Genomic DNA, 72,089 nt, shown 5'->3' with positions numbered 1-72,089 from the left:
ACACTGTATAGCTATGAGAAGGCAGCAGTGGGCGTCCCAATGCTGGGCTGTGATTACACTGTACGGATATAAGGAGGCAGCAGTGGGCGTCCCTATGCTGGGCTGTGATTACACTGTACGGATATAAGGAGGCAGCAGTGGGTGTCCCTATGCTGGGCTGTGCTTACACTGTATGGATATGAGAAGGCAGCAGTGGGCGTCCCTATGCTGGGCTGTGCTTACACTGTACGGATATGAGAAGGCAGCAGTGGGCGTCCCTATGCTGGGCTGTGCTTACACTGTACGGATATGAGGAGGCAGCAGTGGGCGTCCCTATGCTGGGCTGTGCTTACACTGTACGGATATGAGGAGGCAGCAGTGGGCGTCCCTATGCTGGGCTGTGCTTACACTGTACGGATATGAGGAGGCAGCAGTGGGCGTCCCTATGCTGGGCTGTGCTGTGCTTACACTGTACGGATATGAGAAGGCAGCAGTGGGCGTCCCTATGCTGGGCTGTGATTACACTGTACAGATATGAGAAGGCAGCAGTGGGCGTCCCTATGCTGGGCTGTGATTACACTGTATGGATATAAGGAGGCAGCAGTGGGCGTCCCTATGCTGGGCTGTGCTTACACTGTACGGATATAAGGAGGCAGCAGTGGGTGTCCCTATGCTGGGCTGTGCTTACACTGTATGGATATGAGAAGGCAGCAGTGGGCGTCCCTATGCTGGGCTGTGCTTACACTGTACGGATATGAGAAGGCAGCAGTGGGCGTCCCTATGCTGGGCTGTGCTTACACTGTACGGATATGAGGAGGCAGCAGTGGGCGTCCCTATGCTGGGCTGTGCTTACACTGTACGGATATGAGGAGGCAGCAGTGGGCGTCCCTATGCTGGGCTGTGCTTACACTGTACGGATATGAGGAGGCAGCAGTGGGCGTCCCTATGCTGGGCTGTGCTGTGCTTACACTGTACGGATATGAGAAGGCAGCAGTGGGCGTCCCTATGCTGGGCTGTGATTACACTGTACAGATATGAGAAGGCAGCAGTGGGCGTCCCTATGCTGGGCTGTGATTACACTGTATGGATATAAGGAGGCAGCAGTGGGCGTCCCTATGCTGGGCTGTGCTTACACTGTACGGATATGAGAAGGCAGCAGTGGGCGTCCCTATGCTGGGCTGTGCTTACACTGTATGGATATGAGGAGGCAGCAGAGGGCGTCCCTATGTTGGGATGTGCTTACACTGTATAGCTATGAGAAGGCAGCAGTGGGCGTCCCTATGCTGGGCTGTGATTACACTGTATGGATATAAGGAGGCAGCAGTGGGCGTCCCTATGCTGGGCTGTGCTTACACTGTACGGATATGAGAAAGCAGCAGTGGGCGTCCCTATGCTGGGCTGTGCTTACACTGTACGGATATGAGAAAGCAGCAGTGGGCGTCCCTATGCTGGGCTGTGATTACACTGTACAGATATGAGAAGGCAGCAGTGGCGTCCCTATGCTGGGCTGTGCTTACACTGTACGGATATGAGAAGGCAGCAGTAGGCGTCCCTATGCTGGGCTGTGATTACACTGTACAGATATGAGGAGGCAGCAGTGGCGTCCCTATGCTGGGCTGTGCTTACACTGTACGGATATGAGAAGGCAGCAGTGGGCGTCCCTATGCTGGGCTGTGCTTACACTGTACGGATATGAGAAGGCAGCAGTGGGCGTCCCTATGCTGGGCTGTGCTTACACTGTACGGATATGAGAAGGCAGCAGTGGGCGTCCCTATGCTGGGCTGTGCTTACACTGTACGGATATGAGGATGCAGCAGTGGGCGTCCCTATGCTGGGCTGTGCTTACACTGTACGGATATGAGGAGGCAGCAGTGGGCGTCCCTATGCTGGGCTGTGCTGTGCTTTCACTGTACGGATATGAGAAGGCAGCAGTGGGCGTCCCTATGCTGGGCTGTGATTACACTGTACAGATATGAGAAGGCAGCAGTGGGCGTCCCTATGCTGGGCTGTGCTTACACTGTATGGATATGAGGAGGCAGCAGTGGGCGTCCCTATGCTGGGATGTGCTTACACTGTATGGATATGAGGAGGCAGCAGAGGGCGTCCCTATGCTGGGATGTGCTTACACTGTATAGCTCTGAGAAGGCAGCAGTGGGCGTCCCTATGCTGGGCTGTGATTACACTGTATGGATATAAGGAGGCAGCAGTGGGCGTCCCTATGCTGGGCTGTGCTTACACTGTACGGATATGAGAAGGCAGCAGTGGGTGTCCCTATGCTGGGCTGTGCTTACACTGTATGGATATGAGGAGGCAGCAGGGGGCGTCCCTATGCTGGGCTGTGATTACACTGTACAGATATGAGAAGGCAGCAGTGGGCGTCCCTATGCTGGGCTGTGATTACACTGTACGGATATGAGGAGGCAGCAGGGGGCGTCCCTAAGCTGGGCTGTGCTTACACTGTACGGATATGAGGAGGCAGCAGTAAGCGTCCCAATGCTGGGCTGTGCTTACACTGTACGGATGAGAAGGCAGCAGTGGCGTCCCTATGCTGGGGTGTGCTTACACTGTACGGATATGAGAAGGCAGCAGTGGGCGACCCTATGCTGGGCTGTGCTTACACTGTACGGATATGAGGAGGCAGCAGGGGGCGTCCCTATGCTGGGCTGTGCTTACACTGTACGGATATGAGGAGGCAGCAGGGGGCGTCCCTATGCTGGGCTGTGCTTATACTGTACGGATATGAGAAGGCAGCGGTGGGCGTCCCTATGCTGGGATGTGCTTACACTGTACATATATGAGAAGGCAGCAGTGGGCGTCCCTATGCTGGGCTGTGCTTACACTGTATAGCTATGAGAAGGCAGCGGTGGGCGTCCCTATGCTGGACTGTGCTTACACTGTACGTATATGAGGCAGCAGGGGGCGTCCCTATGCTGGGCTGTGCTTACACTGTACGGATATGAGGAGGCAGCAGGGGGCGTCCCTATGCTGGGCTGTGCTTATACTGTACAGATATGAGGAGGCAGCAGGGGCCGTCCCTATGCTGGGCTGTGCTTACTCTGTACGGATATGAGGAGGCAGCAGGGGGCGTTACTATGCTGGGCTGTGCTTACACTGTACGGATATGAGGAGGCAGCAGTGGGCGTCCCTATGCCGGGCTGTGCTTACACTGTACGGATATGAGAAGGCAGCAGTGGGCGTCCCTATGCTGGGCTGTGCTTACACTGTATGGATATGAGGAGGCAGCAGTGGGCGTCCCTATGCTGGGCTGTGCTTATACTGTACGGATATGAGAAGGCAGCAGTGGGCGTCCCTATGCTGGACTGTGCTTACACTGTACGGATATGAGGAGGCAGCAGTGGGCGTCCCTATGCTGGGCTGTGCTTACACTGTACGGATATGAGAAGGCAGCAGTGGGCGTCCCTATGCTGGGCTGTGCTTACACTGTACAGATATGAGGAGGCAGCAGTGGGCGTCCCTATGCTGGGCTGTGCTTACACTGTACGGATATGAGGAGGCAGCAGGGGGCGTCCCTAGGCTGGGCTGTGCTTACACTGTACGGATATGAGGAGGCAGCAGGGGGCGTCCCTATGCTGGGCTGTGCTTACACTGTACGGATATGAGGAGGCAGCAGGGGGCGTCCCTATGCTGGGCTGTGCTTATACTGTACGGATATGAGAAGGCAGCAGTGTGCGTCCCTATGCTGGGCTGTGATTACACTGTATAGCTATGAGAAGGCAGCGGTGGGCGTCCCTATGCTGGGATGTGCTTACACTGTACATATATGAGAAGGCAGCAGTGGGCGTCCCTATGCTGGGCTGTGCTTACACTGTATAGCTATGAGAAGGCAGCGGTGGGCGTCCTTATGCTGGACTGTGCTTACACTGTACGGATATGAGGAGGCAGCAGGGGGCGTCCCTATGCTGGGCTGTGCTTACACTGTACGGATATGAGGAGGCAGCAGGGGCCGTCCCTATGCTGGGCTGTGCTTACTCTGTACGGATATGAGGAGGCAGCAGGGGGCGTTACTATGCTGGGCTGTGCTTACACTGTACGGATATGAGGAGGCAGCAGGGGGCGTCCCTCTGCTGGGCTGTGATTACACTGTACGGATATGAGAAGGCAGCAGGGGGCGTCCCTATGCTGGGCTGTGCTTACACTGTACGGATATGAGGAGGCAGCAGGGGCCGTCCCTATGCTGGGCTGTGCTTACTCTGTACGGATATGAGGAGGCAGCAGGGGGCGTTACTATGCTGGGCTGTGCTTACACTGTACGGATATGAGGAGGCAGCAGGGGGCGTCCCTATGCTGGGCTGTGCTTACACTGTACGGATATGAGGAGGCAGCAGGGGGCGTCCCTATGCTGGGCTGTGATTACACTGTACGGATATGAGGAGGCAGCAGGGGGCGTCCCTATGCTGGGCTGTGCTTACACTGTACGGATATGAGGAGGCAGCAGGGGGCGTCCCTATGCTGGACTGTGCTTACACTGTACGGATATGAGGAGGCAGCAGGGGCCGTCCCTATGCTGGGCTGTGCTTACACTGTACGGATATGAGGAGGCAGCAGGGGCCGTCCCTATGCTGGGCTGTGCTTACTCTGTACGGATATGAGGAGGCAGCAGGGGGCGTTACTATGCTGGGCTGTGATTACACTGTACGGATATGAGAAGGCAGCAGGGGGCGTCCCTATGCTGGGCTGTGCTTTGGAAGGAATTAGTGTATTTTGGCAGCTGTGATTGCATTGGTGTCAATCTGTGACTCATGTACTAGGATTTAGTGAAATTGGGATAACTGTTGCAGCATTTGTTACTTTGTATAGCGTGTACCCGGTTATAGAGATCCGTATTCTCACCTGAAAACACACACAACAAATATCCTCACTTGTGTCTTTCACTGGGGGGGATTGTGAAATTTTTTGTGTGTGCGCTTTCTTACAAAGGTATTCCTTCCCTTAAACCTAGATTACATTTTGTATGTGACTTCTAATTTTTACCAACAGGGTCGCCAAGTGAATGACACATGGGGGTATATTCCCCCCTCCACCCTGTCCCCCAATGGAGACTGAGCCCGTCTGTCCCTTGCTGGGTGAAGGTTTGGCGAGTGCTCCCCCACAACACCTTATTACTAGCCTTTACTAGTAGTAGTGAGTCTCTGTACCCATATGTTATCTTATATACAGATGTATACCTGTGTTATATAGACTTAGGGCCACAGCCGACCGAGTAAGAACCGGGAACTGACCAGGATACATGGACGGAACCATTAAATGATAGTTTTCAGCCAACGGTTCTCGGATTCTCATTTTTTTCCCCAATACCTGCTCAGTCTCAACCCATATACACAGAAAGTCATTTAGCGCGCTCTGTATTGAAATAAATGGGGGCAGCTTTGTCATGACACAGAGAGCCAGACAAAGGTCATATTTCTGTATTATGCTCTATAATCGCTGCTGCAACAACAAACTCTGACATAGAATAGGCAGAGACTCTATAACAGAGGCTGGCATCCATCTCTATGGATCCTGCAATGTGGGGGTCTCAGCTTTCAAGGCTGACCATGAAGAAAGACTCTGTCATACAGGCTATAGTGTACAGTACATGCTTCTCATAGGCAATAGCATTAAGTCATCTTTACATTAGCAAATAGTTTGCGGATCTTCAGCTGAAGTGCACTCAGAGACTGGAAAAACATCTCCTAACGCCCACTAGAGCCACCTCCGCAGGCAGCAATTCTATACATATAAATGTCATTAGAAGCTTGTCGAGTGGAGGATTTTAGCTTTTTATTTCTTGTGAAAGGAAACCTATTTATTTTGCACACACAAGCGTTATTTACAAGGATTGGTTTTGATTTTTATGTCCTCTCAGAAGTTGTTGTGCATGAAATTGTAAAACACATTAGTGTAAAATGAAAGGTGCGATATCCGTTCAGATGTTTATATGTCTCCAAGTTCAACGATCTCCGGGCTGATGTTATTCAGAACATGGTGGCGGAATTAAGTGACTACGCACGTGTCTGTCACACCTCATTGCTGGTCCTGTCCTAGGAGTAGTGGGATATTCTGATTTGGGTATATGGTGGACTTACACCCCTCCTCCAAACATCCATGTCAGAAATATAATATTTAAGCGCTAAAAGTATTGCTGGACAATCAAAACATAAATATAACATATACTACCAAGTGAGCTTCAAAATTAAATTCTACACATTAACTACTGGCTGTTGCCAGCGCCTTGACCCACAATGAGGTGCTCTAGTTGTATTGCTTTGCATAGGGGCCCTGTTGCAAGAGTGGTCCATATAATCTGCAGCGATATACAGACTGGTGGCAGCACCTTCACCCACCACTCACACCAATGTCACTGTGTGCCCTGTGCACAGACTGCTATGTAGCCTATCCTATTCATGTGACCACAGGCCCAAAGCCCCTCTCCCCTCACCAGCCACACACATGGTACCACACCTATCTCACCAATGTCACTGTGTGCCCTGTGCATAGACTGCTATGTAGCCTATCCTATTCATGTGACCGCAGGCCCAAAGCACCTCTCCCCTCACACGCATGGTGCCACACCTATCTCACCAATGTCACTGTGTGCCCTGTGCACAGACTGCTATGTAGCCTATCCTATTCATGTGACCGCAGGCCCAAAGCACCTCTCCCCCCACCCCTTACCCGCCACACACATGGTGCACACCTATCTCATGCACTGATGTCAATAAATATTTTTGTTATTGCTCAGCTTTAATTTGATGGATCAAGATGAAACAAAACAAGAGATATGGTAAGAACTTACCTTTGTTATCTCTGTTTCTACGAAGTCCATAGGGTCCACAGGGTTGACCTTTGGGTATAGCTGGATCTGGATCCACGGGCACCACGCAGTTAAAGCTTTTGGATGCACTAGGGTCCGTCCTCCTCTATACCCCGCCCCCGAGCCACAGCACCTCAGTTGGTAAGCAGCCAAGGCCGGAGGAGGAGACTAAACAGAGAGAAGGAAGACTGGAACACACAAGAAACCATACTCACAGAAATGGGAGACGGAAAACCGGTGACCAGCCACACAGCCCATATGAAGCCAGGTGCGTCAGGGCGGGCGCCCTGTGGACCCTATGGACTTCGTAGAAACAGAGATAACAAAGGTAAGTTCTTACCATATCTCTTGTTTTCTACTTCAGGGTCCATAGGGGGTCCACAGGGTTGACCTTGGGGATGTCCCAAAGCAGTTCAACTAAGGGCAGGGACGCTCCTGTGCTGAAAGGAGTACCCGGCGCCCGAAGGATGCATCCAGGGAGGCGAAGGTGTCAAACGCATAGAACCTCAAAAACGTTTGAATGGAAGACCAAGTGGCCGCCTTACACAGCTGAACAGCGGAGGCGCCACGTCTAGCAGCCCAAGAGGGACCCACAGAACGAGTGGAATGAGCCTTAACAGAGGCTGGCACAGGTAAACCCTCCTGTGCATAAGCCTCACAAATAACTGAACGAAGCCAACGGGCTAACGTCTGCTTGTTGGCAGGCCAACCCCTCTTGTGAAAACCGAAGAGGACAAACAAAGAATCCGACTTCCTAACCGAAGCAGTCCGGTCCACGTAGATTCTAAGTGCCCGGACTACATCTAAGGAAGCCTCACCAGCGGAAAGATCAGGTGACTGAAAAGCTGGCACGACAAGCTCCTGATTAATGTGGAACTTGGAGACCACTTTGGGCAAAAACTCAGGACGAGTGCGGAGCACCGCTCTGTCCTGGTGAAAAATCAGAAAAGGGGGGCGACAGGAAAGCGCACCCAACTCTGACACCCTCCTGGCAGAAGCAATTGCCAGGAGAAAAACGGTCTTGAACGTCAGCCACTTGAGGTCCACCGACTCAAGAGGCTCAAAAGGAGGACCCTGCAAGACCCGTAGCACCACCGCCAAGTCCCAAGGAGCCACAGGAGGCACGAAGGGAGGCTGGATCCTGAGAACACCCTGGAAAAAGGTGTGAACATCCGGCAGTGTAGCAATCAGTCGCTGAAACCACACGGACAAAGCAGACACATGAACCTTCAGAGAGGCCAGGCGTAAGCCGAGGTCCAAACCCGATTGAAGGAACTCCAAGATTCTGGAAACCCGGAACACCTGAGGATTATAGTTTCTGGATTCACACCACTGAAAGTAAGTGCGCCACACCCTGTGGTAAATCCGTGCGGAGGCAGGCTTGCATGCCCTAAGTATGGTACCAATGACAGAACTGGAGAAACCCCTAGACCTCAAGACGGCTGTCTCAAGAGCCACGCCGTCAAAGACAGCCGACCCAGATCCGGGTAAAGGCAGGGCCCCTGAGACAACAGGTCCCAACGCTGAGGAAGAAGGTACGGAGCGTCGATGGAGAGACACCTCAGATCGGAGTACCAAGGACGTCTGGGCCACGCCAGAGCCACCAGCACGAGCGTGCCGCCGTCCTGCTTGAATTTCCGCAGAACCCGAGGAAGTAAGGATATCGGAGGAAACAGATACGCCAGGTGAAACGTCCATTTCACCGACAGCGCGTCTACCAGACTGGGCGTCTCTTGTCCTTGACCCGTAAACGGGCAACTTGTGATTGTGACGGGAGGCCATCAAGTCCAGCTCCGGCAGCCCCCACCTGTCCACGAGTAGCTGAAACACCTCTGGGTGAAGCGACCATTCCCCGGGATGCACGTCGTGACGGCTGAGGAAGTCAGCCTCCCAATTGAGGACTCCGGGAATGAAGACTGCCGAGATCGCTGGAACGTGACACTCCGCCCAAGCAAGGAAGCGAGACACCTCCGACATCGCTGCCCGACTGCGAGTTCCTCCTTGGTGGTTGATATACGCCACCGTGGTGGCGTTGTCGGACTGCACCTGAACCACCCTTCCGTGAAGAGCGGGACTGGACGACTGCAGGGCCCGGTATACTGCCCGCAGTTCCAGAATGTTGATGGGAAGAAGAGCTTCTTCCGCAGACCAACGACCCTGAAGTGACAACGAGCCGGTCACTGCCCCCCAACCCCGAAGACTGGCATCCGTCGTGAGCAGGACCCAGTCCGGGATCCAAAAGGGGCGCCCCTCGACCAGATGAGCTGTTTGAAGCCACCAAGCCAAAGACTGCCGAACCTCCGGGGACAACATCAGCAACTGAGAGCGGATCCGGTGAGGTAACCCGTTCCATTCCGATAGAATCAGCCCCTGCAGGGGCCAGGAATGGAACTGGGCAAATTCCACCATGTCGAATGTTGACACCATGGAGCCCAGAACTCGCATAGCCGAATGGACCGACAGGCGGCAACTGCTCAGGCAACTGTGTATCCTCAGCTGCAGGGAGGAGACCTTCTCCGGGGTCAGGAAGATCCTTTGCTGACGAGAATCTAGCAGGGCTCCCAAATGAACCATCCGCTGAGATGGAATCAGGGAGGACTTTTTCTAATTTATCAGCCGCCCGTGCGCTTGCAGGCAGGCGATCGTCAGGTGGAGATGTTGAAGCAGTACCTCCGGGGAGCTCGCCAGCAACAGGAGGTCGTCCAGATACGGCAGCAGCCGTACATTCTGGTTCCGAAGATGTGCGGCCATGACCGCCATAATCTTCGTGAACACCCTCGGTGCCGTGGAGAGACCAAAGGGTAGCGCCCGGAACTGATAATGGTGTTGAAAGATAGCGAACCTCAGATACCACTGGTGCGAAGGTGCTATCGGAAAATGGAGGTAGGCGTCCTGGATATCCAGGGACACCATGTAATCCCCCGGTTCCATCGCCAGAATGGTGGAACGTAACGTTTCCATCCTGAACTTGGGAACTCTGAGGAATCTGTTCAGAGACTTCAAGTTGAGGATAGGGCGATGAGAACCATTGGGTTTCTGCACCAGAAACAGAGAAGAATAGTACCCCGTCCATCGTTGTAATTGAGGAACGGGAACAATGACCCCTGCTGTCAGCAAGGACTCTATAGCTTCCTGAATCTGCAAGTATCCTGTCGTATCGTATCGTATCCTGAGAAGGACTCGTGCAGAAAAACTGGTGGGGCGGTCTGTGCCGAAAAGACAGGGCGTACCCCATGGAGACTACTTCTCGAACCCAGGCATCCATGGTGGTATTGTGCCAGCACTGGGCAAATAGAAGAAGTCGGCCTCCCACTCTGGGGTCCCCCAGAGGGAGGCCCGTCCCATCAGGCAGAAGGTTTATCTTCCTGCTTGGAAGAAGTACGCCTGGCACTCCAGGCCTGTTTCTTGGGCTTAGAAGCGGCCTTGGTCGTCGACTGCCTCGGGAAGGACTGACCTTTGGCCTTGCCCTGAACCCGAAAGGACCGAAAAGCAGAGCTCTGAACCTTGGTAGGTGCAGAAGCCGAAGGGAGGAAGGTTGATTTAGATTTAGCCAGAGTGTCCACAATTTTGTCCAAGTCTGGACCAAAAAGCAACTCCCCATTAAAAGGTAAGGCCTCCAGCCCCTTTTTGGAGTCAGCGTCAGCTCTCCAAGACCTCAGCCACAAGGACCGACGCGCCGACACAGCTGCAGCTGACACCCGAGAGGTCAGCAGGCTTGCATCTAACGATGCTTCCCCAATGTAGGAAGCCGCATCCCTCATTTGACCTATCAACGCTCTCTGGATCTCCGGAGCATCTTCTGGAAAGGTATCCTCCAAAGCATTGGCCCAGCTCTCGATGGCCTTAGCCACCCAAGAGATGGCCATGGACGGACGGGCCACCGCCCCCGAGAGAGAGTAGATAGACTTCAAACAAGTCTCCACCTTCCTGTCCGTGGGATCTTTCAGGGAGGAGATTGACGGCAAAGGCAGCGTAGCGCTTTTAATTAAGCGGGTAACGTGGGAATCCACCGTGGGAGGAGGGAAAAACCGTCGAAGCTACTTTGGCCTTTTTAAAATTTGGGTACTTTGACCTGGGGGCCGGCACATCCTCCTCAATGTGAAGGATGGCCCGCACCGCCCTAACCAATGCGGGCACATTAATGGAAGACTTAGCCTCCACCTCCTGGGCCCCGGCATCCGAGTCAGAGTCTTCATGGATCTCCCCGTCATCCGAAGACACGTCCGTGTCCGTGAACTGAGCCGCCAGTGAAGCCGGAACGGAACGCTTGGACGCCCGAGGGGGCAAATCACTGTGCAACATAGTTTGAAAAGCCGATGATGAAGCCGCCAGGCTCTGAACAGAGCTGGAGAGGATATCCACCCAAGGCAGGGGTACTGCCTGAGGATAGCCCTGAAAAGGTACCATCGACTGCTGCGGCACCGTGGGCGATTGCACGTATACCGGCAAACCCGCATAAGGACCCACAGTCTGAGACCCGGGAGGAGATTGCACCAGACGCGTCACACCCGGGGAACGGGGGATGGTAGGCTGGGGCAACGCCCTAGAAGGGGCCGCAGTCGGGACCGCAAGTCGGTCTGCGATCGACGCCAGCACTTGCGTAAACATCGCCCACAGAGGATCCTGCGCCACCGGGGGTTTAGAAGGTCCAGGTACCAACTGGCACCGCCCACACAGACCGTCCTGAGACAAATCCGCCCAGACAACTCCTGCCGAACAGCGTCGGCAGGAAAACAACACAGGAGCCACGGAGCGCTCCTTCTCCTCATCAGACATGACACAAAACTTTTTTGCAATAAAAGTGTCTCACCGAAACGAGGTAAGGCATATAACAACCACGCACACCCAAGTATGCAACCCGAACAGCCTACAAACTGGTACTGAGGAGCACACCGCAGTATGTGACGGACCTCACAAATACGTAGATTTATATAAGTGAGGTTACACAGAAAGAACACCCCTCCCCCACGCACCTGCGGGCCGTAGGAGAAGGGATAGGTAAAAGCTGACAGTAAGTAGAAAATAAGCACAGACAGCAGCACTAGCAATAGTCACATACCAGGCAGAGAAGTTATACTCACTGCACCTTCCGCTACAATCAACCTCCCAGATTCAGTGTCTGGAAGGGCTATAGCGCTGCGAACACCGTCCTGATCAGGGGAGAGGTACGCAGGGGGACTGGACCACTAGAAGCCTGCCTGGGAGCTCTGCGTTGCTGCCTGAAGATGGCCGCCGGAGAGCACTGAGGAGGAGTGGCCAGGAGATAACAGCCCAGCGACGCCAGCATGCTTGAGAGAAGGCGCTCTGGGCTGAGGGGAGGAGCACTGAAGCAAGGAAGGCTGCATCCCCTGCTAGTATGAAAACCCCCAGGGAAGCCGGTTCCCCGCCGGTCTTACACCCTGGAGGCCAGCAGACACGCGGTGTATGCCACATAGTGGGGGAGCCCGCCGCCGCTACTAGCGCCGCCGTTCTGTCCCCAGAGACCGGCGGCATGAAGACTGCATTAGCTTTCCCCGCGCGAAGCGCGCGGCTTACCTGGCCCCTTAAGTCCGGCAGCAGTCAGTGGGAGCTTCCGGAGCCACGCTAGCACTGACTCCGGGGTCCCGCTGCGATCCCCGGATCAGTACCGGCGTCGCAGCGCCAGCGGGGCTGCTGGAGCGGCAGCGTGGACGTCCAGATGGACAGTCTGATGCTGCCGCTCTGAAGATAGTAAAAATAAAATAATAAAATCTTCTTTTAAAAAATAAAGCTTAGGGGCTGCTTATGCAGCCCCACTGCGCAGGGTGACCCGACTCCGGCCGGGCACCAACTAAAACTGAGGTGCTGTGGCTCGGAGGCGGGGTATAGAGGAGGACGGACCCAAGTGCATCCTGGGAGCAGCAAAGCTTTAACTGCGTGGTGCCCGTGGATCCAGATTCAGCTATACCTCAAGGTCAACCCTGTGGACCCCCTATGGACCCTGAAGTAGAAAGTGCAGGTTATTTCTAGGAGTTTCCACTACACAATGATGCATGAAAATCTGTTCACTAGTTTGTGTGCAAATATGCAGTGAGCAGCGTATTCACGCTCCTAGTAACCTATTCATGCTCCTAGTAGCGTATTCATGCAGCTATCAGCGTATTTATGCTCCTAGTAACCTATTCCTGCAATGAGCAGTGTATCCATATCCCTAGTAACTTATTCATGCAACGACCAGCGTATTAATGCTCCTAGTAGGGTATTCATGCTGCTAGTAACCTATTCCTGCTCCTAGTAACCTATTCCTGCTCCTAGTAACCTATTCCTGCTCCTAGTAACCTATTCCTGCTCCTAGTAACTTATTCATGCTCCTAGTAGCGTATTCAGTAGTAGCGTATTCATGCAGCGACCAGCGTATTCACGCTCCTAGTAACGTATTCATGCAGTGTCCAGCATACTCACACTCCTAGCAACGTATTCATGCTCCTAGTAGCGTATTCATGCAGCGACCAGCGTATTCACGCTCCTAGTAACATATTCATGCTTCTAGTAGCGTATTCATGCAACGACCAGCATATTCATGCTCCTAGTAACATATTCAGGCAGCAACCAGCATATTCATGCTCCTAGTAGCGTATTCATGCAGCGACCAGCGTATACACGCTCCTAGTAACATTCATGCTTCTAGTAGCGTATTCATGCAGCGACCAGCATATTCATGCTCCTAGTAACCTATTCCTGCTGCAACCAGCGTATTCATGCTCCTAGTAATGTATTCATGCAGTGACCAACGTATTAATGCTCCTAGTAGCGTATTCATGCTCCTAGTAACCTATTCCTGCTCCTACTAACGTATTCATGCAGCGACCAGCATATTTATGCTCCTAGTAACATTCAGGCAGCGACCAGCGTATCCATATTCCTAGTAACATATTCATACAGTGACCATCGTATCTATATTCCTAGTAACGTATTCATGCAGCGACCAGTGTATTCATATTCCTAGTAACGTATTCACGCAGTGACCATCGTATCCATATTGCTAGTAGTGTATTCATGCAGTGACCAGAGTATTCATATTCCTAGTAGTGTATTCATGCAGCGACCAGCGTATCCATATTCCTAGTACCGGTATTCATGCAGCGACCAGCGTATTCATATTCCTTGTAGCGTATTCATGTGACCAGCGTATTCATGCGACCAGCATATTCGTATTCCTAGTAACTTATTCATGCAGTGACCAGCGTATTCATATTTCTAGTAACGTATTCATGCAGTGACCAGCGTATCCATATTCCTAGTAACATATTCATGCAGTGACCAGCGTATTCATATTTCTAGTAACGTATTCATGCAGTGACCAGCGTATCCATATTCCTAGTAAAATATTCATGCAGTGACCAGCGTATTCATATTTCTAGTAACGTATTCATGCAGTGACCAGCGTATACATATTCCTAGTAACATATTCATACAGTGACCAGCGTATCCAGATTCCTAGTAACTTATTCATGCAGAGACCAGCGTATTCATATTTCTAGTAACGTATTCATGCAGTGACCAGCGTATCCATATTCCTAGTAACATATTCATACAGTGACCAGCGTATCCAGATTCCTAGTAATGTATTCATGCAGCGACCAGCGTATCCATATTCCTCGTAGCGTATTCATGTGACCCGCGTATTCATATTCCTAGTAACATATTCATACAGTGACCAGCATATTCATATTTCTAGTAACGTATTCATGCAGTGACCAGCGTATTCATATTTCTAGTAACGTATTCATGCAGTGACCAGCGTATCCATATTCCTAGTAACATATTCATACAGTAACCAGCGTACCCAGATTCCTAGTAACTTATTCATGCAGTGACCATCGTATTCATATTTCTAGTAACGTATTCATGCAGTGACCAGCGTATTCATATTCCTAGTAACGTATTCATAGTGACCAGCGTATCCATATTCCTAGTAACTTATTCATACAGTGACCAGCGTATTCATATTCCTAGTAACGTATTCATAGTGACCGGAATATTCATATTCCTAGTAACGTATTCATGCAGCGACCAGCGTATCCATATTCCTAGTAACGTATTCATGCAGTGACCAGCGTATCCATATTCCTAGTAACATATTCATGCAGTGACCAGCGTATTCATATTCCTCGTAGCGTATTCATGTGACCAGCGTATCCATATTCCTAGTAACATTCATGCAGTGACCAGCGTATTCATATTCCTAGTAACGTATTCATAGTGACCAGCGTATCCATATTCCTAGTAACTTATTCATACAGTGACCAGCGTAATCATATTCCTAGTAACGTATTCATAGTGACCGGCGTATTCATATTCCTAGTAACGTATTCATGCAGCGACCAGCGTATCCATATTCCTAATAACATATTCATGCAGTGACCAGCGTATTCATATTCCTAGTAACGTATTCATGCAGCGACCAGTGTATTCATATTCCTAGTAGCGAGAATGCTGGCAAAGCCTGCTAAAGCTCTCTTCAATAATAAATATTAAGATCATGACAACACAAAACGCTTGCTCTGAGGCCCTACCCATATGCCTTGAGGCCCCACAATGAGTGTCCAGCAAAATTTTTAATTAATAAAAAAAACACAATTTAACAGTAATTAATTTCCATTTAAAATTGTTTTAGTTGCCTCCGCCGTGTTTTAATACACTCGTATGTAAAATGTCACGATCTTCGCTTGTAAACTGTGGATTTGTATAGAAAGACAGAAGTATAGAAGGACAAATTTTCGCTTTGATATAGTAGAGAAGATAGAAAAGAAAAAATAGTAGATAAGCCAAATCCTTTTGTAATTCCATACCTGACCTGTAGAGGGCGAATGCTCTGCCAAAATTGTGTTTTTTCATTCATTAAAAATTAACAGTAATTAATTTAGATTTCAAATTTGTTTTAGTTGCCTCCGCCATGTTTTAATACGCTCGTATGTAAAATTTCACGATCGTGGCTTGTAAACTGTGGATTTGTACAGACAGAAGGACAAATTTTCACTTTTACACAGTAGATAGGCAGAATAATGTATCCACACAGCCAGTTCCGTATTAATACATATTAAGGTTTCCTTTAATCCTTCATTAGTGACAAACATTACACCAATCAACTGCAAAAGGCAAAAAGCAATTCAATATTATAATACAAAAAAACAAAACAAGAAGTTCAGTCCCGGTTTGTCCAAGGTCACATATGTACAGGTCAGCAGGGACCCCAACAGGCAACAATAGTGGATTATTAGGCACAGTAAGCTCCAGATAAGATACAGGTGAACACAAATATTAGTCAGCCCACAGGATCATCATTCAGGACATATGCGCCTTTAACTATCAATGTTTGTACCCCTTCCGTGCCCCAGTGCCACCAGATCAATCCCACTGTCCTCTCCCTGCTCTACCAGCATATACTGTTACTCGGGGTCGGTAAGCTCCTACGTCAGGCCCAGACGATCTGGCATCGTATTGAGGCTTCATTCTCACCGGCTCTTACCAACGGCTGTTCTACGGTGCATAAGTGACACTTCAAAGACCAAACATCAGCTGAAGGCGCCTGAGCACAGAGCGCGGGAGGGAAGGAAGCTCTGTCATTTAGAATATCTCAGCAACACCAATCACAGTACAGATAACAGTAAGTGCTAATATGTGGGAGAAGACTGATCTATTACTATAACCTGACAACAAGCTGTAATTATCCTTAATGTCCCTCATTTGTGACTTTTAGTCTAAAACAGTAATAAAGAAAAGTGCATTTATTTGTTCAAGTAAATGTAATTAGTACCCGGAGTGACATAATGAAACAATCTGCGTATCGGCATCAACAGTGATTTTGGCAAGAAATGAAACCCCAAAACTTGTCTTAATTCTGTGATCTACCATCAGGTGTCTGGACTCCAAAGTCCCTCAAAGTATATGATGTAATATTATTCCGGGTTGGGTACGGGACCCCGGGGATCAGAATACCGACAGCGGGATCCCGACCATCAAAATCCAGACAGAATTTCATAAGTAACTCTAACCCTCCCCTTCTACAGACTAACCTTAATTCTCCCCTACCCAGCCTAACTCACCCCTTCCACAGCCTAACCCTAATTCTCCCCTACCACAGCCTAACCCTAATTCTCCCCTATCACAGCCTAACCCTAATTCTCCCCTCCCACAGCCTAACCCTAATTCTCCCTTACCCAGCCTAACCCTTATTCTCCCTTACCCAGCCTAATCCTAATTCTCCCCTTCCACAGCCTAACCCTAATTCTCCCCTACCCAGCCTAACTCTAACCCACTCCCTTACCCAGCCTAACCCTAATTCTCCCCTACCCAGCCTAACCCTAATTCTCCCCTACCCAGCCTAACCCTAATTCTCCCCTACCCAGCCTAACCCTAATTCTCCCCTCCCAAAGCCTAACCCTAATTCACCCCTACCCAGCCTAACCCTAATTCTCCCCTACCCAGCCTAACCCTAATTCTCCCCTACCCAGCCTAACCCTAATTCTCCCCTACCCAGCCTAACCCTAATTCTCCCCTCCCACAGCCTAACCCTAATTCTCCCCTCCCACAGCCTAACCCTAATTCTCCCCTCCCACAGCCTAACCCTAATTCACCCCTACCCAGCCTAACCCTAATTCTCCCCTACCCAGCCTAACCCTAATTCTCCCCTACCCAGCCTAACCCTAATTCTCCTCTACACAGTCTAACCCTAATTATCCCCTACCCAGCCTAACCCTAACCCACTTTCTTACCCAGCCTAACCCTTATTCTCCCCTTCCACAGCCTAACCCTAATTCTCCCCTCCCACAGCCTAACCCTAATTCACCCCTACCCAGCCTAACCCTAATTCTCCCCTACCCAGCCTAACCCTAATTCTCCCCTACCCAGCCTAACCCTAATTCTCCTCTACACAGTCTAACCCTAATTATCCCCTACCCAGCCTAACCCTAACCCACTTTCTTACCCAGCCTAACCCTTATTCTCCCCTTCCACAGCCTAACCCTAATTCTCCCCTAAGCAGCCTAACTCTAACCCACTCCCTACCCAGCCTAATCCTAATTCTCCTCTACCCATCCTAACCCTAATTCTCCTCTACCCAGCCTAACTCTAACCCACCCCTAGTGCCTAACGCTAACACTCACCATGGGGATGCCAAAAGTGGGGATTCAGGTGCCATGATTCTGACTGTCGACATCCTGACCATCTACAAATACTGTTACTTACAGGCGGAGATGTTAGAGTCTCGGGATTAGAGACATAGATCCATAGTAACACTCATTACAGAGAGAGAAAATCTCTAATTCTATTAAATCCTGAGTTTAAACTGTTTGAACCAATTATGTAAAAATATATATACATATAAAAGGGAAGACCATTATTCTGATACAATCACAATGATTTGCATAGTTAATAAATACAAAGTTTTACAAAATGCCGAAAGCTAGAAGATTCTGGAGACATCATTAATAAGCAGAATCTTTGTGAATCGCCAGTGCAGACGAGAGGTGAGTAAGAGTCTCCTTCATCCAACCAACCTGCAGTGTGTCCTAAAACATACGCCTTGGAGCGCACACACCACGCGCTGTCCCCTCCTTACGAGTACAGTGTTATACGAGACAGGACACATTACTTCCGGCGATCTCTTCTACTTCGGTCAGTTTCCAGCCAAACACCCAGCGGAGAAACACGACACCGATGCCCCTAGTTACTCCTCAGTCACCTTCGCTTCAATCATAAAGTTATCGAACTGCGCCAATTCAAAAGAGTTTGTTCCTATGGCTGCCCAACCGCGTACAGGCCCAAGAGTGATGACGTCTTTCCACAGGGGGCTTCCATTCAGTAGGCCGTAAGCAGTAAAACCCTGGATGATAAAGGAGCCGGATATTAATATAATATATGACTTTCCAGGGAAGAACAGCGCACAGTAGTCCGTACACCACACAAAGTTCCCAGGCATCGGATTCAAGGGCAATTTGTAAACACCACCAGGGAGCGGAAGGTACAGCAGCGCTGACGGCGATTATACTGTAGTAAAGGGGCGAGTCCTCAGAGACATGTAAAGGGGACATGAGAACCGATATATAAAAGAGACCCTGCTAAAAACATTCACAAATCATATATAAAAAACAGAACTTGAGATCTGACATTTGCAGAGAGCAGCTGATTGCAGATCCCCGCTCGCCATTACCGTCAGATCTGACAAGCGCCTCTATCTGGTAGGTGTAGCACTTTTATATAAACCCTTCACATCATAAAACAGGATTACAAAAGAAACACAAAAAGAGAAGAAAAAAAATAAAAAAGAAAGTCGTGGGAAAGCTAGAGAACGCGGAAAAAGGCTAGCAAGAACCGACGTGTGCAACCGTGAGCTCTGCGCACGTATCTTACCTCAACATGGAGGGTGAGCGTGTGCCAGCGCCTGGCTCGGACCCCAGACTCACCCTTAAGCAGCACAATCTTCCCAACTGTTAATGGAAATCACAATTATTCAAACGTAACACGATATTCTGAGTAAGGGAGCCCTGGGCCTCCTCAGTGAGGTCGCTGGCTCCTAGCGGCTCGTACGCTCCGGAAGAGGCTGCCTCATAAATGATACATCACTATGTTATATTAGGTGGCCATTGTCTAAGCAGCATCATGTGTAGAAGAGACCATAATGTGCAGAGTGTATAATATATACATATATACTAAGACATGTAGAAGGGAACTCTAGGTAACCGTCTGAACTGCCGGGGAGACTTCCTAAAAAGGCAAATACCAAGCAAAGTCTTCCACAATAAGTAGCAGGCGGCACTCCATCAGACTTCACCAAATGCCGTTTAGTGCATATTTATTTCAGCCTGCGAGTACTGAAGATCCTCTAATCGCCTTACACATCTAACGTCATAAAGAGTTTATTTGTGTTATACCAGTTATATTCTGCCTGCTCTGCAGAACGACCACTTACTCAAATCCCCGGTCACTCTGAAAGTACCGTCTGCGAACACCCAGAAATAGATGCCTCTGGCCAAGTTAGTGGTCGATCCACCTTGATCCACTCTGGCAGCGATAAACACCCCACCCGTGTCTTCAGCCTCAATGTAGATGTCGCAGGTGACTGTAACGTTGGACCTGGGGACAGGAGGGCCGGGGAGAGGAAGGGTCACACTGGGGGCAATGAGCAGGTAACATGAGAGACATCTAGAACTACACAGAAATATAAACAATGGTTTAGACGACAAAGACGACATCAAGATTTAGAATTTAGGTTTAAATAATTGTAGGAGGCAGTAACCTGCCTACTCCTGTAACTGTGTCAGGGTGGACAGGGCTGCATGAAACAGAGGCAGTGACATGATGTGAGGAGGGGAATGGAGACAGCAGGAAGCCACAGGCTGAAGGTTACAGTATATAGTGGGAGGAGCAGTGTCCCCAGCAGCACAGAGTATATAAGGACATGAGCGATGTATTAGTAAGGACAGGGCTGCATGTGACAGGACAGTGACATGATGTGAGGAGGGGAATGGAGACAGCAGGAAGCCACAGACTGAAGGTTACAGTATATAGTGGGAGGAGCAGTGTCCCCAGCAGCACAGAGTATATAAGGACATGAGCGATGTATTAGTAAGGACAGGGCTGAATGTGACAGGACAGTGACATGATGTGAGGAGGGGAATGGTGGCAGCAGGAAGCCACAGACTGAGAGTTATATAGTTGGAGAAGCAGGGTCCCCAGCAGCACAGAGTATATAATGATATGTTTTACTGAGGACCAAGCTTCATGCGATTTTGAGCAGAATCATAGTAGTTGAAGAAGCGGGGAACCCAATAGCACCAAGTACTGATGTGAGGCTTTTCTTCTTCTTTTTTTTTTTTTTTTAATTAATGCTAAAATTCTGTGGCAATCCACACCTCCATCTTACACAAAGTAGTTACACTCAACTCTTACAATATATTTTGTATAATTCTTCGAGGGCCACAAGGGGGCACCAAAAGTTAATGCGTGTAACATCCATGATGCTGCATTTATCCCACAATGTGTATTACTGGACCATTGGGAATAGGACAGCGCTCACCATGTGAAGTCACCAATCACACTGATCGCCTGATCCGCATCAGTAGCCCAGGTGATCGGGCGCTGAGTCAGCACCTGCCGGAAAGTGAATACGTGATCTCCAGGGTCAGAGGTGTTGGTGAAATACTCAAAGACACCTGACTGGTCTGCGAAACAAGGGGCCTCGCTGAACGGAGGGTTACCTGGGCGCAGAGGGAACAAAGAAACCAAACTTAGAATACAACAGAGGTTTAGCTTTAATAGAGATTATACTGCATAGCTATCAGATAAAGCTGGATCTCTGCATGTATGTACACGTGTTCAGTGAGCGCTATATAGTGATGGCTCCGCAGAAATGTATTAGCATATTACAAAGATGATCCATAAAAAGGACCCGGATCGGTAATGAGCACCTTTTTTGGACAGTGGCACCTTAATGGGTAAAGCAAAACATATCTGTCAGACATAGGAGTACCCCAAGTCGACTTAGCAGTAATAAATATCGGGCGCCATGCTCTATGTCTGGACGCTGTGTCTCCCGCCGACTTACGGACATTGAAGTCATCCTTGTACTTCACTGGGAAAGGCTGAGATTTTGGGGGGTCTGGAAATGAGCCCTTCTGGCCTGTTGTGATGGTCGTCAAAGTGTAAACTTCATCCACTCCAAGCTCCATGGTAAAGGATCCATTGCTGACCTGAAAACCATGACAGAGGGTCAGAAATGTCACCGGCAGACAAACCGATGCCGGACACTGCAGTGCGAGCTCTGAACTGCGATTGCTAATCATTACACTGCACAACAATGAAAGTGTTTCCGATGTGAAAATAGTTACTTCTAATTGATTTCCGCATGCAAAGAATGAATATGACATGTAAAACTCTCAGTTAGCTCTGAGTTCCGAGATATAGCCCATTTATGACGATGTAGGGGTATTCCTAGTGACGTGGGCAGAATGGAGAGAATCTTACCAGCAATCTGCGTTCCGCGCAGAGGGGGCGGGGCCTAATGACCCAATTAAATGAATCGGTTATTTGTCCCCTCCCCTATTCAAATATATGCGATTCACGGGATTACCCACACAAGATAACTGTGGTGCACTGAGTGACAAGCATAGTGAGCGATTCCACCAAGACATTTCAGCAATGGAACAAAGATATCAGGGCAGGTGACAGCGACAAGAGAGGCCCCAGAAGAGGAGTACAAGCGACAAGCAAAGAGAAAGCTCCCCCATGTATAGGCCACTATATTACATAGTACTGTCCTATGCTGTGTGTCTGTGTCCTATGCTGTGTGTCTGTGTCCTATGCTGTAGGTCTGTGTCCTATGCTGTAGGTCTGTGTCCTATGCTGTAGGTCTGTGTCCTATGCTGTAGGTCTGTGTCCTATGCTGTAGGTCTGTGTCCTATGCTGTAGGTCTGTGTCCTATGCTGTAGGTCTGTGTCCTATGCTGTAGGTCTGTGTCCTATGCTGTAGGTCTGTGTCCTATGCTGTAGGTCTGTGTCCTATGCTGTAGGTCTGTGTCCTATGCTGTAGGTCTGTGTCCTATGCTGTAGGTCTGTGTCCTATGCTGTAGGTCTGTGTCCTATGCTGTAGGTCTGTGTCCTATGCTGTAGGTCTGTGTCCTATGCTGTAGGTCTGTGTCCTATGCTGTAGGTCTGTGTCCTATGCTGTAGGTCTGTGTCCTATGCTGTAGGTCTGTGTCCTATGCTGTAGGTCTGTGTCCTATGCTGTAGGTCTGTGTCCTATGCTGTAGGTCTGTGTCCTATGCTGTAGGTCTGTGTCCTATGCTGTAGGTCTGTGTCCTATGCTGTAGGTCTGTGTCCTATGCTGTAGGTCTGTGTCCTATGCTGTAGGTCTGTGTCCTATGCTGTAGGTCTGTGTCCTATGCTGTAGGTCTGTGTCCTATGCTGTAGGTCTGTGTCCTATGCTGTAGGTCTGTGTCCTATGCTGTAGGTCTGTGTCCTATGCTGTAGGTCTGTGTCCTATGCTGTAGGTCTGTGTCCTATGCTGTAGGTCTGTGTCCTATGCTGTAGGTCTGTGTCCTATGCTGTAGGTCTGTGTCCTATGCTGTAGGTCTGTGTCCTATGCTGTAGGTCTGTGTCCTATGCTGTAGGTCTGTGTCCTATGCTGTAGGTCTGTGTCCTATGCTGTAGGTCTGTGTCCTATGCTGTAGGTCTGTGTCCTATGCTGTAGGTCTGTGTCCTATGCTGTAGGTCTGTGTCCTATGCTGTAGGTCTGTGTCCTATGCTGTAGGTCTGTGTCCTATGCTGTAGGTCTGTGTCCTATGCTGTAGGTCTGTGTCCTATGCTGTAGGTCTGTGTCCTATGCTGTAGGTCTGTGTCCTATGCTGTAGGTCTGTGTCCTATGCTGTAGGTCTGTGTCCTATGCTGTAGGTCTGTGTCCTATGCTGTAGGTCTGTGTCCTATGCTGTAGGTCTGTGTCCTATGCTGTAGGTCTGTGTCCTATGCTGTAGGTCTGTGTCCTATGCTGTAGGTCTGTGTCCTATGCTGTAGGTCTGTGTCCTATGCTGTAGGTCTGTGTCCTATGCTGTAGGTCTGTGTCCTATGCTGTAGGTCTGTGTCCTATGCTGTAGGTCTGTGTCCTATGCTGTAGGTCTGTGTCCTATGCTGTAGGTCTGTGTCCTATGCTGTAGGTCTGTGTCCTATGCTGTAGGTCTGTGTCCTATGCTGTAGGTCTGTGTCCTATGCTGTAGGTCTGTGTCCTATGCTGTAGGTCTGTGTCCTATGCTGTAGGTCTGTGTCCTATGCTGTAGGTCTGTGTCCTATGCTGTAGGTCTGTGTCCTATGCTGTAGGTCTGTGTCCTATGCTGTAGGTCTGTGTCCTATGCTGTAGGTCTGTGTCCTATGCTGTAGGTCTGTGTCCTATGCTGTAGGTCTGTGTCCTATGCTGTAGGTCTGTGTCCTATGCTGTAGGTCTGTGTCCTATGCTGTAGGTCTGTGTCCTATGCTGTAGGTCTGTGTCCTATGCTGTAGGTCTGTGTCCTATGCTGTAGGTCTGTGTCCTATGCTGTAGGTCTGTGTCCTATGCTGTAGGTCTGTGTCCTATGCTGTAGGTCTGTGTCCTATGCTGTAGGTCTGTGTCCTATGCTGTAGGTCTGTGTCCTATGCTGTAGGTCTGTGTCCTATGCTGTAGGTCTGTGTCCTATGCTGTAGGTCTGTGTCCTATGCTGTAGGTCTGTGTCCTATGCTGTAGGTCTGTGTCCTATGCTGTAGGTCTGTGTCCTATGCTGTAGGTCTGTGTCCTATGCTGTAGGTCTGTGTCCTATGCTGTAGGTCTGTGTCCTATGCTGTAGGTCTGTGTCCTATGCTGTAGGTCTGTGTCCTATGCTGTAGGTCTGTGTCCTATGCTGTAGGTCTGTGTCCTATGCTGTAGGTCTGTGTCCTATGCTGTAGGTCTGTTTCCTATGCTGTAGGTCTGTTTCCTATGCTGTATGGCTGTTTCCTATGCTGTATGTTTGTTTCGTTTTTTGTTCTTATTTGTGAATGATTGAATTAAAAACAAGAGATATGGTAAGAACTTACCTTTGTTATCTCTGTTTCTACGAAGTCCATAGGGTCCACAGGGTTGACCTTGGGGTATGGCTGGATCTGGATCCACGGGCACCACGCAGTTAAAGCTTTGCTGCTCCCAGGATGCACTTGGGTCCGTCCTCCTCTATACCCCGCCCCGGCCACAGGCACCTCAGTTGGTAAGCAGCTAAGGCCGGAGGAGGAGACTAAACAGAGAGAAGGAAGACTGGAACACACAAGAAACCATACTCACAGAAATGGGAGACGGAAAACCGGTGACCAGCCACACAGCCCATTTGAAGCCAGGTGCGTCAGGGCGGGCGCCCTGTGGACCCTATGGACTTCGTAGAAACAGAGATAACAAAGGTAAGTTCTTACCATATCTCTTGTTTTCTACTTCAGGGTCCATAGGGGGTCCACAGGGTTGACCTTGGGGATGTCCCAAAGCAGTTCAACTAAGGGCGGGGACGCTCCTGTGCTGAAAGGAGTACCCGGCGCCCAAAGGATGCATCCTGAGAGGCGAAGGTGTCAAACGCATAAAACCTCAAAAACGTCTGAATTGAAGACCAAGTAGCCGCCTTACACAGCTGAACAGCGGAGGCGCCACGTCTAGCAGCCCAAGAGGGACCCACAGAACGAGTGGAATGAGCCTTAACAGAGGCTGGCACAGGTAAACCCTCCTGCGCATAAGCCTCACAAATAACTGAACGAAGCCAACGGGCTAACGTTTGCTTGTTGGCAGGCCAACCCCTCTTGTGAAAACCGAAGAGGACAAACAAAGAATCCGACTTCCTAACCGAAGCAGTCCGGTCCACATAGATTCTAAGTGCCCGGACCACATCCAAGGAAGCCTCACCAGCAGAAAGATCAGGTGACTGAAAAGCTGGCACAACAAGTTCCTGATTAATGTGGAACTTTGAAACCACTTTGGGCAAAAACTCAGGACGCGTGCGGAGCACTGCCCTGTCCTGGTGAAAAATCAGAAAAGGAGGGCGACAGGAAAGCGCCCCCAATTCTGAAACCCTCCTGGCCGAAGCAATTGCCAGGAGAAAAATGGTCTTAAACGTCAGCCACTTGAGCTCCACCGACTCAAGCGGCTCAAAAGGAGGACCCTGCAAGACCCTCAGTACCACCGTCAAGTCCCACGGAGCCACCGGAGGCACGAAGGGAGGCTGGATCCTGAGAACACCTTGGAAAAAGGTGTAAACATCTGGCAGTGTAGCAATCCGTCGCTGAAACCACACGGACAAAGCAGACACATGAACCTTCAGAGAGGCCAGGCGTAAGCCGAGGTCCAAACCCGATTGAAGAAATTCCAAGATTCTGGAAACCCGGAACACCTGCGGATCATAGTTTCTGGATTCACACCACTGAAAATAAGTGCGCCACACCCTGTGGTAAATCCGCGCGGAAGCAGGCTTGCGTGCCCTAAGCATGGTACCAATCACTGAACTGGAGAAACCCCTAGACCTCAAGACGGCTGTCTCAAGAGCCACGCCGTCAAAGACAGCCGACCCAGATCCGGGTAAAGGCAGGGCCCCTGAGACAACAGGTCCCGACGCTGAGGAAGAAGGTACGGAGCGTCGATGGAGAGGCACCTCAGATCGGAGTACCAAGGACGTCTGGGCCACGCCGGAGCCACCGGCACGAGCGTGCCGCCATCCTGCTTGAATTTCCGCAGAACCCGAGGAAGTAAGGATATCGGAGGAAACAGATACGCCAGGTGAAACGTCCATTTTACCGACAGAGCGTCTACCAGACAGGCGCCTGCGTCTCTTGTCCTTGACCCGTAAACGGGCAACTTGTGATTGTGACGGGAGGCCATCAAGTCCAGCTCCGGCAGCCCCCACCTGTCCACGAGTAGCTGAAACACCTCTGGGTGAAGCGACCATTCCCCGGGATGCACATCGTGACGGCTGAGGAAGTCCGCCTCCCAATTGAGGACTCCGGGAATGAAGACTGCCGAGATCGCTGGAACGTGACACTCCGCCCAAGCAAGAATGCGAGACACCTCCGACATTGCTGCCCGACTGCGAGTTCCCCCTTGGTGGTTGATGTACGCCACCGTGGTGGCGTTGTCGGACTGCACCTGAACCGCCCTTCCGTGAAGAGCGGGGCCGGACGACTGCAGGGCCCTGTACACAGCCCGCAGTTCCAGGATGTTGATGGGGAGAAGTGCTTCTTCCGTGGACCAACGACCCTGAAGCGATAATGAGCCGGTCACTGCCCCCCAACCCCGAAGACTGGCATCCGTCGTGAGTAGGACCCAGTCCGGGATCCAAAAGGGGAGCCCCTCGACCAGATGCGCCGTCTGAAGCCACCAAGCCAAAGACTGCCGAACCTCCGCGGACAACACCAGCATCTGAGAGCGGATCCGGTGAGGTAACCCGTTCCATTCCGATAGAATCAGCCCCTGCAGGGGCCGGGAATGGAACTGGGCAAATTCCACCATGTCGAATGTCGACACCATGGACCCCAGAACTCTCATAGCTGAATGGACCGACAGGCGGCAACTGCTCAGGCAACTGTGTATCCGCAGCTGCAGGGAGGAGACCTTCTCTGGAGTCAGGAAAATCCGCTGCTGACGAGAATCCAGCAGGGCTCCCAAATGAGCCATCCGCTGTGATGGAATCAGGGAGGACTTCTTCCAGTTTATCAACCACCCGTGTGCTTGAAGACAAGCAATGGTCAGGTGGAGATGTCGAAGAAGCACCTCCGGGGAGCTCGCCAGCAGCAGAAGATCGTCCAGGTACGGCAACAGACGTAGACCCTGACCCCGAAGGTGGGCAGCCATAACCGCCATCACCTTGGTGAACACCCTCGGAGCCGTGGAAAGGCCAAAAGGCAACGCCCGAAATTGGTAGTGATGGTTCAGGATAGCAAACCTCAGATACCGCTGATGTGCCGGTGCTATGGGCACATGGAGATAGGCGTCCTGGATATCGAGGGAGACCATATAATCCCCGGGTTCCATCGCCAGAATGATGGAACGTAACATTTCCATCCTGAACCTGGGAACTCTGAGGTATCTGTTCAGAGACTTCAAATTCAGGATAGGGCGATGAGAACCATTGGGTTTCTGTACCAGAAACAGAGTAGAATAGTACCCCGTCCCGCGCTGAGACTGCGGAACGGGAACAATGACCCCTGCTTGTAGCAAGGATTCTATAGCTACCTGAATCTGACCAGCTTTGGTCTTGTCCAGAGAAGGACTCGTACAGAAAAACTGGTGGGGCGGCCTGAACCGAAAAGACAGGGCGTACCCCTGAGAGACTACTTCTCGAACCCAGGCATCCGTGGTGGTATTGTGCCAACACTGGGCGAATTGGAGAAGTCGGCCTCCCACTCTGGGGTCCCCCAGAGAGAGGCCCGTCCCATCAGGCAGCAGGCTTATCCTCCTGCTTGGAAGAAGGGCGCCGAGCACTCCATGCCTGCTTCTTGGGCTTGGGTGCGGCCTTGGTCGCCGAATGTCTCGGGAAGGACTGGCCCTTGGCCTTACCCTGAACCCGAAAGGACCGAAAGGCAGAGCTCCTCACTTTAGCCGGCGCAGAGGCCGAAGGGAGAAAAGCCGACTTGGACTTAGCCAAAGTATCCACTATTCTGTCCAAATCCAGACCAAATAGTAAATCACCATTAAAAGGCAAGGCCTCCAGACCCTTTTTTGAATCTGCATCAGCCCTCCAGGACCTCAGCCACAGGGAGCGCCGAGCAGACACCGCTGCAGCCGACACCCTAGAAGTGAGCAGGCTGGCATCCAAAGACGCTTCCCCAATATAGGAAGCTGCATCCCGCATCTGTCCCACTAACGCTCTCTGGATATCCGGAGCCTCATCAGGAAAGGTATCCTCCAAGGCATTGGCCCATGCCTCAATGGCTTTAGCCACCCAGGAGATAGCCATGGACGGGCGAGCCACCGCCCCGGAAAGAGAATAAATGGACTTTAAACAAGTCTCCACCTTCCTGTCCATGGGATCCTTCAAAGAGGAGATAGACGGCAATGGCAGCGTCGCGCTTTTGATCAAGCGGGTAACGTGGGAATCCACCGCCGGCGGAGTTTCCCATTTCCTGCAATGAGCTTCAGGAAAAGGATAGTTCGCCGCCAACCTCTTCTGTGGATGGAACCTCTTACTAGGTAATTGCCAGGCCGCCGCCATATGATCCGATAATTGATCAGACAGGGGGAACACAGTTGAGGTCACCTTGGCCTTTTTAAAATTAGGAAACTTCGACCTAGGAGCCGGCGCATCATCCTCAACATGTAGGATAGCCCGCACCGCCCTAACTAAGGCTGGAACATTAATGGAGGACTTAGCTTCCACCTCCTGCCCCATGACATCAGAGTCAGAGTCCTCATGGATTTCTCCATCATCTGAGGACACTTCCGAGTCCGACAACTGCGCAGCTAGTGAACTCACAACCGGACGTTTAGACACCCTTGGTGGCACATCACCTTGCAACATGGACTGAAACGCCGAGGATGAAGCCGCCAGACTCTGTACGGAGCTGGAGAGAACATCCACCCAAGGCGGAGGAGCCGTCGGAGCAAAACTCTGCAAAGGCACTACAGACTGACGCGTCCCTGGGGAAGACTGCACATACACAGGCAGTCCCGAGTAAGGACCCACAGTCTGGGCCCCGGGGGAAGACCGCAACATTTGTGGAACCCTCGGGGACTGGGGGATGGTGGGCTGCGGTAACGCCCTAGAAGGGACCGCTGATGGGACCGATAACCGGTCCGCAATAGACGCCAGCACCTGTGAAAACATTGCCCAAGGAGGGTCCTGTGATACAGGGGGGTTGGAGGGGTCCGGTACCAGCTGGCACCGCCCGCACAGAACATCCTGAGATAAGTCCTCCCCATCAACTCCAGCAGCACAACGTCTGCAGGAAAATAGCACAGGAGCCACAGAGCGCTCAGTCTCCTCATCAGACATGATACCGTAAATCACAAGAAATAGGTATCACCAGAGGAATTACGGTTTTAACACCCGCGCACTCACCAGTATGCGACACAACAGCCCAGATATGGTACTGTGTAGCACACAACAGTATGTGACTGACCCCACAAATACGTGTTTTATATAAGTGAGGGTCTCAGAAAAACGCCCTTCCCCCACACACCTGCCGGGCCGTAGGAGAAGGAAAGGGATAGTTATAAGCTGACAGTAAGGAGAATAAGTCACAGACAGGCAGCACTAGCAATAGTCACATACAATGCAGAAAAGTTATACTCACTGCACCTTCCGCTACAATCAACCGCCCAGATTCAGTGTCTGGGAGGGCTATAGCGCTGTGTACACTGTCCTTTAGCAGGGGAGAGGTACACAGGGGGACCGGTCCACTTGATACCGCCTGGGAGTCTGCGATGTGCCAGTAAAGATGGCCGCCGGAGACCTCAGAGGAGGAGTGGCCGAGAGATAAGAGCAGCTCAGCGACGCCAGACTGCTAGTTGAAAGGCGCGCTGAGCTGAGGGGAGGAGCCGCTAGACAGGGAAGGCTGCCTCCCCTGGCTAGCAATTAACCCCCGGGTTGCCAGTCCCGCTACCAGCCTGATACCCTGGTGGTCTAGCGGACACATGGGGTATTCCTCAATTGAGGGGGAGCCCGCCGCCGCCGCTAGCACCTCCGGTCTGTCCCCAGAGACCGGAGGCTCCTGACTGCATTGAAGTATCCGCGGGCCGCCGCACGCGGCGACCAGCGGCTTACCTGATCCCCGTCGCGTCCGGCAGCAGTCAAGGGAGTCCCCAGAGCCCGGCTACTACAGGCTCTGGGGTCCCGCCGCGATCCCCAGAGCTGTACTGGCGTCGCGGCGCCAGCGGGGAGAAGGAGCGGCAGCGTGGACGTCCTAAAGGACAGTCTGATGCTGCCGCTCTAACAGTGTAAAAAAAAAGTAGAAAAAAATAAAAAATTTCTCTTTTAAAATAAAGCTTAGGGGCTGCTCCTGCAGCCCCACTGCGACAGGGTGACCCGACTCCGGCCGGGCACCAACTAAAACTGAGGTGCCTGTGGCCGGGGTGGGGTATAGAGGAGGACGGACCCAAGTGCATCCTGGGAGCAGCAAAGCTTTAACTGCGTGGTGCCCGTGGATCCAGATCCAGCTATACCCCAAGGTCAACCCTGTGGACCCCCTATGGACCCTGAAGTAGAAACAACTGTTATTTATTTTCTATCAAGAAAATATCAGATTATTTTAAAATAACTTTTCACTATGACTAATGTACATACAGTATAGTGCAAGTAGTGTAGCTCAAAATATAGAGATAGTAAAAACATTCTGAAATTTTAGTTTTTCTTGACCTCAAATTAGTAATGTATGACTATTTATAGAAACGAAACAAATTAAAATAATTAATTTGTTGTACAGTGTTATCAGTCACGTTCCTAAATGTGGCCACAGATGGTCTGTACACAGCTCCAGATCGCAATAACAGACCCCAACCTGGGCGGCAGCATCTAAACGCGTGTGGCCGGCTTTATCAAGTGGTCAGTCTACGTAACAATGATGGTTCTGTTACCGAAGCTTTATCTGACATTTATCACGCTTCAGAAATCTAATTACTTATCCAGTCAGTTTGGTGTCTCTAGGTTTCTGGTAATTCTCTGATAATTACTGATGCAAATAACTAACAGTTACCGTTATCGTGGACGCCTTCTTAAATAATACGGGCTCGGTGGCGTGTACACACAGCCTGGAGAACCACACCTGCAGCATCTTCACATTGTTCTACAAGGGACAAAACAGCAGGTACTATAAGTGTAACAGTAACAAAGAAAGACAAATATAAAAACAAATCATCTGATTGGCCCGAGCGGATTTAAAGGCTTCTACTCCCTTCCAATAGAATAGTTCATTGTAAATGCTCTCGTACAGCAAAACCTGGCAACTCACAGCTCTTTGTCTCTTGTCAAACTACAAGTCCCAGCATGCCAGCTCTATCTACGGCTATTAGCTGATGATGATGGGGCCTGTAGTACAGCAGATGAAGGGTTTTTTTATTTCCAATCCAGACTCTTAGCCCATACTGGTAATATTACTATAAGCATTGTTGGCCAGCAATGGGAGTTACAATAATCCAAACTGGAAAGGATAGGGGAAGAAGCTGCTTTGTGTTACAGATAATATAATGATTTTGATACTTACGAAGGAGCCTTCAAGTTGGAAGGTGACGTTCTGCGCAGAGACGATGAATTTTGGTAGTGGAGGACGGATACAGATAGAATGGTCATGAGACTGGAGAGGTAATGAGCAGAGGATTAGCCCATGGCCGACATAAGCCGACACTGCAGTACATTGTATACATCACAATTTTACATTAACGTTAGCCAAGAAGGCGATTGCTGTAGAGCTTGGAGCCAACATTGTACTCTGGATTCTGAGATAAATTATCCCCATCACCCTGGCTGGGGAATTAATATGGCACCTCCCGTGATAAGTGACCCATGTCTCACCATGCAGGCCCCGGCACTTGCTACAGACGGTGGCAAGCGCGCCGCGCTCGCACAGAAGATTTTGTAGGTGGGAGGGGCCAATGTGGCGCATTCCAGTCACACGGGCACGTTGTCTGCAACAGCCAAACTCTGATTTGTGAGCCCCAATATGTTACCGACATTATAAATATATTATTGAAGTGCTGTATAAATGTACCCTACATATGGGTGCGGGTGGTCTTTAACCTCTGGATGTAGAAGTATAAGCCACCTCTGGTCCTAAAGGGGTTAAATAAATGTGATTTTTAAAACAAAAAAATTAAAAATAAATGGCTTGTATAAGTAAACTAACAGTAACATTACATATAGATATAGATTGAATGACTATGAGATACATTATGCACACAGCACATTACCCGTCAGTGATCCCATTGAAGGACACTGTACACATCCTATACCCAGCCTGAGATGGCTGACAGCAGAGAACAATAACGGAACAGTCACACCTCTACTCCCCTTGTACAGAGCTACTGTACGGAAACCTTGTGGTAATCTCTATTAAAAGTTTAGTTTTATCAAAGTATGGAAACCTGTACATATATATGTGTAAGTTATTAGTAGATTTGTTACATAAGGCAGCATATAACGTAGGTGTATTTGTGATATTCAGAAACACTTTGTATAAGCACTACAGGTCCTTACCATGGTCTCGATGATAATTGTAAGGTTCCCCAGGTTGTCTGTGAGGGCCACATAGCTCCCGCCTTTCTCTAGGTGACCGACTGTCCTGAGGTAGAACCAGCCCGGCTGTGTGAACTGAGTGGTGTGAGCTGAAGAGACAGACAGAGGACTGAGGGACAGATTGTAACATGCACCTTGTCCGTGGGACGACATGGGGGCTCAGAACAGCTCTTAGAGAGGCCAATCCAGAGTATCTCTCACTGTTTTTCCTCAAATGTCAGGACAATGGTGTGTAAACACAGAGGTTGCTCACTGCTAGCTGCCATATTCTGTGATTGTTAATCCCACATTGTTAATAACCGACTGTGAGGTGTTCACCTACTACTACCTCCGCGATGGCAGAAGAAACTGAACAGACACAAAATCAGGAGCAGGGAGTGTCACAGGGGTAGCTGCCTTTTGTATAATGCCCTCTATTATAAGGTACCACCCCCACCAGTCACAAATGGATAATACCCCCCCAGAATTACCCACAACCAGGTCACACTGCAGCTATCAGCACTGGAGCACCCAATCCCCCATCCTCATTAGGAGACCCAGAGTCTGGTGTTGGAGGGGAAAGAGGGTTACATTAGGCTGGTTGCCCAAAAGTGATCGCTTCAATATCTGTGATCATAACAATAATTTCCTCTAACAAAAAATCAATTTTTCTAGATAACAGTATCCGGGACAGACAGAACATTACACACTGTAAACGCTCTCAGAGACGGAAGCCCCCCAGCGTCCAGGTGAGCTGAGCGGTACCTGTAATCCACACAGGAGGTGACACCACGTAGTTACCGCTCCACGGCTCTTTGGCGGTCATTAGCCCCTCCAGACCAAACGGCAGCTGCTCATAGTAACTGGCCACAAGATTCCAGGAGATGGTTCTAGGGGATGACAGTGGGAAAAACATTATATTATATTAATATATATATTTATTATGTACACACACACACACACACATATATACATACATCATAGATAGATAGATAGATAGATAGATAGATAGATAGATAGATAGATAGATAGAGAGAAAAGAGCATGAGTAATAGGCCAACTGAAAGCTAAGAGAGTCGTGTCCATCATGTAGCACAGAATGTTACATTTCAGTATTATTAGTTTTCGGATATTATACAAGATGGCAAAATAATGTATCTTATTATATAACCATTTGTACTATGTAAGATCTGTCCTCTTATATCTATCGTCCATATGCCACACAGCGCAACAAGCCTGGAGTAAGCGAGTTGTCAGCTCCCGTCCAAGTAATGTGAAATGAGACACCTGTATATCTGTGTGCTCCTGAGTCTGTATATGGGAGACTGCGCTGAGTAACGTGATATGTGACACCTGTATATCTGTGTGCTCATGAGTCTGTATATGGGAGACTACGCTGAGTAATGTGATATGTGACACCTGTATATCTGTGTGCTCCTGAGTCTGTATATGGGAGACTGCGCTGAGTAATGTGATATGTGAGACCTGTATATCTGTGTGCTCCTGAGTCTGTATATGGGAGACTGCGCTGAGTAATGTGATATGTGACACCTGTATATCTGTGTGCTCCTGAGTCTGTATATGGGAGACTGCGCTGAGTAATGTGATATGTGACACCTGTATATCTGTGTGCTCCTGAGTCTGTATATGGGAGACTGCGCTGAGTAATGTGATATGTGACACCTGTATATCTGTGTGCTCCTAAGTCTGTATATGGGAGACTGTGCTGAGTAATGTGATATGCGACACCTGTATATCTGTGTGCTCCTGAGTCTGTATATGGGAGACTGCGCTGAGTAATGTGATATGTGACACCTGTATATCTGTGTGCTCCTGAGTCTGTATATGGGAGACTGGGCTGAGTAATGTGATATGTGACACCTGTATATCTGTGTGCTCCTGAGTCTGTATATAGGAGACTGCGCTGAGTAGTGTGACACCTGTATATCTGTGTGCTCCTGAGTCTGTATATGGGAGACTGGGCTGAGTAATGTGATATGTGACACCTGTATATCTGTGTGCTCCTGAGTCTGTATATGGGAGACTGGGCTGAGTAATGTGATATGTGACACCTGTATATCTGTGTGCTCCTGAGTCTGTATATGGGAGACTGCGCTGAGTAATGTGATATGTGACACCTGTATATCTGTGTGCTCCTGAGTCTGTATATGGGAGACTGCGCTGAGTAATGTGATATGTGACACCTGTATATCTGTGTGCTCCTGAGTCTGTATATGGGAGACTGCGCTGAGTAATGTGATATGTGACACCTGTATATCTGTGTGCTCCTGAGTCTGTATAAGGGAGACTGCGCTGAGTAATGTGATATGTGACACCTGTATATCTGTGTGCTCCTGAGTCTGTATATGGGAGACTGCGCTGAGTAGTGTGACACCTGTATATCTGTGTGCTCCTGAGTCTGTATATGGGAGACTGTGCTGAGTAATGTGATATGTGACACCTGTATATCTGTGTGCTCCTGAGTCTGTATATGGGAGACTGCGCTGAGTAATGTGATATGTGACACCTGTATATCTGTGTGCTCCTAAGTCTGTATATGGGAGACTGTGCTGAGTAATGTGATATGTGACACCTGTATATCTGTGTGCTCCTAAGTCTGTATATGGGAGACTGTGCTGAGTAATGTGATATGTGACAACTGTATATCTGTGTGCTCCTGAGTCTGTATATGGGAGACTGTGCTGAGTAATGTGATATGTGACAACTGTATATCTGTGTGCTCCTGAGTCTGTATATGGGAGACTGTGCTGAGTAATGTGATATGTGACACCTGTATATCTGTGTGCTCCTAAGTCTGTATATGGGAGACTGTGCTGAGTAATGTGATATGTGACACCTGTATATCTGTGTGCTCCTGAGTCTGTAAACAAAACTTGCAGTGGAAAAACGCTGCGACTGCTACATTGTAGCACTTCACATCCTGATTCAGAGACTTAAACACACACAGATATACGAGTGTCACATTACATTATTCAGCGCAGTCTCCTGGTGCATCCTAGACCCATTACATTGTGACTTGGAAGCACTTCCACACAAAAAAAAGACACAAATATGCCCGATGCTAGCAGAGTCTCACAGGACATGGGCTGCGGAGAGGGGCTATTTTGGTTATTTTGCAGCAAAGATGTGCGAGGACCTCACCAAGTGGTAAGAGAAATGTGACTGCGGGAAAAACCCTGATAAATACCAAAATATTGCATAAAAATAAAAAATGGGTATATTTTAGTATAAATGGTCATATTTTTGGCTCTCACCAAATATGAACTAGGTTTACAGAAGCCAAACACATGTTAAGATGAAATACGAGCGGCCTAACCGATAAGATGTAATTTTAGCTCTGGGTGTGAGATGGGTTTCTGCGATGTGTCTGGTGCTGTCAGTATAGGAGAAGTGTCCCGTATTCACAGGGCTTCTCGCTGTGCTTTCTAATGCAGCCCAGTAAGGTAAAGTTCCTCTAAGATAGATTGTAAGCTCTTGGGGAGAGCTCATTAGCAGCGCTCACTGCAAAATGCTTTCCCATTGTGACCCCGTATACATAGAGCGCCAGAAGAATGGAAGGGCATCGCCAGGGCACAGCGCACAGGCAGAACTCACGACGTCATGTTGCCATTGACATAATTCTGATTCAGGATTCGGGCCCAGCAGCCTCCCCCAACCTCATCATTGTAAGTGCTGTAATCCTCGGAGGCCCACAGCTTCTTGCCCGTGGACACTGCGTCCGGGGCGGAGTAGGTGCCGGGGTAGTGGGCCCTAGGTAAGAAGAGAGCAGGGTGTACAATGTTAGGGGGACACCTGTGACCACTGACAGCTTAATACAGAAACAAATGCAGAGATGTACGCACATTTCTATTGACCAATGGATATCGCCATTTATCTGCCTCTAGGAGCCACGGGTAATAAGGTCCTGGGATCATCATTGTCCTGTTCTAGGCATAACCACAATACCAGTGCCTGCAGCCTATCCATTCACCAGGAACTAGTCACAGAGGGCAGTAAATGGAAGAGCTGCACTCTGTCTATTGCGTAGTGTCCCTGTCACACTGACTCTCACAAAATGGCTGCCTCCGCTGTGTGTAGGAGACACAGGGGGAGATGGATCAAGCCTTGGGGAGAGATAAAGTACCAACAAATCAGCTTCTAACTTTTATCAAGCCTGTAAAGTGACAGTGAGGAGCTGATTGGTTGGTACTTTCTCTGTCCACAGCTTAGTACATCTTCCCCACAATGTTAACATTTACAAGCACTATAAAAACAGAATGTACTGTAAATATCTGAAGGTTCCATGGACTTTTGGTGATGATGCAATGAGTGTAACTGGTAATGCTGGCCACTATGGTCCGCTCCTGCTGCGGGACACCATTACCATCAAATGTGCAACCAACGCGAGTCACCAAACTGAACTGTGTCCATGAAATTGGCCCCTCGGTCACTCCGGCTATACTGCAGCTTGTTAGGATTTGTTGGAAGGTGACGGCAGATATAAAACAAAAGGGGCTATTACTACAGGTCATCTCCCAATATCATTATCTGAACTGCAGGAGACCGCTGTCATATCTGGCTCATACGTGGTGCTTCATATGCGGGCGCAGTTACACGTCTCACAGCATCCCATAGATCGCCATTGTGTTATACTAAGTGATCTGTCTATATACATATTACCCTCTCATTACAGTAAGGATGTAAGATGCAGGTTCTCTGTGTTTTGTGGATTGATATTACACAACCACAGATTGAGCCCCAGTTACATTATCCTGCAATCACGGCATACAGACCAAAGCTTCCTATGCCAGAGACACAACCATGCAGTACATATGCTTGGATATAACAAAGCAATGTAGTCTGACCAAACCTTCAATGTACTAATCACCAAGAACAGCTGTACCATACTATGTATATGTAATCACACATCATCTAACCTCCTACCAATCTAACCATAGTGCAATAACCTCTCCCACAATGCAACTGCTTGGGGGCGTGGCTTATGGGCAAGGCATAGATGTGACATCACGTGGCACTGACCATTTCAGGCCCTCATGTAGCGATAGGAGCACTAGGTTACCGTCCCACCGTCATCTACTCATGAAGTTGGGGGGGGGGGGGGGAGAAGGGAAGGAACAATGGGTTTATAGAAACCGGGAACATTTACTTATATAGGCAGAAATCCATGGTAACAATGTACCGTTTTATGCACATTACACATCTGATAGTCTGCTGCATCTTCATATAAGTGACAGCACTGATGTCACTGAGGGTGGGGTAATGACATGCAGGAACAGTAATGTGATGTCACTGAGGGTGGGGTAATTACATGCAGGAACAGTAATGTGATGTCACTGAGGGTGGGGTGATGCCATGCAGGAACAGTAACATGATGTCACTGAGGGTGGGGTAATTACATGCAGGAACAGTAATGTGATATCACTGAGGGTGGGGTAATGACATGCAGGAACAGTAATGTGATGTCACAGAGGATGGGGTAATGACATGCAGGAACAGTAACGTGATGTCACAGAGGATGGGGTAATGACATGCAGGAACAGTAACGTGATGTCACTGAGGATGGGGTAATGACATGCAGGAACAGTAATGTGATGTCACTGGGGGTGGGATACTGACATGCAGGAACAGTAACGTGATGTCACTGAGGGCGGGGTAATGACATGCAGGAACAGTAATGTGATGTCACTGAGGGCGGGGTAATGACATGCGGGAACAGTAATGTGATGTCACTGAGGGTGGGGTAATGACATGCAGGAACAGTAATGTGATGTCACTGAGGGCAGGATAATGACATGCAGGAACAGTAATGTGATGTCACTGAGGGCAGGATAATGACATGCAGGAACAGTAATGTGATGTCACTGAGGGTGGGATAATGACATGCAGGAACAGTAATGTGATGTCACTGAGGGTGGGGTAATGACATGCAGGAACAGTAATGTGATGTCACTGAGGGTGGGATAATGACATGCAGGAACAGTAACGTAATGTCACAGGGGATGGGGTAATGACATGCAGGAACAGTAATGTGATGTCACTGAGGATGGGGTAATTACATGCAGGAACAGTTATGTGATGTCACTGAGGGTGGGATAATGACATGCAGGAACATTAATGTGATGTCACAGAGGATGGGGTAATGACATGCAGGAACAGTAACATGATGTCACAGGGGATGGGGTAATGACATGCAGGAACAGTTATGTGATGTCACTGAGGATGAGGTAATTACATGCAGGAACAGTAATGTGATGTCACTGAGGATGGGGTAATGACATACAGGAACAGTAACGTGATGTCACCGTGGGTGGGGTAATGACATGCAGGAACAGTAATGTGATGTCACTGAGGGCAGAGTAATGACATGCAGGAACAGTAATGTGATGTCACTGGAGGCAGGATAATGACATGCAGGAACAGTAATGTGATGTCACTGAGGATGGGGTAATGACATGCAGGAACAATAATGTGATGTCACTGAGGGTGGGATAATGACATGCAGGAACATTAATGTGATGTCACAGAGGATGGGGTAATGACATGCAGGAACAGTAATGTGATGTCACTGAGGGCGGAGTAATGACATGCGGGAACAGTAATGTGATGTCACTGAGGGTGGGATAATGACATGCAGGAACAGTAATGTGATGTCACTGAGGGCAGGATAATGACATGCAGGAACAGTAATGTGATGTCACTGAGGGCGGAGTAATGACATGCGGGAACAGTAATGTGATGTCACTGAGGGTGGGGTAATGACATGCGGGAACAGTTATGTGATGTCACTGGGGGCAAGATAATGACATGCAGGAACAGTTATGTGATGTCACTGGGGGCAAGATAATGACATGCAGGAACAGTTATGTGATGTCACTGGGGGCACGCAGCAACAATATCTGACCTAGATACAATAGATGCATGTGAAAACGACACATGCATGTATTGTTATAGGACACTGGGTATACATTAAGTTAAGTGGTTTTCTAAATGTATGGAATGGTTTACACATTTCCATACATTATAAGATGTCTATCTGTATTTTGTCTTGTATTTGTGGTCCTATAACCTAGAGAGACATGATAATTACCAACACCAAAATCAGCACTCATCCATGGTAAAGTCAGGGTATGGCTGTAAAATGGATTCGTAATCCGTGATACGTCAGTAACACAGAACGGGAAAGGAATTGGCGTTTCGTACCCTATCACATCGACCACCCCGAAGAGCTCGGCGTCTTGCAGCATTCGGTGCGAGATCGGCTGCCAAAGGTTATCGCTAGCAATGATCCTCACTCGCTCCAATCCACTTTTATCCAGGGTGTAGCGCAATAACTTGGCAGGAAAGAGCGCAAAGGAGAAGAGAAGACAAAGTGCAGATCATGACATGCTTTCCTCGTGTTTTGTACAGTTTTTACCCTTTGCATTTCCGTGCTGTGATTACAAAGGATTGTATAACAATTTACATGCTGTGGGAATTGTCCCAGTTTCCATAGTGGTGTTACTGAGAGCTCATGTCGACAAGAGAGCCATTGTTTATGCCTCTGTCCCATAATTCCCCAATCTCCTCTTTTCAATCTTTCGTGTGCAATCACCCTCTCACAAGACATCACCTTGGGGTAACAGACAGGTGTTAGGTCCTCGGAGGGTGATATGACATCATCAATGGCACAGTCCTATCCATAAATCCACCCCTCCTCCTCACCCCAAAGACAAACAGAAGGCAAAGAAACTCCTGTAGAGAGACAGCCGGTACTTTGTTTCGTATTTACATACTGCGCTGGCGTAATAAAACAATACTCATTACCTACAGGCCGTACAGGCAGCCAATATTTCAGTTAGTTAACTAGGAATCAACTCACTAGGAAAAAGCGATAGATCTGAGCTATGAGGTACTTTAAATCAATATTTGTGAGGCACGAGCTTCTAGTGGATAGGTAGGATGCATTTTTATTAAACTATCCGGCATCCAATATTCATCCATCAGCCATCACATTAAAACCACCGGCCTAATATTGTGCTGCCAGAACAGCTCTGACCCCTTCCCCCCTGAGTCCTGGACTCCATAAGACCCCTGAAGGTGACCTATGGCATTCGGCACAGAGACGTTAGCAGCAGATCCTCTACGTCCTGTAAGGTGTGAGGTGCGGCCTCCATGGCTCGGACTTGTTTTTCCAGCACATCCCACAGATGCTCGATCGGATTGAGATCTGGGGAATTTGGAGGCCAAGTCATCACCTTGATCTCTGTATCATGTTCCTCAGACCATTCCTGAGCAATATCTGCACTGTGGCAGCCGGGCGCATTACTCTGCTGAGGGAGGCCTCTGCCATCAGGGAGTAGCGCTGCCATGAAGGGGTGTACTTGGTCCGCAGCAATGGTTAGGCAGGTGGTACGTGTCATAGTAACTTTCCCAACAGACCATTGCTCAGAGTGTCACACTGCCTCCGCCGGTTTCCCATACTGCATCATGGTGCCATCTCCTCCCCAGGTAAGCTACGCACACGCACCCAACCGTCCACATGATGTAAAAGAAAACGTGATTCATCAGACCTGGCCACCTTCTTCCATTGCTCCATGGTCTATTTGCGACGCTCACGTGCCCATTATAGGTGCTTTCGGCAGTGGACATGGGTCAGCATGGGGACTCTGACTGGTCTGTGGCTACGCAGCCCTATACTCAGCAATCTGCGACGCTCTGTGTGTTCCGACGGAATTGGTATGAAATACCGCCGGCCACCCCCTTCCCCGCTGCTTAAACCTAAGTCCCCCGGGGGAGTGCCTAACCCTAAGTCCCCCCCAGGGGTGCCTAACCCTAACCCTCCCTCCCCCTAGCCTAACCCTAAGCCTCCTGGGGAACTACGATCGTGATGCCGGTCTCCCGGCGTCGGGGAAATACGGGCGTCTACATCTAGACGCCCGGCATTTCACCCTTGCCGGGATAAGACAGTCGGGAAGCCGGCTGCCGGTATTTAGCCTCCCGTTCCGACACCTTTTCCAGCAATTAGTGCTACAGTAGCTCTTCTGTGGGACAGGACCAGACGGGCTAGCCTTCCCTCCACACACGCATTAAAGCATGGCGGCCCATGACCCTGTGACAGATTCACTGGTTGTCCTTCCTAGGACCTCGTTTGGTAGGTACTAACCACTGCCGGGAACACCCCATAAGACCTGCTGTTTGGAGATGTTCTAATCCAGGCGTCTAGTCATCACAATTTAGCTATTAGCAAAGTCGCTCAGATCCTTACACTTACATATTTTTAGTACTTCCAACACAAGAACTGAGTGATCACTGGCTGCCTAATATATTCCAGCCCTTGCCAGGTGCCATTGTAACGAGATTTTCATTGTTATTCACTTCACCTGTCAGTGGTTTTAATGTTGGGGCTGCTGGGGGTATAATCCCATCCATTGTCCAAAAGCCATACCCATTGCTATTGTTTACAAGGAGATTATCAAACATGAAGAAGATTAATAGGAGGGTTCTGCAAATACATTAAATTATGAGAGACTAAAATAATGGCCCTCTGCTGAACAGCAAGCTCTGCAATCAGACTTGGTAACACCATCATAGATATCAGATATCAGCAATAATTATTGGAGGTGTTTTTAGATCGAAATATCTCCCGTAGACAAATACGAAGTAGAACATGAAATAATAGTTATAGTGTCTCTCTGTGCCTCAGCAGCACATGTGTGGGTAGTGCCACAGAGTGACTACATGTGTGACCGCACAGTGGTGGCAGCAGAAAGTTAGTGGCATCACAGAGATAGCGAGTGAATGTAAGGCTACGGATACAGAACACACAGAGTACAAGCGATAAGAGACAGACCGGGTCTAGCACAAGCTGGTGCGGTTGTTACATCACAGCATCATTTTGGGTACAATATTTTAGTGCTGGCATTGCAGGGGGAAAAGGACAAGCACATTAACAACTGACCTGGAGAGCTGACAATTTAATGGAGCAAATTTCATCAAATGTTTAGATGGGATGCTTAACATCCTCTTTAACTCATTGAAGTGGCTGTTTTACTAATGACTAGATGGAGGATTCCTAGATATAACCCTTACTTTAGGTAGTCTTCATTCTAGCACCCCGTAGCCATCATAACCCGGGCAATTCCTTGATCCTACATGAGGTGTTGCTCTCTGCTCTGGTAGTTCTAGCACACTCAGCTGATGCAGCAAATTGCTGTGATTCAGCAGTTTTTGTGTGCTAGATGCACCAGAACAGAGAGCGACACCCGCAGGCAGGAAAGAGGAATTACACAGGATTTTAACAGGTGCAGGGTGCTAGAATGAACGCTACCTTATGACTGGAGTGCACCGATGTGGTTTCCCTGGCTGTCGTGTGACACAGTCTACTCTGGGAACTAGAGCTACAGTGTGGGTTATGCCGATGTCCCCGGGTACCATGGAGACTGACAGTCCCAGCACTGTAGCCTGTCCATCTACCAGAAGTACAGTCCCATCCTTAACCAAATTCATTGTGGTAACCAAGGGAAACCAATTCGGATCCTGGCTGCTGAGATAGTGAAAATACCTGTTTGGCCTAAGTCATTAGAGGACCGTACACAATGGGAGAGTGGCAGGGGTGCAGGTAAATATCATTTATGTTTCCCATTAGCCAATCACACCTATTTTTGGGGGGAGGTGAGGGTTGAGGTGAAATGAGTGACATACTGGGACACAAGTGCCCGTTGTATAATTAAGGCAGGAAAGTTGAATGGAAATCTAAAGTCATCGGGAAAATGAATCTGCAGTGTCGGAATTGTACAGATCTGATGTAAGGATTGGGAATAAAGTCATAGGATTGTGTGTTAGAATGTAAAGTGGCTTTGGGAGCATAGTCACTTGTATACAATACGAGTCTCTATGGGACAATGCAAATAATCAGAGAGCTCGCGTTTTGGCATTACCGAGGATCAACGCCAACAAGAAAATCCGCCACTAAGAAAGGACAAGTGATTTGTGGGAAATGCCGTTTACATCGCTGCCATTACCCCATGGAGTTTGATTATAGAGCAAGACTGAGTGACATAGAACACCCGTGTACAGGCCGCCTGTCATCCTCTAATGAGCCGGTAAGATGCTTTGATCAGGATGTAAACCGCTATGTAGGTGACCTAGAGATTAATAAATCACACTCCAGGATAAAAACAGGATTTTGGTACTTACCGATAAATCCCTTTCTCCGATTCCACAGGGGACACTGGAGTTCAAGACAGTGGGGTATAGACGGTGGTAGAGTAGAGCCTGGCACTTTAATTTAGAAGTGTGACTGGCTCCTCCCCCTCTATGCCCCATCAGCCCCAGTTTAAGAACTGAGCCCGAGAGGAGACGGAGGACAATAGGAAGACAAGGAGGAGAAAGTCCACAGAACTGAATAAGACCGATGGAAGGAGAACAGAGGAACCCACTGCAGGGAACACATGCAGTCACACAACCTTATAAGGAACCAACCAAAACGGCAGGTACGCAGCGCTGGGCGGGCGTCCAGTGTCCCCTGTGGAATAGGAGAAAGGGATTTATCGGTAAGTACCAAAATCCTGTTTTCTCCTTCATCCACTAGGGGACACTGGAGTTCAAGACAGTGGGGACGTCCCAAAGCCAACCTCCCGGGTGGGAAGCGCGGAGAACTGGCCGACCCCTTGGCCAAACCTAAACAGGGACCGCCAAGAACCGTAGGCCCAAAGAAAAGGCAAGGGCTGAGGATCAAGTGTCGTAGAGCACAAAAGACAATCAAAATTCCATCACTGAACAGCCATAGAAATTCCACAACATACAGCATAGGTGGAAAGGTACAGAACGGCTAGCGAGGCAACAACCGCAGATGAGAAGCTACAGAACACTGTAATCTCAGCTGAAACAGACCAAACCGGACTGTTGGTAGCAGAGAGCTCCAACCAGAATCCATTGGAGAAGGTCAATAACACGAGAAGAACTCGAGAAAATCCCAATGTAGAGTCGAAAACAGGAAGATGCCACAGTCGCAGACAGAATAGTCCCAGCACTGCCGGACATAAACAAATCATACAGATACGTATAAAGATAGACACTGATGCAACAGCCACCAAGGGAGAGCGAGCTACCCATATTGTGAAGCATCACATATAGCAAGGTTAGAGCACTAGGACAACCATGAAAGTACCCGACAGGAACCTGTCAGAGTAATGAAACAGGAAAGCCAACCAGTGTACCTACAGCACCTGGTATTCCCAGGTGGTCTCCCATCCAAGTACTAACCAGGCCCAACACAGCATAGCTTCCAATATGATGTGTGGAGTGGCTGTAGTTTTTGCGTCAGGCATGTTATATGTGCATTAGCCCATAGATGCACCCTAGGCCAGACCAAAGTGATTCTAATAGAATAGTGTCACTGATTGCTATGTAGGAACTATGAACCTACACGCCCGTATAAGCTCGAAAAAGTGTAGAGCCAACAGATATGAACAGGTGCCATAAAGGAGTACATTGGCTGCTAGGACAGCAGCTAGGGTGCAGAAGAGGATAATGACTATGTAATGTTAGGTTGCATGGAATAGGAGCATCTTCCGAGACCTTACCTGTGAGCAACCAGAAGCCTTCTGGACGCTACATAGAATGTCACTGACCTTTTCCATCCCACAGCAACCTGCCTCAACTTTGAGAGTGGCTTTGTTGGGCAAGAACCCATGCTCAACAGCACTAACTGCAGTCTGGAGATGTTAGAAAATATTGTAGAAACTAGTAGAATGTTAGTGGAGACATGAAGGTCATCAACAGGACCACATTCTATACCTGAGCTTGTTCCATTAGGGATGTGTATCCATATAGAGATTATACATATACCCCAAAACCGGTCTACTGGTGTATCATTACAATAACACTTATAATGATGAAGTACTTATAAGCCAAGAGGCAGAATTAAGGTATTAACTAAAACCCTGTACCGGTCAAGGAACACTTCCATTAGATTATGGATCCCTACCAGTGACCCCTGACATCATAGTAGTCACAACAAGAGTGATATGGAAAACAAACATTTTACTTTATGCCCATCATCTAATATAACCCAGGCCTGACCCTGTCTATATCAGCAGGAGGCCCCAGTCCTTCAGGCATAGGAGCAGCAACTCTGTTGTAATTTAACCACTTAAGCCCTGAGGATGGAATAGAACTTGGATTCTCCATTCTCCGATAGGAAACGTATCTAGAGGCCACTGTAGAGATTCTGATTTCTGAGATAGCTTGTGCCGTATGCGACAAGTCAATAATATGGAATACCGCAAAGGGTACCGTGCATCAGTTTTTCCATGAAGGGGATATATCGTCAGTCATAACCCCAGTTAGGGATTATAAACCGGACTTCCCAATGATTAGGAAATATTCATACAAGGAATGGGAAAATATCATCATATAATCTATATATATATATATATATATATATATATATATATATATATATATATATATATAATTATACATCATACCATATACGCACACACGTACACACAGACACCTACATAGGTGCTTGGGAAGTCAATCTCTTTGAAAAGAAGAGTTAGTACTAAGTTGACTTGGCAGACTCCTGCACCAGGAGATTAGCATGCTTATATAGTACTTAGACACTGCATTTAAGTGTCTTATAATATTGTGCACTAGTCCTGAAAGTACTTACCGGGCACTGCCAAGTGCGCCCCAAGTAATTAATATGTCCCAGGAAAAGGGGGGCTGTAGACATTGACTGACGTGAACAATTATATATTAGATATTGTCCAAGGTCGCAATGCGATAGCCCAAGACCTAATTGTTGTGAGGCAGAATGCCTCTAGAACAGCCTGAGCTGAACCTAGACACCTAGTGTCCCAGGAGCATCTATGTAAGTACATAGATTTACTAACAAGGCGGCCACAGGACATGAATAGGGTCCCTTATAGAAGTGACTCTAGTCTATAAAGCCACCTAAATTGGATAGTGTATATATATATATATATATATATATATATATATATGTGTGTGTGTGTGTATGTGTATATATAGATATGCTTATTATATATAGCTTCTTGTTCTTACCCTAAAGGCGAGGGTAGGATCTGTTCCTATCGGTTTTATGTCTGATACCTAGCATATTTATAAGGAAAGATGCTGAGATTGAAAGGACTCTCCTGATGCGGTAGTTTGCTACGTATAATAGCTCCACTTTACACTATCCCTAAGGATATATATATATATATATATATATATATATATACGCACACATACATATATACACATACATACGTACCCATATACCAGATTAGTAGGTGACGAGCATACTTTAAGTAGAATATGAGCTGACGCAAGGTCCTTGAGCCCAGGTACGAGGTCACTCCAGACTAGTATATGTTCTAAACCAGAGTTTAGTATAAAATACAAATATATATATATATTATACCACACACACCGCTACGGCGTAGGGGGGCAAGAATTATTATTATTTTTTTTTATTTTTTTTATTAGCGTGCTGTCCCCGACTGGTTTCGATCCTGGGAAACTCCTGCCACTGGTGTACTCGCCTTATCAGGTGAGCCATTCAAGCTCTAGTTGAACCTACTTTGGAGGCTTTCCCCAATGTAGGACTAAGGCACGGGCCACCATGCCAGTCTGCGTTAGTTTATGCAAATAACAAACAAGTTAGGTATTTTTAACCCAACCCACTATGAGGCCAGCGAGACGATGTCTAATAAAAAACAGGGCCTCAACCAGTCACTGGTGAAAACCTCCCAGCTGATCAGTATTCAGAAGTGTATGAGGCAGCACTAACAAACCTTCACCCGGCACTGTGTGTACGCAGTGCTGCTGAGGACTCTTGTAATAGAGGAATGGCAGCGTCCCCACATGGGGAGCTTAGCTTCCAAGATCAGACGAGATCGGGCACCATGTGCCTAGTGCTGCCTTCTGTATAGTGGAGAGCAGGAGCTGTCATCTCTTACAATAGCTAACTGTAGCCGCCTGCGCTTATAAGGAGCCTGGATGCGCAAAGGCTGGTATCCATCCCCAAGACAGTGGGATGTGGTGGCCCCCACCTATCAGCATTATGCATTATGCCAGCAGAGTCGCTGGCCAGATGCTGCTTTAGGTAGCCGACTGCTCCTAGGACGTCCGGAGTGACACTCACAACCCAGGAGATCATGATGTGCCATGCACGGCACAAGAAACGGTTACATTTTTACTGTGCTGACCTCTTAGGAACAGGACTTTACAAAATGCGGAGCCGCACTGTAACTCCTCGCTACGGCCCTCTTAGTTATGGGAGCAGTGGGATACCGCGGTCTTCTCATTAAGAGACCGATGAGAAGGACCACGCCCGGGGGTCGGCATATGTCTGCTAAGCCTATGCCCATCTTGTTGTTACAGCCACAACAGAGCGACTGGCAGCCTGCCTATAGAGACAGCGCTTAGTGCGGGTCTCGAACCCGGATCCCAGGCGGGCTATTTTACGCCACACTCCACTGTGCCGGTCTTATTGGCTGCCCGCCTTACAGACTCCAGAAAGCTTTTAAGCGCTAGCCTCTGCAAACCGGCGTGGTATGTGAGCTCTCTATTGGCTGACATCTCGTGGGCACAGCGCGGCAGAAGAGGGGAGAACCCGACTGAAAAGGCGCCGATATATATATATATATATATAGGACGCGCCATTACTCTGGAATGGGCGGCAGGTTTAGCCACTATGGCCACCGGTAAACTCCGCCCCCGCTAGCACTGGTGGGTTTTTTTTTTTTACCGGGATCTTACTGCTCCAACTGGCGCTGCACCTACTGAGGCCATTGGAGTAGCGGGTCGCAGCAGTCTCCCTCCCTGTGTTTCTTATAGAGGAGGGAGGAGCAGGCATATTAGTAACACTGCGCATTACTCTGCTGTAGAGGGGCCCGCGCTCCATCCCCTCCCCTTAAACAGGAGGGGGGACCAACAGTCGAGAGCGCTGTAATGAACAGCCGCGCTCTGCAGCGGCTCTGAGCCTAAGCCAGCGTGGTGCTCTTTGACAGTGCAGCAAGCCGTCTAACTGTGGGGGGAGGGGCGGGAGACCTGGCTCAGCCGGTCTTCATTACTCTCCCGAGCAGGGATGAGTCAGCGCTTGCCGCGCGACTCTCTTACAAAAGAGGGAGCAGAAACCCCCTGTGTTAGGACTGACTGCCAGCTATGCTCCGGCAGTGTCCACTATAAATGGCGGGCTGCTGAGTGCGCTTAGCGGCTGTTGTACAGAGCCACCCTTACCACAGTGAGCCACTGCTGCAGTGCCTAGCACTGAGAGGGAGAGCCCGTACCAGTGGCGCCGCTGTGCAGGACGCGCCATTATTAGCTCCACCCCCGCTAGCTCCGGTGTTTTAACCGGGAATTATGTCCCCAGGTCCGACGTGGGAAGTTGGGGGGGGATAGCGGGGGGAGGTTTTAGCAGCGCCGCTAACAGTGACAGCTAGCGGCATGTCACTGAGCCCAGCTCTAATGTCCACTGCTCCTGCTAATCAGGAGCAGTGGTCATACTTACAACTGCTGCGGCCGGGATGCTGGGCTGAGAGGGCGGCGAGGAACCCGGGGACACATGCCGGTGTCAACAGTGGCAGGTCCTCGCAGGGTGCGATGACTCCCTCTTGCTGTGCCCCCTCCTCAGGGTCACCGGACACAGGCTGCAGTAGCCGTGTGGTGCCCTTCCCGGCGGCTCCCACGTAGCAGGCAGACTGCCACAGTAAGCAGCCTGCCTGTCCTCAATGCTTGATAATTAAAATTATATGAAAAGGCTGGAGACAAGCCTAATGTGCGACCGGCTCTCTCGGGCACATTCTAAAAACTGGGGCTGATGGGGCATAGAGGGGGAGGAGCCAGTCACACTTCTAAATTAAAGTGCCAGGCTCTACTCTACCACCGTCTATACCCCACTGTCTTGAACTCCAGTGTCCCCTAGTGGATGAAGGAGAAATATAAAAGGCTCATACGTATACACCCTGCGATCTGAACGGCGACAACAGTGTACAGTGTATAGGCTCTGCGGTCAGCATAGGGGCTACAGACGTGTATACTTTTCATACTCTATTCTACATCTGCTAATGACGCCATGACCCCATCAATGAAGCACCTCCATCTGTCTAACAATTGACATCATTATCCCGGTCACTAAGTGACCTCCGCCTGTCTATTACGCTTACATTAACATCATCAATCTGATTTAATCATTGAGGCTGCGTCTGTCTATCCAGCACCTTGAACTGGACCCGGATGAAGTATCAATATTAAAGTTTAGAAAACTCTGAGTGACTGAATGAAACGCAGATTCGTCTCTATAGTGCTCTCTACAAGGCTGCAGGACGGCATATCTCCTGTGTAACCAAGACTGTTACCACCGCCGCAACATTCAGGAGCAGGAACAGGTATCGTACACAGACTGGATGTATATAATGGGCCTGGATGCTGGGTAACACAGTGACTACAGCCCCTCGGATGCACTTACCCGACGACCTGAACAGCGTCATTAAGATAGGGATCAACTACCATGTCGTGCGCAATCTGCCAGTTTCCATCTGCAGCGATGATGCCGACGTCCTCCAGCCCCAGCCTGTCCAATGTGTGCCGGAGAACCTCGAGGACACAGAGTTCAGAGGTCAGCAGTTACCACTCCCGCAACTTCCCAGGTCTGCCCCCACCCGCTCTACATGGGGGGGAGGGATAGATCAAACAGTAGCGCTATGCAGGGGCGTTTCTACAGAGGAGGGGGCCGTGTGCACTCCCTGTCCGTGCCCCCCTCCATTCTCTGCACTCCCTGTCCGGGTCCCACAGACCCAGGGGCCCGTGTGCACCGCACACCCTGCACCCATTATAAATACGCCCCATGTGCTACGGAGGTTATCTACCAATCTACCATAGAGGTAGCACTGCGCACGTTCCCTGACCACTATACGCTCATCCATCCTTTGTATAACGTGGTTAGCGCTAGATCGTTACTTTCACTAGACTGATGGAAGCCAATATCTGGTTGGCTGCTAAGTGTTACATTTATGGGTTGCTGTCTGATTGTAAGCTCTTCAGGCAGGGGTCTCTGCATGCAAATGTAGTTTAACGGAAAAGGCAATTAGCTTATATGATTAGAAAGACACTACAAAGCAATAAAGCAAATGCAAAACACAATATAGACATGAACTCACGTCCCGTGTAACACGCGTGTTAGCAGACACTTACCTTTATGTATTTGGCATCATAGGCTCTCTCATTCCAGATCTACAATACAAAGATAGAAATGAGACTTCATAACGCCACATAATAGGTTTAATAACAAGTTCACAGAATTCTCGCCTGTTACAGACATGTGATGGTGGAGTTCTTCTTTATAATAAGTTATCTCAGAGGTTCATGTTTTCCAGGTCACCCAGCAGGAGCACAGGTGAATTCATTACTCAAGGACACATTTTAAAAAGTTCCACAGGTGGAGCCAATTATTTCTCTTGTGATTCTGTAAGGAGTCCTGGAAAACATGGACTGTTTGGCAGTCCTGAGGACAGAGTTTGAGAACCTGTGATTTATCTAGCGGAATTATCTTTGTTATGGTTTCCGCAACAAACATACACCCGCTACATAGATTCCTACATAGAGTCCACCAGTCGCCAACACAGAATATACATGAGATGCAGCCTTTCCAGGCACTAGGAGCCAGTGACATCACTGAGAGTGCAGCCTATCCAGTCACTAGGAACTAGTGATATCACTGAGAGTGCAGCCTATCCAGTCACTAGGAACCAGTAACGTCACTGAGAATACAGCCTATCCAGTCACTAGGAACCAGTAACGTCACTGAGAATGCAGCCTATCCCGTCACTAGGAGTCAGTGACATCACTGAGTGCGGAGTGTATCCAGGCACTAGGAACCAGTGACATCACTCAGAATGCAGCCTATCCAGTCACTAGGAACCAGTGACATCACTGAGAGTGCAGCCTATCCAGTCACTAGGAACCAGTAACCTCACTGAGAATACAGCCTATCCAGTCACTAGGAACCAGTGACATCACTGAGTGCGGAGTGTATCCAGGCACTAGGAACCAGTGACATCACTGAGTGCGCAGCCTATCCAGTCACTTCAAGTCATTTCAATACTTTCAGTATGTGAAATCGTCCTTAGTGCAAATCCTCTGTAACTTTCTGATATGGCCAATTATATACATATGCCTAATCTAGTCAGAAAGAATTGTGCGTAGCCACTCTCATCAATAACATAGAAAGGAGGAGCCTAGAGATTGGCTACAAACAATTAAATTTTTTTCCACTTCTGGAAAAAACTGCTGATACTGAAACACTATAAACACTACACTGTTGATACACTATACCCTAGGTTACATCCCCATTACTATCACATTATACCCTAGGTTACATCACTATCACATTACACCTTAGGTTACATCACTATCACATTATACCCTAGGTTACATCACTATCACACTATACCCTAGGTTACATCACTATCACACTATACCCTAGGTTACATCCCTATCACATTATACCCTAGGTTACATCCCTATCACATTATACCCTAGGTTACATCACTATCACATTATACCCCAGGTTACATCCCCATCACTATCACATTATACCCTAGGTTCCATCACTATCACACTATACCCTAGGTTACATCACTATCCCACTATACCCTAGGTTACATCACTATCACGCTATACCCTAGGTTACATCACTATCACGCTATACCCTAGGTGACAACACTATCACACTATACCCTAGGTTACATCCCCATCACATTATAAACTAGGTTACATCACTATCACACTATACCCTAGGTTACATCACTATCACATTATACCCTAGGTTACATCACTATCACACTATACCCTAGGTTACATCACTATCACACTATACCCTAGGTTACATCACTATCACACTATACCCTAGGTTACATCACTATCACACTATACCCTAGGTTACATCACTATCACACTATACCCTAGGTTACATCACTATCACATTATACCCTAGGTTACATCACTATCACATTATACCCTAAGGTACAGCACTATCACATTATACCCTAGGTTACATCCCTAACACATTATACCCTAGGTTACATCACTATCACATTATACCCCAGGTTACATCCCCATCACTATCACATTATACCCCAGGTGACATCACTATCATACTATACCCTAGGTGATATCACTATCACATTATACCCTAGGTAACATCACGATCACATTATACCCTAGGTTAATCACGATCACATTATACCCTAGGTTACATCCCTATCACATTATACCCTAGGTTACATCCCTATCACATTATACCCTAGGTTACATCCCCATCTCTATCATATTATACCCTAGGTTACATCCCCATCACTATCATATTATACCCTAGGTTACATCCCTATCACATTATACCCTAGGTTACATCACTATCACACTATACCCTAGGTTACATCACTATCACATTATACCCCAGGTTACATCCCCATCACTATCACATTATACCCTAGGTTCCATCACTATCACATTATACCCTAGGTTCCATCACTATCACACTATACCCTAGGTTACATCACTATCACACTATACCCTAGGTTACATCACTATCACACTATACCCTAGGTTACATCACTATCACACTATACCCTAGGTTACATCACTATCACACTATACCCTAGGTTACATCACTATCACACTATACCCTAGGTTACATCACTATCACATTATACCCTAGGTTACATCACTATCACATTATACCCTAGGTTACATCACTATCACACTATACCCTGGGTCCTTCTGCTCCAAAAGAAGAGAAGGAATCTTCTACCATGAGAACTATGTCTCCCCTCTGAATAGGGAGGAAATGTTACATTACACGATGTCCCCCATGTAGCAGACCTGGATGGCTTTTCTGGCTAACCTTCAAGGTCTTTGTCCTTTCCGTAGTTTGTGAAAAGTAATCTGGTCACTAAGGGGTTAAGGATACATCTTCAAATATGTAATCCTAGACAGGTATCTAGTCCAAAATAAGTCTTTGCATTGAGGGGGTCACAGACTTTTCCTCCAGTAAATTAAGGCTGATTAAGATGTAATGAAACTGGCTCAAACTCACCCCAACATAGTCTATATCCAAATCGTGGTACTGCTTGGCGCCAATGATCCAGGAGACGACATAGTAAGCCGTTACATCAGGATAGTAATAAGGCCAGTTGTAGCCGTCACCAATCCATCCTGGAAACGCCCAGGGCAGGCCTATTATACAGAGAGATATATCAGAGGCCAGGTGGTCGTCTCACCTGTCCAGCTCCCCCATCCACAGCTTATTCTCTGTATACCAAGAACGTTTCATTTCCTTCTCCTGCTGTTTCTCCAGCAACATCTCCTGAAAGCTTTGCATGAGTTTTAGACAATCTTCTTTTCAGGGGTATAAAAGACACCTTAATCCGAGAATCAATATTCATATATAAAGCCTTTAGTTTTAAAGGGGAACTCTCCTTTTTGTAAATGTTTGCACTCCTACAATTATCTTCATATTTGCTGATGTGTTGCTGGGGTGTGGATTAGTAGATCGGCCGTGTGTAGATAGACAATAAATAGGTCGACCACACTAGTTAGGGAGTGTAGATCGACAGTAACATTAGACAGACTATATTACAGTCTAACGTGACAATAGATCGATATGTAATATATCGAATGTCTAAGATAGACAGGTACATAAGGGCGACAGTACTTAGATCGACAAGTAATAGTTAGACGATGTTGATCTTAGGTATGTCGATCTATTAACTGTCGACCTATTTAGTTTCAATCTAGGACTCGTCAATCTTAGCTATGTCTATTAACTGTCGGACTATTTGGTGTCGAACTTGGATTCGTTGATCTTTTATATGTCGATCTATTAACTGACGACCAATTTAGTTTCGATCTTTTATTATGTTTATCATGTGTGCTGTCGATCTTCATATTGTCGGTATGCTATGTTTCGATCATATATGTCGATCTAATGTCAGTGTCGATCTCACGTTTTTTCGATATAGAGGTGCGGTGGAGCTATAGTTTGTTGATCTTTAGTACCTGTTGACCTCAATGGAGTCGATGTATGTATTGTTGATCTAACTGAGGTTGATCAGACAACCGGATACTGTGTTGCTGTATATTGTCCTGGGTTGGGTACGGGATGCTAGCGCTCGGGATCCATGCGGTCAGAATCCAGATGTGGGCATCCCGATAGGGTTAGGATACCGACACCTGTCGGTAAGTATCCTAACCCTACCCCTAAACCTAACCCTCCCGACGGCGGGGATTGAACCTACATCTCATTGTCCTCAGGGCCAGTAGTTATTGGGGCGGGACTAACAGCGTTATGTCTCCAGCCTCCTTTTCTACAGCTTGATTTTAGCATTGAAACACCCCACCCCAGGAATCTCCTTGTGCTGGCAGGGTTCTCACAATCCAGATGAGGGTCAATCATTTGGGTTTGGGGTAACCCTTTTAAATAATAGCTTAGGTGTTTAACTATCCCCAGTATGGGGGTGGGGATGAGATGATGAGCTGGGATCCCCTCTAAGAGGACTCTCCCACCTTGTGTGAATGATGTTTCAGGCCCGAGTCCCTACTGCTATGATTAGAGTTTAACACAACATTTTTCCTCTTCGCATGTAACACAGCAGCATCGTACGAACCAATACAGTAAGTAGCCGCAGTCTGCAGCCGGGAACACTTACAGTCACAGGATCGGTCAGGAATCTCTTACCGACAAGTTTTATATTTGGGTTCCTCTTCTTGGCCTCTTTCATCAGCCACCACTCATAGCCACGAAAGTAGTTCTGGTCATCGGGGTAATGCATGTGGGAGGGCTCGGTGCCATCTGAGGACATACAGGAGCCCAAATCAGTTCCCAATAGCAGAGAAAACCAAACCCCAGCACAAGAGGCGCAGGAGAGGGTTAGACACGATATGGGAACGTTAATACAGACAATTTCTGGCTATCATGACCTTGGCTAGAGTCATCAATTTAAAAACACATTTCTATATTATAACATTAAATTATTCTTTTAATGGAAAACCAGAAAGGCAAATGACAGGGTGAAGAGGGGGCAGAGCAGGTACCATGGTACGATCACAATCCCAGAAGTGCCTGACACGTGCCACCATATATCAGCGCCCACGCTCCTCAGAAGCAGCCCCTAAACCAACTTCCCATTTAGGTTTAATGACAAATAGAGGGGTCAGGAGAAATCTGAGAAGTGAGAGAGTGTAGGGAGCAGAAACAGACCCCCAATCTCCCAGAGAGAGCAGCATATTCTTACCTGGAGAGACAGAGGGCCTGATTCAGAGCCGGACACTATTTGCGGACGGTCGCTCTAAAAAAGGGGCCGGATATTTAAATTGAGCGCTCGCTCTTTGCGGTGTGTTGACGCCTCTATGTCTGAGTGAGCGTCTGAAAAATGCGCTCACTATTTTGTAAAGACGCCCCTTTGCCGTTCGCATCACACGTCATCTCCGGTATTTATTAGATTAATCGGGTACATCGAAAGGCATCAGAACTGCTCGCAGTGCTTGTGGTAGGATTTACTTCCCGCTATCACTGTGAGCAGTTCAGGCTAAAAGACAACCAAGTGACGTGGTCGATGACGCTCCTTTACTAATTATGCACTCCCATTAAACGCCCTTTTGACCGTTTGGCACGCCTGCGTTCGGATCTCCACTCCCCTGTTTTCAAGCACCTTCCCCTGTTACCACCCACAAACGGTACATTCTGTCAATCAAATTAGCAGCCCCTCGCTGTTTTACGAGCGCACGATTTCCGACCGCAATGATGTTTTGTGCATGCGCAGTTGTGCGAATATCGCTCAGAGCGAACGAGCGGCCGCTTACGAGCGGCTCTGAATCAGGCCCAGAGATACAGGGTGGGGAGTCTCCACACTGGGCATGTAAATCATGGCGTGACTGACTAGGTCGAATAAAAGGTTGAATTAGGAGAACTGAACTCTAACCTGAGCTGGTCAAAAGTTTTAAGCAAGATATCTAGATACACGTGTCCTAATGTGGTCACACCATACAAAGACCAGAATGATTTGCCCTCAGAGCTGCCCAGTGTTATAGTAAGCGATTCGCTGATGACCAGACCGCAACCGCCTGATTCAAAGGGAGAGGTACTTTTTAGCCCGTTTGCCTATATGGAGAAGCTGTAATGGGGGAATCGGACTGCTCACCCACAAAGCACAGCCAGGTTCCACCACTAGAACCAGCAGCCCGTTCAATTAAATGTAATCGCTGTGCCGCCAGGAAATCTAGGTGCAAATTGGAGTTTAATTTTTTTTCAACTAGGAACCAATATAAAATCAGAAAGTGTCATGAGGGGCGCGCACGCTGGAGGCGGAACAGATACTGCAGTGTATCCTTCCAATTCACACCGTGCCGCTGGTTCATAGTGATGTGATCAGATGCATAACCCTAAACCTCCAATCAGTCACATGGCCGCCACCGCGGTGTGTAACTGTATATCTAAGCTGATAAGTAATAAAGCTTTTTCCCCTCAACAAAACAAATATTTAGAACACAGTTAATGTCCCTTTAAGGCCTACTGACATTTAGTGGGTTTGTATCAGATAATCTCCAAGCAGCGGGCATGATTTAATGCTGGGTAAGGTCACATTGCCTGTTTAACGGCCATTTCCTGATAACAATGGGGCAGAATCTGTCTTTGATAGCACCAGAAGAACAAAAACAGTATTTCCTGTGAAGGGATTTGTAAATCAGACAGAATTTAAATGTTTTTGGCGTTTTTTAAGACGCGCTTGTCTGAAATAGTACCGTATCGGCAGGCGCTAGGAGAGGCTAGTATTTACAACGCAGTCTCCTGCCAACTGGAACGGACAGTACTGAGTGACGCAGCAATTCCAGAATGCCGTAAAATCATTCATCTGCTATTCTAGACGCTCCCAAACACGACCCTTTTATGTTGTGCACCATACAGCAGACTCCGAATCTTTACTTACAGGAGAACTTTAGTGTTTGTGAAGGTTCTAAATACGTGGTGAGGTGATCCTGTGAACGAGACAGTCCTCCAGGGGCCAAAGCTGTCCATGGCTCTGCTATCGTGCCCCTTATATGGTTATAAATACTGTGCTCCATATGGTTATGTGTGGTGCCCCCTATTGTTATAATGGGGCAGATACAATTAGTTGTCAGATTCTGCTCACACCTCTGTAGTCTGTAAAGCACAATTTGCCTTCTGTAGTTAATGCGCCGAATCTGCCAGAGCGAGTTCCGGCAGCTTCTGTGCTTAATTTTATCTGCTGCATTGTGTCCTCTTAATTGCTAAAATGTGCCCCCGATATTGTTATAGGACAATGTCCTCTTTGTTGTCATAAAGAATTGAAAACCCACCTGTTCATCAAAGCATACCCTTCCCCCACATATCCGTGTCACCAGGCCGCTCTCCCTCCCGCCTCAGCCGTCTCTACCTCGCCTACTTCCTGCGCTCAGGTCCCCCTCTACACACTCATGCCTCACGTCATCTGTCTATCTCCCCTAGATTGCAAGCTCCTAGGCGCAGGGTCCTCCTCCCCATTGTCTCACAGCCCTCTTCTCTAGCACTTCTATGACAGCCTTCACCTTCCCAGCTGTATTGTGTATGGACAATTGTGTTGCTATTTGTTACTTGTGCTCTGTTTATATTTTGGTTACTGTATTGTAATGTAATGTTCTGTGTACCCTTTACTGTATGGTACAGCGCTGCGGACCTCTTCTGGCGCCCTATAAATAACATGTAATAATAATAATGTGCCTCCAAACAAAATGTTTAATATATTGTGGGCTTATTATATTTTTGCTTCTATGTTTCTGTAGGGTAGTGGTATATTACTATTACTAGCCTTTACTCTCCCATAGTGATCCATTGGGGAAGATTCCCGGCAGCACCTGGCAGACAAAAGCAGAGTTCCCGGCAGCGGAAGCCCGACAGCGCTGGAAATCCCGATCGTCGTTAAGGTAAGTATAAACTAACCCTCCTTAGGGGTGCCTAACCCTAACCCCCCCCCCCTTTCTCCGCTGCCTAAACCTAAGTCCCCCGGGGGGGGGGGCCTAACCTTTAGTCGTCCCCCCCCCGTGGGGTGCCAACCCTAACCCTCCCTCCCCCTAGCCTAACCCTAACCCTCCCGGGGGGGGTGCCTAACCCTGTCCCCCCCAGGTGCCCTAAACCTAACCCTCCCCCCTGCAGCTGTCCGCTCGCGGCGCCCGGAAATTATCAGGCGTCTACATCTAGACGCCCGGCATTTCCCCCTCGCCGGGATATGACAGTTGGGAAGCCGGCTGTTGGTATTAAGGCAGCCAGTTTCCCGATTGTATACCGTTGGGGATGGGGTGTTAAAAAAGGGATGCCTCTTCTTCCAAATGCTTCTCAGTCTCGATTCCCATAAAGCCTTCGATACTATCCTGTGGTCGTACCTGTGTAAATTTTTCTCCCGCCGCGCTTTTGGTCAGGATTTTATTGGTTTGATCCACTTTTTCTATACTTCACCATTAACTTCAATATTATTGAATGGTCTGCGGGGAGGTGACATAACCTTGACTAGAGGCACTCGCCAGGGATGCCCCTTGTCGCCGTTACTGTTTAATCTCTCTCTAGACCCCTTACTTCCTTTAATTCATCAATCATCAGTAATCCATGGCATTAGATTAGGCTACAGAGAAATTAGAATTACGGCATCGCCGATGATATTTTGCTTTCTCTCTCCCGTCCTCTCTACAACATTCTATGTCTTTGCTTAGGGACTTTGGGGCGATATCTGGCTTACAGGTTAATTAGAGAAATTGATTGCTTTTTATTTGAAACCAGGCTTTATACGCCCTAGTTGGAATCTATAGAGTGTAAGCTTGCGAGCAGGGCCTTCCTACCTATATATCTGTCTGTTATTACCATGTTTTGTTCTATAAATGTTTCCAATTGTTAAACGCAACGGAATATGCTGCGCTATATCAGAAACTGTTAATAAATAATAATAATAATGCTACAACTCCCTTTGAGTGTGGTAGAAGAAGTTTTACTTATTTCGGAGTGCAAATTACCAAGAACCCCTCATCTTTATACTCTTTGAATTTTTCTAAAGCTTTGGCGTCCATGATTCGAGATCCCCTATCTGGGCAGGGTCAGTTTGATTAGAATGGTTTCCTTTCCTAGATTGATGTATTTGTTTCAATTTCTCCCTCTGTTGCTCACTGTGGCAGACACCAAAAAACTCAACACAACACTCAGTAACTTTATTTGGAAAAACGGGTGTAGTAGGTATAACCGCCGGACGCAGGGCCGGCGGTTCAAATCCCGACAGCGGCAGCCCGGCAAGGGTGAAAATCCCGATCATCCCTAAGGTAAGTATCGCTAACCTAACTCTACCCCTAACCCTCCCCCCCAGGTGCCTAAACCTAACCTCCCCTTCCCCGCTGCCTAAACCAAAGTCCCCCGGGGGTTGCCTAACCCTAACCTCCCCCCGGGGGTTGCCTAACCCTAACCCCCCCCCTTACTCTAACCTAACCCTCCCGGGGGGGGGTGCCTGCCCCAAAGTCCCCCCTGGAGCCCTAAACCTAACCTTCCCTCCCCCCCCCCCCCTCGCGCGCAGCTTCCCGCACCCGGCTTACCTTTGTTCGGTATGCCGGGCGTCTGTCTTCCGGCATATGGTTAATGACAGGCGTCAAGTTTTCGACGCCTGTCATTAGTACCACACCGGGATTAGAAAGTCTGGAAGCCGGTGGTCAGCATTTAGACAGTCGGCTTCCAAACTACATCCCGGAAAAACAAAAGGCGTACAATTGGCTTGATTCGTCTACAACTAAAGACCCATGGGGGTATCAATTTTCCCATTGTAACGAATTATAATCCCGCTGCCCTGCTGCACCACCTTCGCGATTGGCTGCAGGGTTCTAGTGTATACACTGATACGGTATTGGAAGCTAATTTCTTAGATTAATGGAACTTGTGTTCTTTTCTTCATCTCCATGATACAGAAATCCCCTTGCAATTAAGGGAAAACCCTCTTCTCTTGAGTACACGTATAGTGTGGCACATATTGCAACATAAATCTGGGTTGAATGCATATAAAACGCTTTTTCATCCTTTTCTATGTAACCCCGATTTCCAGCGGGGCTTGGCCTCTAACCCTTTCCTCTCGTGGTCAGAAAAGGGTATCACTTCTATTGGGTGTTTGGTTGCTAAACTTAATAAACCGCCCCTCACATTCCGAAAGGAGGTGGGCAAATATGACTTTTTAGCTTCCTACCCATATTTCCAGGCATCATCATTACATTAGCCATGTTGTACATAATTTTTACGTACGTTATGTACGTAACGTCAGATTAGGATAATCCCTTGGACAATTTTTTGTCCTGTCCCACCCCTAGATGTAAAGTTATCTCTCTTCACTATGCCTTTTTAAAGGGATAATTTAGAATATACCAAACTTAAATCCGGCCTACATCAGTGGTTACATTTCCCAAATCTAACAAATAACCAGTTGCTCAAGGCCCTTGATGAATCCAGTAGTCTCCTTTCTATGAGCTCTTATAAGGAGTTATTTTTAAATGTATTCCATAGAACATATATTAGCGTCCAACGGGGCTTTTTAGAAACATGGAATTTGATGGCAGATAAGAACCACTTGGCCCATCTAGTCTGCCCCATTTTTAAACATATTACCTCAACCCTTACTGATACTTACTTCCTCTGAAGGATATCCTTATGTCTATCCCATGCATGTTTAAAATGCTCTACTGTCCTAGCCTCTACCACCTCTGATGGGGGCTATTCCACTTGTACACTACCCTGGGTTCTTCCCATTTCCATAGATGCCCTCGTTGCGGGGATGATAATGCAGATTTGTACCATTGTCTATGGTCTTGCCCTTTGGTTGGAGCCTTTTGGCTCAGGATTCGCAGTTTTGCTTTAGGGCATTTGGTCAATTTTGTTCCCTTTTCTCCTGAATGGGCCATACTAGGGATCCTACCTCAAGGTCAGAGAGTGGCACCTGGGAGTCGGAAACTCTTGCTTGCTTTGAGTGCGGCTGCTAAAAAGAGACTATATTACAGGTATGAATTCAGCCGGGAATGCTTCACTTCTCTTTATTCAAGGAAAATATATTTTCTTTGTTTAGAATGGATTGGGTGGAGGCTTCTTCTGTGTAAAGAATCTAAAGTGACAACAAGTGTTATCGTCTGGGAAAGCTATATAGATACACTCCTATCGCAAACTCAACGGTTGCTCATCCAATGTTTTTCGTGCATCTCATGGTATTTGTTGCGCCTAATAGATAACGACCCTCCTATATCCTTGTCAGGGGTTCCCTAGTCCGCACGGCACTATTATGTTGACATTTATGGGTTTTTTTCTTGTTTATATATACACTTGTTTTTGCATTTTTGTATGATTTCTATTGTTTTTTTTGGTTTATTTATATATTGTTGTATTTTAAATTTATGCTTGATTGAAAGATAAGTCTTATAAATTGTCTCCTGTGTGATAATTGTATCCATGTCTATATTTCTACGATATTCTAAATTGTATGGATTTAGATTTTTTTTTTTTTTTGTCAAAAAATGCTATTGAATCAAAAAAAACACATTTATAATAAAAAAATAAAAAAAAGAACACAATGAAACGTAAAGAACTGCTCAGCTGAGCTCTCCAGACACTAATGCCCATCTCAGACTAGCAGTAAAATCCAGGGTTATTGCACATGTAACTGGGATTTTGCTTAGTCTGAAAGCCGGGGCAGTTAGAAGGGTTGAAAGCAGAATCTACCTGGGTAATGCTGCAGTGTAAACGGATAACCTGGGTCATCCAGCCCAGGACCCATTTCCAGCATAGGAAGAGCCGAAGCTTGCCAAGCGCTGGCACTACACCAACATGGCCAGTCCGGGAATAAGCCGCCTGGCTGAAAGGGGTCTCATCCAGGTCGGACCCACTTTCAAAATCCCGGAGTGCGATCTGGCATTTTAATCTAAAAGGTGTATAAGTGAGTTAAATGCCAGGTATCCATCTATGTGATTGAGGCCAGCCATCCAGGGGTGGTCTCCCACCTCTGCCGTCAGGTAGATTAGGGCAGGGTCACAAACGTTACTGGGGCAGGATGCAGCATTAGATATGTTACAGGATAACCATCACCCATGTAATTATATAGATGGGAATATAAACTGTGTGTGCCCCAAACTCCTCCTCCAAAGTGCGGTTTTGTACAAAAGTGGAGATTTCCCTCATATCCACCAATCAGCTTCAAGCTATCACTTATCTGGTAAACTCTAGAAAATTATAGGTACAATCTGATTGGTTTCCTTGGGCATATCTCCATTTTAGTAAATTTACTTCAAAGGCTCATAACAGAGTATGCACCAAATGCTCTCTTGTGTAACGTCACGCAAATACAGTTTCATGGGTTAGTGCGTCAAGATGGCAGTGCATGCATAGGAGCAAAATCATGTGCAGTCTATTAGACAGGCAGACCCAGGGAATCATTGCTGACAGCGTGCTGTGTGCATGAATGACCCATCATTGGGCTACACCCAATATGTTTGATGGGAGGAACTGTGCACCTTCCAGTTGTGATTTTCTGGGAAACCTGACTCTAGAGGCACATCACATCACTCTAGAGGCACATCACCCACACATCACATCACTCTAGAGGCACATCACCATCACATCACTCTAGAGGCACATCACCAACACATCACATCACTCTAGAGGCACATCACATCACTCTAGAGGCACATCACATCACTCTAGAGGCACATCACCAACACATCACATCACTCTAGAGGCACATCACCCACACATCACTCTAGAGGCACATCACCATCACATCACATCACTCTAGAGGCACATCACCCACACATCACATCACTCTAGAGGCACATCACCATCACATCACATCACTCTAGAGGAACATCACCATCACATCACTCTAGAGGCACATCACCCACACATCACTCTAGAGGCACATCACCAACACATCACTCTAGAGGCACATCACCATCACATCACTCTAGAGGCACATCACATCACTCCAGAGGCACATCACCCGCATATCACATCACTCTAGAGGCACATCACATCACTCTAGAGGCACATCACCATCACATCACTCTAGAGGCACATCACCCACACATCACTCTAGAGGCACATCACCCACACATCACTTCACTCTAGAGGCACATCACCATCACATCACTCTAGAGGCACATCACCATCACATCACTCTAGAGGCACATCACCAACACATCACATCATTCTAGAGGCACATCACATCACTCTAGAGGCACATCACCATCACATCACATCACTCTAGAGGCACATCACCATCACATCACTCTAGAGGCACATCACATTACTCTAGAGGCACATCACCAACACATCACATCATTCTAGAGGCACATCACCAACACATCACATCACTCTAGAGGCACATCACCCACACATCACATCACTCTAGAGGCACATCACTCTAGAGGCACATCACCATCACATCACTCTAGAGGCACATCACCATCACATCACATCACTCTAGAGGCACATCACCCGCACATCACTCTAGAGGCACATCACCATCACATCACTCTAGAGGCACATCACCATCACATCACTCTAGAGGCACATCACCCACACATCACATCACTCTAGAGGCACATCACCATCACATCACTCTAGAGGCACATCACCCACACATCACATCACTCTAGAGGCACATCACCATCACATCACTCTAGAGGCACATCACCCACACGTCACATCACTCTAGAGGCACATCACCCACACATCACATCACTCTAGAGGCACATCACCATCACATCACTCTAGAGGCACATCACCCACACATCACATCACTCTAGAGGCACATCACCATCACATCACTCTAGAGGCACATCACCCACACATCACATCACTCTAGAGGCACATCACCATCACATCACTCTAGAGGCACATCACCCACACGTCACATCACTCTAGAGGCACATCACCCACATGTCACATCACCCACACATCACTCTAGAGGCACATCACCCACACATCACATCACTCTAGAGGCACATCACCATCACATCACTCTAGAGGCACATCACCATCACATCACATCACTCTAGAGGCACATCGCCATCACATCACTCTAGAGGCACATCACCATCACATCACATCACTCTAGAGGCACATCACCCGCACATCACTCTAGAGGCACATCGCCATCACATCACTCTAGAGGCACATCGCCATCACATCACTCTAGAGGCACATCACCCACACATCACATCACTCTAGAGGCACATCGCCATCACATCACTCTAGAGGCACATCACCATCACATCACTCTAGAGGCACATCACCCACACGTCACATCACTCTAGAGGCACATCACCCACATGTCACATCACCCACACATCACTCTAGAGGCACATCACCCACACATCACATCACTCTAGAGGCACATCACCATCACATCACTCTAGAGGCACATCACCATCACATCACATCACTCTAGAGGCACATCGCCATCACATCACTCTAGAGGCACATCACCATCACATCACATCACTCTAGAGGCACATCACCCGCACATCACTCTAGAGGCACATCGCCATCACATCACTCTAGAGGCACATCGCCATCACATCACTCTAGAGGCACATCACCCACACATCACATCACTCTAGAGGCACATCGCCATCACATCACTCTAGAGGCACATCGCCATCACATCACTCTAGAGGCACATCACCCACACATCACATCACTCTAGAGGCACATCACCCACACATCACTCTAGAGGCACATCGCCATCACATCACTCTAGAGGCACATCGCCATCACATCACTCTAGAGGCACATCGCCATCACATCACTCTAGAGGCACATCGCCATCACATCACTCTAGAGGCACAGCACCAAATCTAATCCAAGCACACTTTGGTGGTTCCTAAACGAGCTTTGAAGAAAGCTGTGCATATACTACGCTTATATTCTACAGAAATAATGTTTCTGTAGCAGCAGAAGATCCTTCATAGTGCCCGCCTGGGTAAAGGTGTAATACTGTATAATTTACCTGTCGTCTGGGCATCACCTCCAATTTCCACCTTAAAGATCTGTAAGGAAGCCCCGAAATTCGGCTGGAAATAAAAGAACCAATGACGTTACCATCTCCCTGACAGTTACACTCCGGCTTTCCCGTTATATTGTCCTATAGTAAATAATATACAAGTTTTGACAACACATCAACCACATGAAGGTGGAGGCCGGTAATGTAATGTCTCATGGGGCAGAGAGCACACTGGAGGCTGGTAACTGATATCATAGGAAATCATATAAAGAAGAGCTCAGCTCTTCTTACACAATAGACCTGGTCACTGCCATGTCCGAGGTATAATCAGTGCAGAGTAACGGGTCACTCCCATGCCCGAGGTATTATCAGCGCAGAGTAAGGGGTCACTGCCATGCCCGAGGTATAATCAGCGCAGAGTAAGGGGTCACTGCCATGCCCGAGGTATAATCAGCGCAGAGTAAGGGGTCACTCCCATGCCCGAGGTATAATCAGCGCAGAGTAAGGGTTCACTCCCATGCCCGAGGTATAATCAGCGCAGAGTAAGGGGTCACTCCCATGCCCGAGGTATAATCAGCGCAGAGTAAGGGGTCACTCCCATGCCCGAGGTATATTCAGCGCAGAGTAAGGGGTCACTCCCATGCCCGAGGTATATTCAGCACAGAGTAAGGGGTCACTCCCATGCCCGAGGTATTATCAGCGCAGAGTAAGGGGTCACTTCCATGCCCGAGGTATAATCAGCGCAGAGTAAGGGGTCACTTCCATGCCCGAGGTATAATCAGCACAGAGTAAGGGGTCACTCCCATGCCCGAGGTATAATCAGCGCAGAGTAAGGGGTCACTGCCATGTCCGAGGTATAATCAGCGCAGAGTAAGGGGTCACTGCCATGCCCGAGGTATAATCAGCGCAGAGTAAGGAGTCACTCCCATGCCCGAGGTATAATCAGCGCAGAGTAAGGGGTCACTCCCATGTCCGAGGTATAATCAGCGCAGAATAAGGGGTCACTCTCACGTCCGAGGTATTATCAGCGCAGAGTAAGGGGTGACTCCCATGCCCGAGGTATAATCAGCGCAGAGTAAGGGGTCACTCCCACGTCCGAGGTATTATCAACGCAGAGTAAGGGGTCCATACAGGGAATTGTAACATACAGAAGACATGGAAAGACTAGAACACAAGAGCTTACAGGGAAAAAGTTACTGCCACATTGAGGGTGACGATACACATACACAGAAGGGTTCGGCATACATGTTCGATGGTCACAATCATGTTGCCATTGTCAGCGTGTTGACATTGGGGCTCCCTTCTGATTCTGTCTCTGACAATAGAGCGAACACTCCTGGAAAAGTCGACATTATGACGATGGCAGCGTTCTTTCGTGTGACATTTTCTAAGTACCCACATTAATGTCGACATCATCAATGTAGACATTCTGGATTGTGCATGTCGACATGTTAAACGCTGACACTGCGACCACGCAGACTATAGACTGTAATCAGGGACTTCGTTACCAGTTATTATCCAATCAGTCCATATACAGCGCTCTGTAACCAAGGATTAATACGGACATTTCTGAATGATAGAGATATAGATATATATAGCACTGATCCACAGCACCCTAGACTTGGGGTGCAACATGGTATGTGACCACATTCTTAAATAGAAATCACAGGGGTTCTGTACTCACCATAACTAATAATACAGTAATAATAATAATAATAATAATAATAATAATAAATAGTGGGGTTTTGGTTCATGCATTGATCAATTCATGAACGAAACCCCACTATTTATTATTATTATGGTGAGGGGGGGAGGGGGAGAGGGAGAGGGAGAGAGAGAAACGGGCCCTCTGTGCTTTCCTACTTGGTTAAGCATCCAGATAAGCCTTTTGCACTTTGCTCTAAAGTAATTATAAATTGTGTTACGTGTACATAGAATAAAATTGTATTTAACTACTACACTATGGGAGCACTATCTATCTTTTCTATGTACGTCTGAGCCCTGTGTTTAGCCCAAACCTGAACAGTGAGAACGATCAGAGGGGACTCATTGAAAGATCTACTTCTACATGCTCATTTATTGGAGCCACATGGTACGCATATTCACACTCCTGTGGCAATATAAAGTATATTACAATACTACACTATAAGGCGCTCTTCTCCATCTTTTGTATTTCATAAAAAACCCCGAGGACGTGACAACAGAAGTCCTCTCTTGGGAGCTCACGAGTGGCCCTCTTCAAGATTGGGAATATAGTGGATCTTTTTCTAACTCGAGGACTTTTTGGGACAATATTCCAACAATATTACGAAAAGCGCCGACACCAGTAATAGTACTTATATAAATATAAATAATATATATGAATCAAAAAATGTGGTATGTTTATGTTCTTGGCACAAACGGTGATCAGAACAAGGAAACGTCTTTACCTTGAACAGGTAGTCTAGGATCTGGGTTCTGTACGGCTCAGGGTAATTTACAAGCAGACGGGAGGTCGCCTAGAAGACAAACGCAAACAGATCAGCAGATATGGAGATACCAAGAGCCAGGAATGGAGGTACGGGACAGGGGTAGAGAGTTATAGGGTAGGGGGGTCTAACCCCAAAGAATACACACAGGTAATAAAGATAAGTATACTAGGTATGAGGAAAGGTTAGACAGATCTACGGTGTTTACACTTGAGGCAATATTTGAGACAAGCGGCATGGCGCCCACTCGGGTACATACACTTTATTTAGGAGGTGGAGCTAACAGGCAGCATGGCACAGAGCACTTCTCCACCCCCCTCATTTTCCACCAGCAGCCCCATCACCCCCCTGATTCTCCACCTACAGCCCCATCACCCCCGATTCTTCACCTACAGCCCCATCACCCCCCCGATTCTCCACCAGCAGTCCCATCACCTCCCTCATTCTCCAAAAGCAGCCCCATCACCCCCGTCATTCCCCTACAGCCCCAAACCCCCCCTCATTCCCCTACAGCCCCATCACCCCCCTCATTCTCCACCTGCAGCCCCATCACCCCCCTCATTCTCCACCTGCAGCCCCATCACCCCCCCTTATTATCCACCTGCAGCCCCATCACCCCCCTCATTCTCCACCTGCAGCCCCATCACCCCCCTCATTCTCCACCTGCAGCCCCATCACCCCCCTCATTTTCCACCTGCAGCCCCATCACCCCCCTCATTCTCCACCTGCAGCCCCATCACCCCCCTCATTCCCCACCTGCAGCCCCATCACCCCCCTCATTCCCCACCTGCAGCCCCATCACCCCCCTCATTCCCCACCTGCAGCCCCATCACCCCCCTCATTCTCCACCTGCAGCCCCATCACCCCCCCTCATTCTCCACCTGCAGCCTCATCACCCCCCTCATTCTCCACCTGCAGCCCCATCACCCCCCTCATTCCCCACCTGCAGCCCCATCACCCCCCTCATTCTCCACCTGCAGCCCCATCACCCCCCCTCATTCTCCACCTGCAGCCTCATCACCCCCCTCATTCTCCACCTGCAGCCTCATCACCCCCCTCATTCTCCACCTGCAGCCCCATCACCCCCCTCATTCCCCACCTGCAGCCCCATCACCCCCCTCATTCCCCACCTGCAGCCCCATCACCCCCCTCATTCTCCACCTGCAGCCCCATCACCCCCCTCATTCTCCACCTGCAGCCCCATCACCCCCCCTCATTCTCCACCTGCAGCCTCATCACCCCCCTCATTCTCCACCTGCAGCCCCATCACCCCCCTCATTCTCCACCTGCAGCCTCATCACCCCCCTCTTTTGGTCCCATCACTTCCCCTCCCCAAGCCTCTTTCCTAGAGCACCCCCGGGTGACAGCTCCCCGGACAGAGGAGCACCGCTCTCACCCCTCCTCCGCTCACAGCTCCGATCCCATCAAACTCCCGGCCAAGTCCTCCCCGGTCACTCAGCGCATACTCTGCCCGGACCCCCTGCAGCCAGAGCCAGGCCAGCAGCGGCAACATGACGGCGACACTGTCCCCGCTCAGCCTTCTCAGCAGCCCCGCCATCACCGGCACCAGCTAGCAGCCAGCGGGAGCCAGTCATGTGACCCAACCCGGAAGCGACCTCAGCATTCCAAGCCTGCTGCCAGTACTGCCCGCACCTCTCTGTCACCTGACCCGCTCACGTGTGCATCTCCTTATCACTCAGCTGGTCAATAATATAAATAAGTGCATATAAACTGTATAAATATATATATATATTGCCTACCATCCTACATTACCCCTTCCACCCTGTACAAAATGCTCTGTTCCTGGACTTCACACCTAATGTATGATTGCAGCCACCTGTGTTGAACAGGTAATAGATGAGTCCGGTGTATCAGCACAAGTGATGGCAATCATCAATTAAGAGAGAAATCCAGGAGCAGAGCATTTTGTACCGGATGGAAGGGGTCGTGTTGGAGGGTCTGTATGTATAGTTGGTAGGGCCGTAGGGAGGGTGGTGCGGCCGGTGCCTCCGCACAAGGCGGAATCCTGCAAGGTCACCTGCCGCTACCTGCTGTGCTCCGTAGGTCTGCGGGAAGAGACCTGGAGTGGTACGCGGCAGAGCAGAATAATTTGAAATTAATTCCCGCCCTCCACCCGATGGCTGGATGAAAAGGTAAGCACATACGGGAAGGAGGGGGCGGGGGCAAGCAAGAGAGACGACAGTGCAGCACAGAGCGCACTGCCGTCCTGTTACGGCGCTGATAGTTGGTATGCGCTCGGCAGTCGGGATGCTGAGTCTTACATTTCCGGTGCCGGCATCCCGACCCTCCCCAAAACTGATAATTTCGTTAGCAGGTCCGTATAGACCAGGGGTGGCCAACCCTTGGCTCTCGAGCCGCATGAGGCTCTTCTGAGCTTTTAATGCGGCTCGCGGCTCGGCAGACCCCCATTGTTACTGAGAACACTGGTCTCTAAAGCCATCAGAGGCTAAAGAAGCCTCTGATCGCTTCAGAGGCCAGCGTTCCCAGTAATGCAGTATGTGGGTGACGTCATGATGTCACCCGCGTTGTGAGGACCCCGCGCGTCTGCTTGATCCAGTTAGACCCAGCAGGTGGCGGAAGCAGTTGCAGCGACGACGGGACTTGGGAGCCCTGACATCGTGGAGCGGTGCCAGCTCGAAGGTAAGTTTCTTCATAGGGGTGGGGGGTTAGTGCTGGGGGCACGACTACAGGCAGCATTGCAGGAGGGGGACAGCTACAGGGGCCATTGCTTAATGGGCACAGCTACAGGGGACAGTGCAGAAGGGGCGCAACTACTGGGGGGCATTGTTTAATGGGCACGGCTACAGGAGGCCTTGCAGAAGGGACAACTACTGGGGGGCATTGCATAATGTTCACAGCTACAGGGGCACTGCAGAAGGGGCACAACTACTGGGGGCATTGCATAATGCATACAGCTACAGGGGGCATTGCATAATGTTCACAGCTACAGGGGCACTGCAGAAGGGGCACAACTACTGGGGGCATTACATAATGCACACAGCTACAGGGGGCATTGCATAAGGGCCACAACTACTGGGGACATTGATTAATGGGCATAACTACAGGAGGGCACTGTATATGGGGTACAACTACAGAGGGCATCAGAAGGGGCACAACTACAGGGGGCATTGCATAAGGGCCACAACTACTGGGGGCATTGCTTGATGGGCACAACTACAGGAGGGCATTGCATATGGGGCACAACTACAGGGGGCACAGCATAATGGGCTCTGGCCTTCTCAATGTATTTTATGTGGATCTGGCTTGTTTCTGTGTATTTTATGTGAACGTGGCTAGGTCAATGTTCTCTGTACAGGTTGAGTCTCCCATATCCAAATATTCCGAAATACGGAATATTTTTAGCTTGACTGAGATAGTGAAATCTTTGATTTTTGATGGTTCAATGTACACAGACTTTTTTTAAGGCACAAAATTATTAAAAATAAAGTATAAAATGACCTATAGGCTGTGTTTTATAAGGTGTTTATGAAACAAATGAATTTCATGTATGTACACAAACTTTGTTTAAGCCACAAAATTATTGAAAATATTGTATAAAATGACCTTCAGGCTGTGTGTATAAAGTGTATATAATACATAAATGCATCCTGTGTTTAGATTTGGGGCCTATTCCTAAGACATGTCATTATGGTATGCAATTATTCCAAAATACGGGATATTCCCATATCCAAAATACCCCTGGTCCCAAGCATTTTGGATATGGGAGACTCAACCTGTATTGCTCTGGCTGTTTCTTTCACTTCGACTGTGCAAAATGTATATTGGGAAGATTATGTAAAATGTTCATTTTCAATTTGCTGGGCTCACCGCCAGCGTGACTAAAAACGGGGATGTGACACAAGGTTATGCTCCTGCAAATGTCATACCAAAGGCGTGTGCACAAAAATGGGGCGTGGCCTTGTGACAAATAAGCCACGCCCCTTTTTGCTACAGCACGCGCATGCGATCGGCTCTTTCGATTGACTACATATCTTTTTTGGCTCTTTGCCTCCGACTGATTGGCCACCCCTGGTATAGACCTACCC

At 48.4% G+C, this 72,089-nt stretch overlaps 1 protein-coding gene across 2 annotated transcripts; it reads right to left on the bottom strand.

Annotated features, from left to right (window-relative positions):
• Positions 1 to 17,371: 17,371 nt before the first annotated feature.
• Positions 17,372 to 69,670, bottom strand: GALC (galactosylceramidase). Of its 2 annotated transcripts, none has more exons than XM_088455549.1 (17): positions 69,419 to 69,670; positions 67,984 to 68,052; positions 65,561 to 65,624; positions 55,234 to 55,347; positions 53,593 to 53,732; positions 50,691 to 50,729; positions 39,705 to 39,835; positions 36,099 to 36,254; positions 33,249 to 33,373; positions 32,466 to 32,593; positions 31,477 to 31,566; positions 30,970 to 31,059; positions 21,357 to 21,501; positions 20,829 to 21,009; positions 19,722 to 19,885; positions 19,163 to 19,239; positions 17,372 to 18,635 (listed from the first exon to the last, which is right to left on the bottom strand). In XM_088455549.1, the coding sequence occupies exons 1-17, from the start codon at positions 69,578 to 69,580 to the stop codon at positions 18,480 to 18,482; spliced, it is 2,031 nt and encodes a 676-aa protein (XP_088311675.1). In that variant the 5' UTR covers positions 69,581 to 69,670; the 3' UTR covers positions 17,372 to 18,479. The 2 variants fall into 2 exon arrangements, with proteins under 2 accessions (XP_088311675.1, XP_088311676.1); XM_088455550.1 differs by lacking the exon at positions 39,705 to 39,835 and adding an exon at positions 49,966 to 50,093 and having other exon boundaries at positions 17,373 to 18,635.
• Positions 69,671 to 72,089: the final 2,419 nt, after the last annotated feature.

This window comes from Taudactylus pleione, unplaced genomic scaffold, assembly GCF_031769625.1.
Source record: "Taudactylus pleione unplaced genomic scaffold, aTauple2 ptg000660l, whole genome shotgun sequence".
NCBI lineage: Eukaryota > Metazoa > Chordata > Amphibia > Anura > Myobatrachidae > Taudactylus > Taudactylus pleione.
Note: the sequence above shows the minus strand (reverse complement) of the source record. Positions and strands in the feature narration are given on the sequence as shown.

Excerpts from the sequence above, each read along its gene's own strand:
- GALC (XM_088455549.1), bottom strand. The coding sequence starts at position 69,580 with ATGGCGGGGCTGCTGAGAAGGCTGAGCGGGGACAGTGTCGCCGTCATG. Across the intron at positions 32,594-33,248 it reads ACCTCCTGTGTGGATTACAG|CTCACACCACTCAGTTCACA; the intron begins GTACCGCTCAGC and ends CTGTCTCTTCAG. Across the intron at positions 31,060-31,476 it reads TCCAACTTGAAGGCTCCTTC|AACAATGTGAAGATGCTGCA; the intron begins GTAAGTATCAAA and ends TGTCCCTTGTAG.